Raw genomic sequence first — 72,089 nt, forward strand, 5'->3', positions numbered from 1 at the left:
GAGGCCTTCGCTGTGGTATGGGCTCTCAAGAAGCTCCGGCCCTACCTTTTCGGTACCCACTTCAGGGTCCAGACTGACCACCGGCCCTTGCGGTGGCTCATGCAAATGCGGGGCGAGAACCCCAAGCTGTTGCGCTGGTCCATCTCACTGCAAGGCGTGGACTTCACTGTAGAACACCGGCCCGGCAACGACCACGCCAATGCTGACGGCCTGTCCCGATTCTTCCGCCTCGGCGAGGAGAACCCCCAAGAAGATGGGTGACTCTCCCTGCCTTCAGCTGGGGGGGACGCGTGTGGGAGCCGGCCTCGTGGCGTGGTCCTGTTTCCCCACGCTAAGCCGCACGAGGTCCCATGCACATCGGGACTCCTCCATCTTGGATTGCACGTCACTCCACGTGACCATCTGTATGACCCTGCTCTACCCGGCCTCGGTCCCAGCAAGGCCCGACATCGAGACGCCAACCCCTGGCCCGGGGGATACCACGTGAGCCCTTCCCACTCCCGGCGGAGGGCAGTATCGATGGGACCCCCAACCGTCTCTCCACACCTGGGTGTGACCGCCCCACAGCTCTCTGGGGCCTGGCGCCTCTCCTGCTGGGCGTCTGGCCGCTCCCTACCCGGCCTCTCCGCCCCCTCCGGGCGCAAGGGTCCGGACATCAAAGGGCTCCCGTCCTACATCTGGGGCGACCCGACAACAGGGCAGTAGTTGTATCCTGGAGTCAAGAGCCCTGCTGATCGGATCGCGGCTGACCCTACGGAAGAAGACTCACCCGGAACCACCACTTGAGCCCTGCTGACGACGTTGCGGCTCCACCGTGCTTAAAGACCTTCACGAACCTTTGGGGCCCTGCTGACGCTGTCGCGGCCCGACCTTGTTGAACCTTACCACCTGAGCCCAGCTGACCTCGTCGCGGCTCGACCGAAGCGGACCTACCACCAGAGCCCTGCTGACCGTGTCGCGGCTCGACCTAAGCGGAACTACCATCCGAGCCCTGCAGACGCCGTCGCGGCTCTCCACGTCCGAGCCGCTCTGAGACCAGCATCCAAGGTCTGGCACAGAGCCCTCCCGTACCTGGTTGGTACTAAGACTGTCCCGCTACCCTATCCTCTTAACGAACATTGAGACTCCGATAGGATCCCTCGATCCCTCTGTAGATTTTGCCCGTATTACTGCCGATAAAGAATCCAATCTTGCAACTGCTATTGAGTCCTGTGTGGTGGTGTTACTGGGCCTTGTTCGATCATAGGAGAAGGACCTCCCCGAGGGGGCTTCTCAGCGGCGCTCGGCTATACCTTTGCGGTAGGAAGGTGCCCGGAATAGTCTCCCCGACTACCCGGTGGCCCTCCCTCCAACAACTCTCTACTACTCTCTCTCTACTACTCTCTCTCTACTACTCTCTCTCTACTACTCTCACTCTACTAATGTCACTCTTCTACTCACTCTACTACTCGCTCTCTACTACTCGCTCTCTACTACTCGCTCTCTACTACTCACTGTCTACTACTCTCTACTACTCGCTCTCTACTACTCTCTCTCTACTACTCTCTCTCTACTACTCACTCTCTACTACTCACTCTCTACTACTCTCTCTCTACTACTCTCTCTACTACTCTCACGCTACAACTCTCTCTACAACTCTCTCTACTACTCTCTCTACTACTCTCTCTACTACTCTCTCTACTACTCTCTCTACTACTCTCTCTCTACTACTCACTCTACTACTCTCTCTACTACTCTCTCTACTACTCTCTCTACTACTCACTCTCTACTACTCACTCTCTACTACTCGCTCTCTACTACTCTACTACACTCTCTAGTACACTCTCTCTACTACTCTTTACTACTCACTCTACTACTCACTCTCTACTACTCTCTACTACTCACTCTCTACTACTTGCTCTCTACTACTCTCTACTACTCACTCTCTACTACTCACTCTCTACTACTCATTACTACTTACTCTCTACTAACTCTCTACTACTCACTCTACTACTCACTCTCTACTACTTGCTCTCTACTACTCACTACTACTCTCTAGTACTCTCTAGTACTCTCTCTACTACTCTCTACTACTCTAGTACTCTCTCTAATACTCTCTCTCTACTACTCTCCCTACTACTCACTCTATTACTCTGTACTACTCACTCTCTACTACTCGCTGCCTACTACTCGCTCTCTACTACTCCCAACTACTCACTCTCTACTACACACTCTCTACTACACACTCTCTACTACACACTCTCTACTACACACTCTCTACTACACACTCTCTACTACACACTCTCTACTACTCACTCTACTACTCACTCTACTACTCACTCTACTACTCACTCTTTGCTACTCACTCTCTATTACTCTCTACTATTCATTCTCTACTACTCTCTACTACTCACTCTCAACTACTCTCAACTACTCTCTGTCCACTACTCTCTACTGCTCTCTAGTACTACTCTCTACTACTCACTCTCTAGTACTACTCTCTACTACTCACTCTCTACTACTCACTCTCTACTACTCACTCTACTACTCACTCACTACTACTCTCTGTTGGAAGGCGGACCCCGAGGAGTCGGTGAGACCACCAAGGGGGGGGCCCTCTCACTGCACGAAGTAGCCGAGCGCTGCCGAGAAGTCTCCTGAGAGATCCTTCTCCTATCACGTACTAGCACAGTAACACCACCACACAGGACTCAAGGGGGTTGTCTTGTGACAAGCAATTCTTTATCAGCAATAAAAAGGTTACGAGGTCAATATTTACACGAAGGGATCAAGGGATCCACCAAAAGTCTCAGTGTCTCTTTGGAAGGGTCGGGGTAGCGGGACAGTCTTTGGCAGGAATGCGGTACGAGGGTACCTGGGGCCCAGTTCTTATCCTCAAGCTGGAGGACCTCCGGATCTCGGAGGGGTCGAGCCGCGACGGCGTCAGCAGGGCTCTGGCGTACAGTTCGTGGAGAGCCGCGATTCAATCAGCTGGGCTCTCAAGATGGTTTCTGCTCAGCTCGAGCCGCGACGTCGTCAGCAGGGCTCCGAGGAAGGTTTCAGCGAGGGAGGGCCGCGACAGCGTCAGCAGGGCTCCGATGTTCCAGGTGGTTCAGAAAGGGTTCACAAGAAGGAGCCGCGACGCAGTCAGCAGGGCTCGTGATGGTTCCGACAAGAGTTCTTCTCCGTAGGGTCAGCCGCGATTCAATCAGCAGGGCTCTCGACTCCGGGATACAACTGCCGAGCTGTGGTGGGGTCGCCCCAGATATAGGTCTGGAGCCCTTTGATGTCCGGACCTATGCGCCCGAGGGGGCGGAGTGGCCGGGTGGAGGTGGCCAGACGCCCAGCAGGAGAGGCGCCAGGCCCATGGGAGTTGCCGGGCGATCACACCTCGAGAGGGGAGGACAGTTGGGGGTCCCATCGATACTGTCCTCCGCCGGGGGCGATGAATGGTTCCTGCGGCACCCCCTGGCTAGTTCGTGGTGCCTCGATGTCGGGGCTTCGCTGGGGTCGAGGCCGGGTTGAGCGGGGTCGCGCCGGCTGGTGCATGGGGTGACGTGGATGCCAACAAGATGGCGGAGCCACGAGGAGTATGCGACCACGTGCAGCTCCGGGTGAAGGGCCTTGGTGCAGTTCAGACGGGTGGCCCGTGAAGGCCGGGGCGGGGAACGGGCACAATCCAGGGGGATAAGGACCACGCCACGAGGCCGGGTCCAACACTCTCTATTACTCGCTCTCTACTACTCGCTCTCTACTACTCGCTCTACTACTCACTCTCTACTACTCGCTCTCTACTACTCTACTACACTCTCTAGTACACTCTCTCTACTACTCTTTACTACTCACTCTACTACTCACTCTCTACTACTCTCTACTACTCACTCTCTACTACTTGCTCTCTACTACTCTCTACTACTCACTCTCTACTACTCACTCTCTACTACTCATTACTACTTACTCTCTACTAACTCTCTACTACTCACTCTACTACTCACTCTCTACTACTTGCTCTCTACTACTCACTACTACTCTCTAGTACTCTCTAGTACTCTCTCTACTACTCTCTACTACTCTAGTACTCTCTCTAATACTCTCTCTCTACTACTCTCCCTACTACTCACTCTATTACTCTGTACTACTCACTCTCTACTACTCGCTGCCTACTACTCGCTCTCTACTACTCCCAACTACTCACTCTCTACTACACACTCTCTACTACACACTCTCTACTACACACTCTCTACTACACACTCTCTACTACACACTATCTACTACTCACTCTACTACTCACTCTACTACTCACTCTACTACTCACTCTTTGCTACTCACTCTCTATTACTCTCTACTATTCATTCTCTACTACTCTCTACTACTCACTCTCAACTACTCTCTGTCCACTACTCTCTACTGCTCTCTAGTACTACTCTCTACTACTCACTCTCTAGTACTACTCTCTACTACTCACTCTCTACTACTCACTCTCTACTACTCACTCTACTACTCACTCACTACTACTCTCTATTACTCGCTCTCTACTACTCGCTCTCTACTACTCGCTCTACTCACTCTCTACTACTCTCTCTACTACTCTCTCTACTACTCACTCTCTACTACTCACTCTCTACTACTCACTCTCTACTACTCGCTCTCTACTACTCGCTCTCTACTACTCGCTCTCTACTACTCGCTCTCTACTACTCGCTCTCTACTACTCACTCTCTACTACTCGCTCTCTACTACTCACTCTCTACTACTCTCTCTACTACTCGCTCTACTACTCTCTCTACTACTCGCTCTACTACTCGCTCTACTACCCGCTCTACTACTCATTCTACTACTCACTTTCTACTACTCACTTTCTACTACTCACTCTCTAGTACTACTCTCTACTACTCACTCTCTACTACTCACTCTCTACTACTCACTCTACTACTCACTCACTACTACTCTCTATTACTCGCTCTCTACTACTCGCTCTCTACTACTCGCTCTACTACTCTCTACTACTCACTCTCTACTACTCTCTCTCTACTACTCTCTCTACTACTCACTCTCTACTACTCACTCTCTACTACTCGCTCTCTACTACTCGCTCTCTACTACTCGCTCTCTACTACTGGCTCTCTACTACTGGCTCTCTACTACTGGCTCTCTACTACTGGCTCTCTACTACTCGCTCTCTACTACTTGCTCTCTACTACTCGCTCTCTACTACTCGCTCTCTACTACTCACTCTCTACTACTCACTCTCTACTACTCTCTCTACTACTCGCTCTACTACCCGCTCTACTACTCTTTCTACTACTCACTTTCTACTACTCACTTTCTACTACTCACTCTCTACTACTCTCTCTACTACTCTCTCTACTACTCTCTCTACTACTCTCTCTAATACTCTCTCTAATACTCTCTCTACTACTCACTCTCTACTACTCACTCTCTAACACTCGCTCTCTACTACTCGCTCTCTACTACTCGCTCTCTACTACTCGCTCTCTACTTCTCTCTCTACTACTCTCACTACTACTCTCTCTACTACTCTCTCTCTACTACTCTCTACTACTCTCTCTACTACTCTCTCTCTACTACTCTCTCTCTACTACTCTCTCTCTATTACTCACTCTACTACTCTCTCTACTACTCACTCACTACCACTCTCTACCACTCTCTCTCTACTACTCTCTCTCTACTACTCTCACTCTACTACTGTCACTCTTCTACTCACTCTACTACTCGCTCTCTACTACTCGCTCTCTACTACTCATTCTACTACTCTCTCTACTACTCTCTCTACTACTCACTGTCTACTACTCTCTACTACTCGCTCTCTACTACTCTCTCTCTACTACTCTCTCTCTCTACTACTCACTCTCTACTACTCTCTCTCTACTACTCTCACGCTACTACTCTCTCTACTACTCTCTCTACTACTCACTCTACTACTCTCTACTACTCACTCTCTACTACTCACTCTCTACTACTCACTCACTACTACTCTACTACTCTCTCTCTACTACTCTCTCTACTACTCACTCTACTACTCACTCTACTACTCACTCACTACTACTCTCTACTACTCTCTCTACTACTCACTCTCTACTACTCTCTCTACTACTCACTCTCTACTACTCACTCTCTACTACTCACTCTCTACTACTCACTCTCTACTACTCACTCTCTACTACTCGCTCTCTACTACTCTACTACACTCTCTAGTACACTCTCTCTACTACTCTTTACTACTCACTCTACTACTCACTCTCTACTACTCTCTACTACTCACTCTCTGCTACTTGCTCTCTACTACTCTCTACTACTCACTCTACTACTCACTCTCTACTACTCATTACTACTTACTCTCTACTAACTCTCTACTACTCACTCTACTACTCACTTTCTACTACTTGCTCTCTACTACTCGCGACTACTCTCTAGTACTCTCTAGTACTCTCTCTACTACTCTCTACTACTCTACTACTCACTCTCTACTACTCACACTCTACTACTCTCTACCATTCACTCTCTACTACTCTACTATTCACTCTACTACTCTCTCTACTACTCACTCTCTACTACTCACTCTCTACTACTCTCTCTACTACTTGTTCTCTTCTACTCGCTCTCTACTACTCGCTCTCAACTACTCGTTCTACTACTCTCTACTACTCTCTACTACTCTAGTACTCTTTCTACTATTCTCTCTACTACTCTCTACTACTCTAGTACTCTCTCTACTACTCTCTATCTACTACTCTCCCTACTACTCTCTCTCTACTACTCTCCCTACTACTCACTCTATTACTATCTACTACTCACTCTCTACTACTCGCTCCCTACTACTCGCTCTCTACTACTCCCTACTACTCACTCTCTAGTACTCACTCTCTACTACTCTCTCAATTACTCACTCTCTACTACTCTACTACACTCTCTACTACACACTCTCTACTACTCGCTCTACTACACCCTCTCTACTACTCACTCTACTACTCACTCTAGTACTCACTCTTTACTACTCTCTCTCTACTACTCTCTACTATTCACTCTCTACTACTCTTTACTACTCTCTCTACTACTCTCTCTCTACTACTCTCTAATATTCACTCTCTACTACTCTCTACTACTCTCTCTCTACTACTCTCTCCTACTCACTCTGTACTACTCACTCTACTACTCTCTACTATTCACCATCTACTACTCTCTCTACTATTCACTCTCTACTACGCTCTCTACTACTCACTCTCTACTACTCTCTCTACTACTCACTCTCTACTACTCTCTCTACTACTTGCTCTCTACTACTCTCTACTACTCACTCTCTACTACTCGCTCTACTACTCGCGCAACTACTCGCTCTACTACTCGCTCTACTACTCTCTACTACTCACTCTCTACTACTCACTCTCTACTACTTTCTACTCTCTCTACTACTCACTCTACTACTCACTCTAATACTCACTCTACTACTCTCACTACTAATCTCTACTACTCTCACTACTACTCTCTACTACTCGATCTCTACTACTCGCTCTACTACTCTCTCTACTACTCGCTCTACTACCCGCTCTACTACTCATTCTACTACTCACTCTCTACTACTCACTCTCTACTACTCACGCTCTACTACTCGCTCTACTACTCGCTCTACTACCCGCTCTACTACTCATTCTACTACTCACTTTCTACTACTCATTCTCTACTACTCACTCTCTACTACTCACTCTCTACTACTCTCTACTACTCTCTCTACTACTCTCTCTACTACTCACTCTCTACCACTCGCTCGCTACCACTCGCTCGCTACCACTCGCTCTCTACTACTCGCTCTCTACTATTCGCTCTCTTCTACTTGCTCTCTACTACTTGCTCTCTACTACTCTCTCTCTACTACTCTCTCTCTACTACTCTCTCTACTACTCTCTCTACTTCTCTCTCTCCACTACTCTATACTACTCTCTCTAGTACTCACTATCTACTACTCACTATCTACTACTCACTCACTACTACTCACTCACTACTACTCTACTACTCTCTCTACTACTCTCTCTACTACTCTCTCTACTACTCTCTCTACTACTCTCTCTACTACTCTCTCTACTACTCACTCTACTACTCACTCTACTACTCACTCTACTACTCACTATCTACTACTCACTACTACTCACTCACTACTACTCTACTACTCTCTCTCTACTACTCTCTCTCTACTACTCTCTCTATTACTCACTCTACTACTCACTCACTACTACTCTCTACCACTCTCTCTCTACCACTCTCTCCCTACTACTCTCACTCTACTACTCTCACTCTACTACTCTCACTCTACTACTCTCTCTACTACTCACTCTCTACTACTCACTACTACTCTCTCTCTACTACTCTCCCTCTACTACTCTCTCTCTACTACTCTCTCTCTACTACTCTCTCTCTACTACTCTCTCTCTACCACTCTCTCTACTACTCTCTCTCTACCACTCTCTCTACTACCCTCTCTCTACTACTCTCTCTACTACTCTCTCTACTACTCTCTCTCTACTACTCTCTCTCTACTACTCTCTCTCTACTACTCTCTCTCTACTACTCACTATCTACTACTCACTCTACTACTCACTCTCTACTACTCACTCTCTACTACTCACTCTCTACTACTCACTCTCTACTACTCGCTCTCTACTACTCGCTCTCTACTACTTCCTCTACTACTCGCTCTACTAATCGCTCTACTACCCGCTCTATTACTCATTCTACTACTCACTTTCTACTACTCACTCTCTACTACTCACTCTCTCTACTACTCTCTCTACTACTCTCTCTACTACTCTCTCTACTACTCGCTCTACTACCCGCTCTACTACTCATTCTACTACTCACTTTCTACTACTCACTCTCTACTACTCACTCTCTACTACTCACTCTCAACTACTCTCTCTAGTACTCTCTCTACTACTTTCTCTACTACTCTCTCTACTACTTTCTCTACTACTCTCTCTACTACTCTCTCTACTACTCACTATCTACTACTCACTCACTACTACTCACTCACTACTACTCTACTACTCTCTCTACTACTCTCTCTACTACTCTCTCTCTCTACTACTCACTCTACTACTTTCTCTACTACTCACTCACTACTACTCTCTACTACTCTCTCTCTACTACTCTCTCTCTACTACTCTCTCTCTACTACTCTCTCTCTACCACTCTCTCTACTACTCTCTCTCTACTACTCACTCTACTACTCACTATCTACTACTCACTCTCTACTACTCGCTCTCTACTACTCTCTAAACTATTCGCTCTCTACTACTCACTCTCTACTACTCGCTCTACTACTCTCTCTACTACTCTCTCTACTACTCGCTCTACTACCCGCTCTACTACTCATTCTACTACTCACTTTCTACTACTCACTCTCTACTACTCTCTCTACTTCTCTCTCTACTACTCACTGTCTACTACTCTCTACTACTCGCTCTCTACTACTCTCTCTCTACTACTCTCTCTCTACTACTCACTCTCTACTACTCTCTCTACTACTCTCTCTACTACTCTCTCTACTACCCGCTCTACTACCCGCTCTACTACCCGCTCTACTACTCATTCTACTACTCATTCTACTACTCATTCTACTACTCACTTTCTACTACTCACTCTCTACTACTACTACTACTCTACTACTGCTTTGAAAGCAGTTTCTCCTGAGGCACAGCCGGGAGTAGGAACCTCTGCTCAATTTTAAATTGTGTATAATTTGTTTTTACCTCCTTTTTAAAAAAAACAAACGATCTTTGGCATCTCTCCTCGCTCAGCGCCCTGACAGCTGACGCGGGCGGGTGACTCTAGCAAAAACAGAAACGCCATTGGCCAATTGAAGGGCACGCCCCCTGCCAATAGCCACGCCCCTCTGCAGTACAAAGCGCGTGCTGAATACGAGCGCTGCGCTTTGAAAGCAGTTTCTCCTGAGGCACAGCCGGGAGTAGGAACATCTGCTCAATTTTAAATTGTGTATAATTTGTGTTTTTACCTCCTTTTTAAAAAAAACAAACGATCTTTGGCATCTCTCCTCGCTCAGCGCCCTGACAGCTGACGCGGGCGGGTGACTCTAGCAAAAACAGAAACGCCATTGGCCGATTGAAGGGCACGCCCCCTGCCAATAGCCACGCCCCTCTGCAGTACAAAGCGCGCGCTGAATACGAGCGCTGCGCTTTGAAAGCAGTTTTTCCTGAGGCACAGCCGGGAGTAGGAACCTCTGCTCAATTTTAAATTGTGTATAGTTTGTGTTTTTACCTCCTTTTTAAAAAAAACAAACTATCTTTGGCATCTCTCCTCGCTCAGCGCCCTGACAGCTGACGCGGGCGGCTGACTCTAGCAAAAACAGAAACGCCATTGGCCGATTGAAGGGCACGCCCCCTGCCAATAGCCAGGCCCCTTGCAGTACAAAGCGCGCGCTGAATACGAGCGCTGCGCTTTGAAAGCAGTTTCTCCTGAGGCACAGCCGGGAGTAGGAACCTCTGCTCAATTTTAAATTGTGTATAATTTGTGTTTTTACCTCCTTTTTAAAAAAAACAAACGATCTTTGGCATCTCTCCTCGCTCAGCGCCCTGACAGCTGACGCGGGCGGGTGACTCTAGCAAAAACAGAAACGCCATTGGCCGATTGAAGGGCACGCCCCCTGCCAATAGCCACGCCCCTCTGCAGTACAAAGCGCGCGCTGAATACGAGCGCTGCACTTTGAAAGCAGTTTCTCCTGAGGCACAGCCGGGAGTAGGAACCTCTGCTCAATTTTAAATTGTGTATAATTTGTGTTTTTACCTCCTTTTTAAAAAAAAAAAACGATCTTTGGCATCTCTCCTCGCTCAGCGCCCTGACAGCTGACGCGGGCGGGTGACTCTAGCAAAAACAGAAACGCCATTGGCCGATTGAAGGGCACGCCCCCTGCCAATAGCCACGCCCCTACAATCACTCCCCACATAAAAGATGTGTCCTTACAGGAAGCCCAGCGGACGAGCGCAGCGGGCGCGCCGAATGCGCGCCAAAGGCGAGCCCGTCTGCGCCCGTCCGCGACAGGCCGGGACCAGGGGCCACAACCCCTGTCTCTCCAACTACAGATAGACCAGGCAACTCTGCATTGGCATACTCTCGTGGAGAGCTGCTCAATCTTAATACTCCCTTACCATCCTACAATTCCCTTTGTGCTAAAGTTGGACCCTCCCACACCGTGGGCCCCTTTAGCTGTCGTTACTGTAGATGGAATTGTAACTACCCGGAGCCACCCTCACCTGAAGACACACCTACCCAGGACTACACATGTATTTATGTCAATGCAAGGTCCCTCCCCAAACACTCTATCGAAATATGGGACATATTACAGGATAGCATACCTGATTTTGCTTTTATTGCGGAGACTTGGCTCGGCGAGCACAATACCCCGGATATTACTGCAGCCCTACCAAATGGGTACAAAATCATTAATCTCAATCGACCAATTAAGAGAGGAGGTGGAGTGGCCATGATATTTAAAGATAGCTTTTTATGCCGTCAAGAAACAGTCACACAACTAGGCAAACACGAAGTTTTAATTATCTCCATCTCCATCAATACTCAGGTGATCCTCGGATGCGCGATCATCTACAATCCCCCAAATAGCACAATTGACTTTAACACCCAACTTCTAGAACAAATCCTTCCATTCTGTCTCAACCATAAAAACATTATAGTCATCGGTGACTTCAATGTTCATTTCAATCTATCTGATAATCCCCTAACTAAACGACTGGCCACAGACATGGAAATTATGCAATTAACGCAGAAAATAGCTCGCCCCACGCATAGAGCGGGGCACATGTTAGATCTTATATTTACTAATATATCGAAGACTAACATTACAAATATAACCCCTTTGACATGGACGGACCATTATAGGATAGATTTTACATTAAACCTACCTATAAAGACTAAAAGACCGTTAGCTCAACCGACTAACTCTACTAAATGTTGGAGTAAATGCTCTTTGGAAAAATTTAAGGAAGATTTCTCTCATATTCTCAACTCTGAAATGACATGCGAAGAAGAAATTTGTCTATTGCGTGGCAACTTAGAGAAAACAGTAGACCATTGCTCGCGGACTCGCGCAACCAACCGATCCAAACCGAAAACCTCGGAGAAATGGTATGGCCCAGACCTAAAAATTGAAAAAAGAAAATGCACCACACTTGAGCATAAATGGAGAGTGAGTAGAAACCCCGAAGACAGTGCCACTTACAAACATCAACTGAAAATATACCACACCGCCATAAGCAAAGCAAAGAAAGACTATCTTTCTCAAAAAATACTAGAGAATAAAAACTCGTCCAAGGAGCTTTTTAAAATAGTAAAAGAACTTTGCAATCCCCCCAGTCTTACATCTAATTTAACGCCATCACAAGAAAATTGCACAAAAATTAGTGACTTTTTTAGCGATGAAATTGACAAAATATATGCCTCTTTTACAAATAACAGCCAGGCCCCTGTGGAGTATCAGATGGACTCCACTTTGCAAGCCAACTGCTCTACCTTTGGCCCATTTTCAGAAGACGAGGTCACCAAAGCCATGTCAGAAATCAAATCAGGCTCGCCATGGGATGTCTGTCCACACTATATTTTCTCTCAACTAACTCCCATAATTGGCCCAGCAGTCACAAAAGTTTTTAACCAGTCCCTGGAGCAAGCTGTATTCCCAGAAGTTTGGAAAAATTCGGCGGTTATCCCACTACTAAAAAAGGCGGGCGCGGACATAAACGACCCAGCCAATTATCGTCCCATTTCACAGCTCCCCTTCCTATCCAAGGTTTTAGAAAGACTGTCAAGTTATCTGGAAATCAACAATCTACTAGATGTCTCCCAAACCGGTTTTAGATCAAATAACAGCACAGAGACTACGCTCCTGGCTGTAATGGACGATATCCGAATGCAGGTCGATAAAGGCAAAACGGTCGCCCTGATACTCCTTGATTTATCAGCGGCGTTTGATACCGTGTCCCATAAACTGTTAATTCACATGCTTGCCGCAAAAGGAATACAAGGTAAAGCCCTAAATTGGCTGGAGTCCTTTCTATCAAACAGATCCCAGTCCATCTGTTTAGGTAACTTTACCTCTACCCCTCGAAAGATTAAATATGGAGTGCCCCAAGGGGCAGCATTGAGCCCAAAATTGTTTAATGTATACGTCTCCTCATTGGCGTCGATTGGCAAGAAATGGGGCATTAATATCTGCTCCTACGCTGACGATACTCAGCTGATGGTAACCCTAAATGGGGAAAATGACGCCAAAAGTAGACTGAAAAACTGCCTGTCAGAGCTATCCAATTGGATGCATGGTCATTATTTAAAACTAAATGCTGACAAGTCAGAAATTCTCCTCTTCGGTGGGACTAAACAGCTCTGGGATAACACCTGGTGGCCAATTTCCTTAGGTTCTCCACCTAATCCCACATCGTCCGCAAGAAACTTAGGAATTCAGATGGACACCACTCTATCGATGAAATGCCATGTCACCGCAATATGTGGCAAAGGATTTGCCATACTAAAAAGGTTGAAACGGGTCCAGAATGCTGCTGCTAAAGCTGTTTGCAATAAGAGAAAGTATGATTCAGCCACAAGCTGCCTGAGAGCCTTACACTGGCTGCCTATGAGGCAAAGAGCCACGTTCAAAATGCTATGCATCGCCCATAAAACAATATACAATACTGGCCCTATCATTCTACGGAATAGAATTAAGTTCTATGCTCCAGCACGGAACTTACGTTCACAAGCCTCAGCCAAAGCAGCCACCACACGGATCAAGCTATCCAGGATGGGCGGACATGCCTTTTCACACATTGCTGCTAAATGTTGGAATGATCTGCCCATCAACCTCCGACTCACGGACTCCTACCCCATATTTAAGAAAAAACTAAAAACTACATTATTCCCCATATCAGAATAATCAACAAGTCCCAGGAAACTGCCTTAGGTTTTACTGCTCAATATGGCAGTGCCGTGATATCCTGGTAGGATGAATGTTGCGCTTTACAAGTACACTTAACAATAACAATAACAATAACTCTATCTACTACTCTCTCTACTACTCACTGTCTACTACTCTCTACTACTGTCTACTACTCGCTCTCTACTACTCTCTCTCTACTACTCACTCTCTACTACTCGCTCTCTACTACTCTACTACACTCTCTAGTACACTCTCTCTACTACTCTTTACTACTCACTCTACTACTCACTCTCTACTACTCTCTACTACTCACTCACTACTACTTGCTCTCTACTACTCTCTACTACTCACTCTCTACTACTCACTTTCTACTACTCATTACTACTTACTCTCTACTAACTCTCTACTACTCACTCTACTACTCACTCTCTACTACTTGCTCTCTACTACTCACTACTACTCTCTAGTACTCTCTAGTACTCTCTCTACTACTCTCTAGTACTCTAGTACTCTCTCTAATACTCTCTCTCTACTACTCTCCCTACTACTCACTCTATTACTCTGTACTACTCACTCTCTACTACTCGCTGCCTACTACTCTCTCTCTACTACTCCCAACTACTCACTCTCTACTACACACTCTACTACACACTCTCTACTACACACTCTCTACTACACACTCTCTACTACACACTCTCTACTACTCACTCTACTACTCACTCTACTACTCACTCTTTGCTACTCACTCTCTATTACTCTCTACTATTCATTCTCTACTACTCTCTACTACTCACTCTCACCTACTCTCAACTACTCTCTGTCCACTACTCTCTACTACCCTCTAGTACTACTCTCTACTACTCACTCTCTAGTACTACTCTCTACTACTCACTCTCTACTACTCACTCTCTACTACTCACTCACTACTACTCTCTGTTACTCGCTCTCTACTACTCGCTCTGTACTACTCGCTCTACTACTCTCTCTACTACTCTCTCTCTACTACTCTCTCTCTACTACTCTCTCTCTACTATTCTCTCTCTACTACTCACTATCTACTACTCTCTCTCTACTACTCACTCACTACTACTCTACTACTCTCTCTCTACTACTCTCTCAATACTACTCACTCTACTATTCACTCTACTACTCACTCTACTACTCACTCTACTACTCACTCTACTACTCACTCTACTACTCATTCTACTACTCATTCTACTACTCACTCACTACTACTCTCTACTACTCACTCAACTACTCATTCTACTACTCACTCACTACTACTCTCTACTACTCTCTCTACTACTCTCTCTACTACTCTCTCTCTACTACTCCCACTCTACTACTCACTCTACTACTCACTCTACTACTCATTCTACTACTCACTACTAATCTCTACTACTCACTCTACTACTCACTCTACTACTCACTCACTACTACTCTCTCTACTACTCTCACTCTACTACTCACTCTTCTACTCACTCTACTACTCACTCTATACTACACTCTACTACTCTCTCTACTATTCACTCTACTACTCTCTCTACTACTCGCTCTCTACTACTCGCTCTCTACTACTCATTCTACTACTCATTCTACTACTCACTCTCTACTACTCACTACTACTCACTCACTCACTACTACTCTCTACTACTCTCTCAACTACTCACTCTCTACTACTCAAACTCTACTACTCTACCTTTCACTCTCTACTACTCTACTATTCATTCTACTACTCTCTCTACTACTCTCTCTACTACTCACTCTCTACTACTCACTCTCTACTACTCACTCTCTACTACTCTCTACTACTACTTGCTCTCTTCTACTCGCTCTCTACTACTCGCTCTCTACTACTCGCTCTCTACTACTCGCTCTACTACTCTCTACTACTCTCTCTACTACTCACTCTCTACTATTCACTCTGTACTACTCACTCTCTACTACTCACTCTCTACTACTCACTCTCTACTACTCTCTCTATAACTCTCTACTATTTACTCTCTACTACTCTCTCTACTACTCTCTACTACTCTCTCTAGTATTCGCTCTCTACTACTCGCTCTCTACTACTCGCTCTCTACTACTGTACTACACTCTCTAGTACACTCTCTCTACTACTCTTTACTACTCACTCTCTACTACTCTCTACTACTCTCTCTGTACTACTCATTACTACTCTCTCTCTACTAACTCTCTACTACTCACTCTCTACTACTCACACTCTACTACTCACTCTGTACTACTCACTCTACTACTCACTCTCTACTACTTGCTCTCTACTACTCTCTACTACTCACTCTACTACTCACTCTACTACTCACTCTCAACTAACTCTCTACTACTAGTCTACTACTCACTCTCTACTACTCACTACTACTCTCTACTACTCTCTACTACTCTAGTACTCTCTCTACTATTCTCTCTACTACTCTCTACTACTCTAGTACTCTCTCTACTACTCTCTCTCTACTACTCTCCCCACTACTCACTCTATTACTCTCTATTACTTACTCTCTACTACTCGCTGCGTACTACTCGCTCTCTACTACTCCCTACTACTCACTCTCCACTACTCACTCTCTACTACTCTACTACTCTCTCAATTACTCACACTCTACTACTCTACTACTCTCTCTACTACTCACTCTCTACTACTCACTCTCTACTACTCTCTCTCTACTACTCTCTCTCTCTACTCTCTCTACTACTCTCTAACACTCTCTCTACTACTCTCTCTCTACTACTCACTCTACTACTCACTATCTACTTCTCGCTCTCTACTTCTCGCTCTCTACTACTCGCTCTCTACTACTCTCTCAACTACTCGCTCTCTACTACTCGCTCTCTACTACTCTCTCTACTACTCTCTCTACTACTCGCTCTACTACTCATTCTACTACTCACTTTCTACTACTCACTCTCTACTACTCACTCTTTACTACTCACTCTCTACTACTCTCTCTACTACTACTCTCTCTACTACTCGCTCTACTACCCGCTCTACTACTCATTCTACTACTCACTTTCTACTACTCACTCTCTACTACTCACTCTTTACTACTCACTCTCTACTACTCTCTCTACTACTACTCTCTCTACTACCCGCTCTACTACCTGCTCTACTACTCATTCTACTACTCATTCCACTACTCACTTTCTACTACTCACTCTCTACTACTCTCTCTACTACTCTCTCTACTACTCTCTCTACTACTCTCTCTACTACTCTCTCTACTACTCTCTCTACTACTCTCTCTACTACTCTCTCTACTACTCACACTACTACTCTCTACTACTCTACTACTCTCTACCATTCACTCTCTACTACTCTATTATTCACTCTACTACTCTCTCAATTACTCACTCTCTACTACTCTACTACTCTCTCTACTACTCACTCTCTACTACTCACTCTCTACTACTCACTCTCTACTACTCTCTCTACTACTCTCTCCCTACTACTCTCTCTCTACCACTCTCTCTAGTACTCTCTCTCTACTACTCACTATCTACTACTCACTCTCTACTACTCACTCTCTACTACTCGCTCTCTACTACTCTCTCAACTACTCGCTCTCTACTACTCGCTCTCTACTACTCGCTCTCTACTACTCGCTCTACTACTCTCTCTACTACTCGCTCTACTACCCGCTCTACTACTCATTCTACTACTCACTTTCTACTACTCACTCTCTACTACTCACTCTCTACTACTCGCTCTACTACTCGCTCTACTACTCGCTCTACTACCCGCTCTACTACTCATTCTACTACTCACTTTCTACTACTCACTCTCTACTACTCACTCTCTACTACTCTCTCTACTACTCTCTCTACTACTCACTCTCTACTACTCACTCTCTACCACTCGCTCTCTACCACTTGCTCTCTACTACTCGCTCTCTACTACTCACTCTCTACTACTCTCTCTACTACTCTCTCTACTACTCACTCTCTACTACTCTCTACTACTCTCTCTACTACTCACTCTACTACTCACTCACTACTACTCACTCACTACTACTCTACTACTCTCTCTACTACTCTCTCTCTACTACTCTCTCTCTATTACTCACTCTACTACTCACTCTACTACTCACTCACTACTACTCTCTACTACTCTCTCTCTACTACTCTCTCTACTACTCTCTCTACTACTCTCTCTACTACTCTCTCTACTACTCTCTCTCTACTACTCTCTACTACTCTCTCTACTACTCTCTCTACTACTCACTCTACTACTCACTATCTACTACTCATTCACTACTACTCACTTACTACTTCTCTACTACTCTCTCTACTACTCTCTCTCTACTACTCTCTCTCTATTACTCACTCTACTACTCACTCACTACTCACTCACTACTACTCGCTCTCTACTACTCGCTCTCTACTACTCTCTCTCTACTACTCTCTCTAGTACTCTCACTCTACTACTCTCTCTACTACTCTCACTCTACTACTCTCTCTCTACTACTCTCACTCTACTACTCGCTCTCTACTACTCGCTCTCTACTACTCGCTCTCTACTACTCTCTCTACTACTCTCTCTACTACTCACTCTACTACTCACTATCTACTACTCATTCACTACTACTCACTCACTACTTCTCTACTACTCTCTCTACTACTCTCTCTCTACTACTCTCTCTCTATTACTCTACTACTCACTCACTACTCACTCACTACTACTCACTCACTACTACTCGCTCTCTACTACTCGCTCTCTACTACTCTCTCTCTACTACTCTCTCTACTACTCTCACTCTACTACTCTCTCTCTACTACTCTCACTCTACTACTCGCTGTCTACTACTCGCTCTCTACTACTCGCTCTCTACTACTCTCTCTACTACTCACTCTCTACTACTCACTCTCTACTACTCTCTCTCTACTACTCTCTCTCTACTACTCTCTCTCTACTACTCTCTCTCTACCACTCTCTCTACTACTCTCTCTACTACTCACTCTCTACTACTCACTCTACTACTCTCTCTCTACTACTCTCTCTCTACTACTCTCTCTCTACCACTCTCTCTACTACTCTCTCTACTACTCTCTCTCTACTACTCTCTCTCTACTACTCACTATCTACTACTCACTATCTACTACTCACTCTCTACTACTCACTCTCTACTACTCTCTCTACTACTCTCTCTACTACTCTCTCTACTACTCGCTCTACTACCCGCTCTACTACTCACTTTCTACTACTCACTCTCTACTACTCACTCTCTACTACTCTCTCTACTACTCTCTCTACTACTCTCTCTACTACTCACTCTACTACTCACTCACTACTCACTCACTGCTACTCTCTACCACTCTCTCTCTACCACTCTCTCTCTACTACTCTCACTCTACTACTCTCACTCTACTACTCTCTCTCTACTACTCGCTCTCTACTACTCGCTCTCTACTACTCGCTCTCTACTACTCTCTCTACTACTCACTCTCTACTACTCACTCTCTACTACTCTCTTTCTACTACTCTCTCTCTACTACTCTCTCTCTACCACTCTCTCTACTACTCTCTCTCTACTACTCTCTCTACTACTCTCTCTCTACTACTCACTATCTACTACTCACTATCTACTACTCACTCTACTACTCACTCTCTACTACTCGCTCTCTACTACTCTCTCAACTACTCGCTCTCTACTACTCGCTCTCTACTACTTGCTCTACTACTCGCTCTACTACTCGCTCTACTACCCGCTCTACTACTCATTCTACTACTCACTTTCTACTACTCACTCTCTACTACTCTCTCTCTACTACTCTCTCTACTACTCGCTCTACTACTCGCTCTACTACCCGCTCTACTACTCATTCTACTACTCACTTTCTACTACTCACTCTCTACTACTCGCTCTCTACTACTCTCTCTACTACTCTCTCTACTACTTTCTCAACTACTCGCTCTACTACCCGCTCTACTACTCATGCTACTACTCACTTTCTACTACTCACTCTCTACTACTCACTCTCTACTACTCTCTCTACTACTCTCTCTACTACTCTCTCTCTACTACTCTCTCTCTATTACTCACTCTACTACTCTCTCTACTACTCACTCACTACTACTCTCTACTACTCTCTCTCTACTACTCTCTCTCTGCTACTCTCTCTCTACTACTCTCTCTCTACTACTCTCTCTCTACTACTCTCTCTCTACCACTCACTCTACTACTCACTCTCTACTACTCACTCTCTACTACTCGCTCTCTACTATTTGCTCTCTACTACTCTCTCAACTACTCGCTCTCTACTACTCGCTCTCTACTACTCGCTCTACTACTCTCTCTACTACTCGCTCTACTACCCGCTCTACTACTCATTCTACTACTCACTTTCTACTACTCACTCTCTACTACTCACTCTCTACTACTCTCTCTACTACTCTCTCTACTACTCTCTCTACTACCCACTCTACTACCCGCTCTACTACTCATTCTACTACTCATTCTACTACTCATTCTACTACTCACTCTCTACTACTCACTCTCTACTACTCTATCTACTACTCTCTCTACTACTCACTGTCTACTACTCTCTACTACTCTCTACTACTCGTTCTCTACTACTCTCTCTCTACTACTCACTCTCTACTACTTGCTCTCTACTACTTGCTCTCTTCTACTCTCTACTACTCACTCTACTACTCACTCTCTACTACTTGCTCTCTACTACTCACTACTACTCTCTAGTACTCTCTAGTACTCTCTCTCCTACTCTCTACTACTCTAGTACTCTCTCTAATACTCTCTCTCTACTACTGTCCCTAATACTTACTCTATTACTCTGTACTACTCACTCTCTACTACTCGCTGCCTACTACTCACTCTCTACTACTCGCTGCCTACTACTCGCTGTCTACTACTCCCAACTACTCACTCTCTACTACACACTCTCTACTACACACTCTCTACTACACACTCTCTACTACACACTCTCTACTACACACTCTCTACTACACTCTCTACTACACACTCTCTACTACTCACTCTACTACTCACTCTACTACTCACTCTTTGCTACTCACTCTCTATTACTCTCTACTATTCATTCTCTACTACTCTCTACTACTCACTCTCAACTACTCTCAACTACTCTCTCTCCATTACTCTATACTACTCTCTAGTACTACTCTCTACTACTCACTCTTTAGTACTACTCTCTACTACTCACTCTCTACTACTCACTCTCTACTACTCACTCACTACTACTCTATTACTCGCTCTCTACTACTCGCTCTCTACTACTCGCTCTCTAATACTCTCTCTACTACTCACTCTCTACTACTCACTCTCTACTACTCTCTACTACTCTCTCTCTACTACTCTCTCTCTACTACTCACTATCTACTACTCTCTCTCTACTACTCACTCACTACTACTCTACTACTCTCTCTCTACTACTCTCTCTACTACTCACTCTACTACTCACTCTACTACTCATTCTACTACTCACTCACTACTACTCTCTCTACTACTCTCTCTACTACTCTCTCTACTACTCACTCTACTACTCATTCTACTACTCACTCACTACTACTCTCTACTACTCTCTCTACTACTCTCTCTACTACTCTCTCTCTACTACTCTCACTCTACTACTAACTCTACTACTCATTCTACTACTCACTACTACTCACTCTACTACTCATTCTACTCACTCACTCACTACTACTCTCTCTACTACTCTCTCTCTACTACTCTCTCTCTACTACTCTCACTCTACTACTCACTCTACTACTCACTCTACTACTCACTCTATACTACTCTCTATTTACTCTACTACTCTCTCTACTATTCACTCTACTACTCTCTCTACTACTCGCTCTCTACTACTCGCTCTCTACTACTCATTCAACTACTCATTCTACTACTCTCTACTAACTCACTACTGCTCTCTACTACTCACTCTCTACTACTCACTACTACTCACTCACTCACTACTACTCTCTACTACTCTCTCAACTACTCACTCTCTACTACTCACTCTCTACTACTCACACTCTACTACTCTACCATTCACTCTCTACTACTCTACTATTCACTCTACTACTCTCTCTACTACTCTCTCTACTACTCTCTCTCTACTACTCGCTCTCAGCTACTCGCTCTACTACTCTCTACTACTCTCTCTACTACTCACTCTCTACTATTCACTCTGTACTACTCACTGTTGGACCTGGCCTCGTGGCGTGGTCCTTAACCCCCTGGATTGTGGCCGTTCCCCGCCCCGGCCGTCACGGGCCACCCGTCTGGACTGCACCAAGGCCCTTCACCCGGAGCTACACGTGGTCGCATACTCCTCGTGGCTCCGCCATCTTGTTGGCATCAACGTCACACCGTGCCCCAGCCGGCGCGACCCCGCTCAACCCAGCCTCGCCCCCAACGAAGCCCCGACATCGAGGCACCACGAACTGGCCAGGGGCTGCCGCAGGAACCATTCATCGCCCCGGCAGAGGACAGTATCGATGGGACCCCCAACTGTCCTCCCCTCTCGAGGTGTGATCACCCTGCAAACTCCCATGGGCCTGGCGCCTCTCCTGCTGGGCGTCTGGCCACCTCCACCCGGCCACTCCGCCCCCTCGGGCGCATAGGTCCGGACATCAAAGGGCTCCAGACCTATATCTGGGGCGACCCCACCACAGCTCGGCAGTTGTATCCCGGAGTCGAGAGCCCTGCTGATCGAATCGCGGCTGACCCTACGGAGACGAACTCTTGCCGGAACCATCACGAGCCCTGCTGACTGCGTCGCGGCTCCCTCCTGTGAACCCTTTTCTGAACCACCTGGAACATCGGAGCCCTGCAGACGCTGTCGCGGCCCAACCTCGCTGGAACCTTCCTCGGAGCCCTGCTGACGACGTCGCGGCTCGAGCTGAGCAGAAACCATCTTGAGAGCCCTGCTGACTGAATCGCGGCTCTCCACGAACTGTACGCCAGAGCCCTGCTGACGCCGTCGCGGCTCGACCCCTCCGAGATCGGAGGTCCTCCAGCGTGAGGATAAGAACTGGGCCCCAGGTACCCTCGTACCACACTCCTACCAAAGACTGTCCCGCTACCCCTACCCTTCCAAAGAGACATTGAGACTTTTGGTGGATCCCTCGATCCCTTCGTGTAAATATTGAACTCGTAACCTTTTATTGATGATAAAGAATTGCTTGTCTTGAGACAACCTCCTTGAGTCCGGTGTGGTGGTGTTACTGTGCTAGTACGGGATAGGAGAAGGATCTCTCAGGAGACTTCTCGGCAGCGCTCGGCTACTTCGTGCAGTGAGAGGGCCCCCCTTGGTGGTCTCACCGACTCCTCGGGGTCCGCCTTCCAACATTTGGTGGCAGCGGTGGGATCCGAGCCGAACGCAGTACGTACCAGCCAGTACCCACTAGCTACCCATCCAAACGAATAGCATCATGAGCAGCCAGGAAAACAACGCGACAATGGAGTTCCAGCCCGAACGGCTGGAAGAATATACGCACAAAGAATTAAAACAGTTCTGCAGAGACAAAGGCATTGCAACCACCAGCCTCGGTACCAAGGAAGAGATGCAGAAAGCTCTGAGGGCATGGTTGGAGGCTGGGGCAGGCCCCTCCCAGGAAGAAGGGCCCTTGCCCCTGACGGAGACCACAGCAACCGCACTGACCCCGGCAACCGGAGGAAGAAAGAGCCTAGAAACCGGCCTCTCCGAGGAAGAAATACGAGAGCGGGAAAAGGTCCGGAGCCACGAACTAGAGCTCGCCCGACTACGGCTGGACGGCGAACTCCAGCTGGCAGAAAAGAAACTGGCCCTCGAGCAGCTACGCCTTCAAGAAGAAATAGAAGAGAAGAGACGACACCGGGAGTTGGAGGAAAAGAAACTAACTCTTGAGCACGAGCGCAGTCTCAAGGAGCTCGAGATCAAGGCCAAGAACGGAGGGGCCAACACCCCCAGTACTAGAGACACTCTACCGCCCCCCGAGGCCAAGGTGCATATCCCGAAGGAGGTCGTCAAGGAGTATTACAAGAATGACGATATCCAACAATGGTTCAAGGCCTACGAGGTGGCCATGACCTCCCATCGGGTGCCCCGAAAAGACTGGGGCGCAGGCCTGTGGGGGCGATTCCTGAGTGAAGGGCGGGACACGCTGCTCCAGCTACCGGAGGAGGTGATGACCTCCTACGATCACATGAAGGAGGCCCTGCTCACCCGCTACGGGCTAACAGCAGAGATGTACCGCCAGCGGTTCCGAGACTGCAAGAAAATCCCGGGTACCACATGGGTGGAATATGTGGACTTTTTCAGTCGGGCCCTAGAAGGGTGGATCAAAGGCAGCAAAGTAACCACCTACGGACAACTGGTCGACCTCATCGTCTGGGAACATCTTTCCAACAATTGCTTCGTGGAACTGAGACAGCACCTCCTCGACAGCAAAATGACCGACCCGCGAAAACTTGCCGTCGAGGCCGATCGATGGGTCAACTCCCGGGTCCCCCGGAGCTCAATGGGGGAGTACCAGAGGAACCCCAACGGACCCCCACGCCAGCGCGGTGGGGGGGGAGGGCCGAACAGGAACCGAGACCCTCCCGCTGGGGCCCCCAGGAGCCCCCCTCGAGGGCCACCGCAGCCACATCTCTCCCCGAGCCTAGCGCGAAGGGTGGGCCCGGCCCGACCCGGACCACGGCCACCAGTGACCTGCTATGGCTGCCAACAAACCGGACCCTTTGCCAGCGACCCGGCCTGCCCCCTGAACCGAAGAAACGGGGCCGGCGGGCCCCCGCCCCGGCAGCTGACAGCCGCCGCCTTGGGGGGAGAGGAGGAAGAAGAGGCCCTCGACCGAGAAAACACTGAGTGGGAGCCGGCAGCCATGTCCCTGGTCTGCCTGGGTAGCCGAGAGATGGTACCCTGCACCCCCATCCCAACCAACACCCAGAAGTACCGGCAGCAGGTCACGCACTCTCTACTACTCACTCTCTACTACTCACTCTCTGCTACTCGCTCTACCACTCTCTACTATTTACTCTCTACTACTCTCTCTACTACTCTCTACTATTCACTCTCTACTACTCTCTACTACTCTCTCTAGTATTCGCTCTCCACTACTCGCTCTCTACTACTCGCTCTCTACTACTCGCACTCTACTACACTCTTTAGTACACTCTCTCTACTACTCTTTACTACTCACTCTCTACTACTCTCTCTCTACTACTCACTATCTACTACTCTCTCTCTACTACTCACTCACTACTACTCTACTACTCTCTCTCTACTACTCTCTCTCTACTACTCACTCTACTACTCACTCTACTACTCACTCTACTACTCATTCTACTACTCACTCACTACTACTCTCTCTACTACTCACTCTACTACTCATTCTACTACTCACTCACTACTACTCTCTACAACTCTCTCTACTACTCTCTCTACTACTCTCTCTCTACTACTCTCTCTCTACTACTCTCACTCTACTACTAACTCTACTACTCATTCTACTACTCACTACTACTCACTCTACTACTCACTCTACTACTCACTCACTACTACTCTCTCTACTACTCACTCACTACTACTCTCTCTACTACTCTCTCTCTACTACTCTCTCTCTACTACTCTCACTCTACTACTCACTCTTCTACTCACTCTACTACTCACTCTATACTACTCTCTATTTACTCTACTACTCTCTACTATTCACTCTACTACTCTCTCTACTACTCGCTCTCTACTACTCGCTCTCTACTACTCGCTCTCTACTACTCGCTCTCTACTACTCATTCAACTACTCATTCTACTACTCACTCTCTACTAACTCACTACTGCTCTCTACTACTCACTCACTACTACTCTCTACTACTCTCTCAACTACTCACTCTCTACTACTCACTCTCTACTACTCACACTCTACTACTCTAACCATTCACTCTCTACTACTCTACTACTCTCTCTACTACTCTCTCTACTACTCTCTCTACTACTCACTCTCTACTACTCTCTACTACTCTCTACTACTCTCTCTACTACTTGCTCTTTTCTACTCGCTCTCTACTACTCTCTCTCTACTACTCGCTCTCAGCTACTCGCTCTACTACTCTCTACTACTCTCTCTACTACTCACTCTCTACTATTCACTCTGTACTACTCACTCTCTACTACTCACTCTACTACTCACTCTCTGCTACTCTCTCTACCACTCTCTACTATTTACTCTCTACTACTCTCTCTACTACTCTCTACTATTCACTCTCTACTACTCTCTACTACTCTCTCTAGTATTCGCTCTCCACTACTCGCTCACTAATACTCGCTCTCTACTACTCGCACTCTACTACACTCTTTAGTACACTCTCTCTACTACTCTTTACTACTCACTCTCTACTACTCTCTCTGTACTACTCACTCTCTACTACTCACTCTCTACTACTCACTCTACTACTCACTCTACTACTCTCTATTACTCACTCTACTACCCACACTCTACTACTCACACTCTACTACTCACTCTGTACTACTCACTCTACTACTCACTCTCTACTACTTGCTCTCTACTACTCTCTACTACTCACTCTACTACTCACTCTACTACTCACTCTCTACTAACTCTCTACTACTAGTCTACTACTCACTCTCTACTTCTCACTCTCTACTACGCACTACTACTCTCTACTACTCTCTACTACTCTAGTACTCTCTCAACTATTCTCTCTACTACTCTAGTACTCTCTCTACTACTCTCTCTCTACTACTCTCCCCACTACTCACTCTATTACTCTCTATTACTCACTCTCTACTACTCGCTGCATACTACTCACTCTCTACTACTCGCTGCGTACTACTCGCTCTCTACTACTCCCTACTACTCACTCTCCACTACTCACTCTCTACTACTCTACTACTCTCTCAATTACTCACTCTCTACTACTCTCTCTACTACTCACTCTCTACTACTCACTCTCTACTACTCACTCTCTACTACTCACTCTCTACTACTCTCTCTCTACTACTCTCTCTCTACTACTCTCTCTCTACTACTCTCTCTCTACTACTCTCTCTCTACTACTCACTCTACTACTCACTATCTACTACTCGCTCTCTACTACTCTCTCAACTACTCGCTCTCTACTACTCGCTCTCTACTACTCGCTCTACTACTCTCTCTACTACTCGCTCTACTACTCTCTCTCTACTACTCTCTCTCTATTACTCACTCTACTACTCTCTCTACTACTCACTCACTACTACTCTCTACTACTCTCTCTCTACTACTCTCTCTCTACTACTCTCTCTCTACCACTTTCTCTACTACTCTCTCTCTACTACTCACTCTACTACTCACTATCTACTAATCACTCTCTACTACTCGCTCTCTACTATTTGCTCTCTACTACTCTCTCAACTACTCGCTCTCTACTACTCGCTCTCTACTACTCGCTCTCTACTACTTGCTCTACTACTCTCTCTACTACTCGCTCTACTACCCGCTCTACTACTCATTCTACTACTCACTTTCTACTACTCACTCTCTACTACTCACTCTCTACTACTCTCTCTACTACTCTCTCTACTACCCGCTCTACTACTCATTCTACTACTCTTTCTACTACTCATTCTACTACTCACTTTCTACTACTCACTCTCTACTACTCTCTCTACTACTCTCTCTACTACTCACTGTCTACTACTCTCTACTACTCTCTACTACTCGCTCTCCACTACTCTCTCTCTACTACTCACTCTCTACTACTCTCTACTACTCACTCTACTACTCACTCTCTACTACTTGCTCTCTACTACTCACTACTACTCTCTAGTACTCTCTAGTACTCTCTCTCCTACTCTCTACTACTCTAGTGCTCTCTCTAATACTCTCTCTCTACTACTGTCCCTAATACTTACTCTATTACTCTGTACTACTCACTCTCTACTACTCGCTGCCTACTACTCGCTGTCTACTACTCCCAACTACTCACTCTCTACTACACACTCTCTACTACACACTCTCTACTACACACTCTCTACTACACACTCTCTACTACACTCTCTACTACACACTCTCTACTACTCACTCTACTACTCACTCTACTACTCACTCTTTGCTACTCACTCTCTATTACTCTCTACTATTCATTCTCTACTACTCTCTACTACTCACTCTCAACTACTCTCAACTACTCTCTCTCCACTACTCTATACTACTCTCTAGTACTACTCTCTACTACTCACTCTTTAGTACTACTCTCTACTACTCACTCTCTACTACTCACTCTCTACTACTCACTCACTACTACTCTCTATTACTCGCTCTCTACTACTCGCTCTCTACTACTCGCTCTCTACTACTCACTCTCTACTACTCACTCTCTACTACTCACTCTCTACTACTCTCTCTCTACTACTCTCTCTCTACTACTCTCTCTCTACTACTCACTATCTACTACTCTCTCTCTACTACTCACTCACTACTACTCTACTACTCTCTCTCTACTACTCTCTCTACTACTCACTCTACTACTCACTCTACTACTCACTCTACTACTCACTCTACTACTCATTCTACTACTCACTCACTACTACTCTCTCTACTACTCACTCTACTACTCATTCTACTACTCACTCACTACTACTCTCTACTACTCTCTCTACTACTCTCTCTACTACTCTCTCCACTACTCTCTCTCTACTACTCTCACTCTACTAATAACTCTACTACTCATTCTACTACTCACTACTACTCACTCTACTACTCACTCTACTACTCACTCACTACTACTCTCTCTACTACTCTCTCTCTACTACTCTCTCTCTACTACTCTCACTCTACTACTCACTCTTCTACTCACTCTACTACTCACTCTACTACTCACTCTATACTACTCTCTATTTACTCTACTACTCTCTCTACTATTCACTCTACTACTCTCTCTACTACTTGCTCTCTACTACTCGCTCTCTACTACTCATTCTACTACTCATTCTACTACTCACTCTCTACTAACTCACTACTGCTCTCTACTACTCACTCTCTACTACTCACTACTACTCACTCACTCACTACTACTCTCTACTACTCTCTCAACTACTCACTCTCTACTACTCACTCTCTACTACTCACACTCTACTACTCTACTATTCACTCTACTACTCTCTCTACTACTCACTCTCTACTACTCACTCTCTACTACTCTCTACTACTCTCTCTACTACTTGCTCTCTTCTACTTGCTCTCTACTACTCGCTCTCTACTACTCGCTCTCAGCTACTCGCTCTACTACTCTCTTCTACTCTCTCTACTACTCACTCTCTACTATTCACTCTGTACTACTCACTCTCTACTACTCACTCTCTACTACTCACTCTCTGCTACTCTCTCTACCACTCTCTACTATTTACTCTCTACTACTCTCTCTACTACTCTCTACTATTCACTCTCTACTACTCTCTACTACTCTCTCTAGTATTCGCTCTCCACTACTCGCTCTCTACTACTCGCTCTCTACTACTCGCACTCTACTACACTCTTTAGTACACTCTCTCTACTACTCTTTACTACTCACTCTCTACTACTCTCTACTACTCTCTCTGTACTACTCACTCTCTACTACTCACTCTCTACTACTCACTCTACTACTCACTCTACTACTCTCTATTACTCACTCTACTACTTACACTCTACTACTCACTCTGTTCTACTCACTCTACTACTCACTCTCTACTACTTGCTCTCTACTACTCTCTACTACTCACTCTACTACTCACTCTACTACTCACTCTACTACTCACTCTCTACTAACTCTCTACTACTAGTCTACTACTCACTCTCTACTTCTCACTCTCTACTACGCACTACTACTCTCTACTACTCTCTACTACTCTAGTACTCTCTCTACTATTCTCTCTACTACTCTCTACTACTCTAGTACTCTCTCTACTACTCTCTCTCTACTACTCTCCCCACTACTCACTCTATTACTCTCTATTAATCACTCTCTACTACTCGCTGCATACTACTCACTCTCTACTACTCGCTGCGTACTACTCGCTCTCTACTACTCCCTACTACTCACTCTCCACTACTCACTCTCTACTACTCTACTACTCTCTCAATTACTCACTCTCTACTCTCTCTACTACTCTCTCTACTACTCACTCTTTACTACTCACTCTCTACTTCTCTCTCTCTACTACTCTCTCTCTACCACTCTCTCTCTACTACTCTCTCTCTACCACTCTCTCTACTACTCTCTCTCTACTACTCACTCTACTACTCACTATCTACTACTCGCTCTCTACTACTCTCTCAACTACTCGCTCTCTACTACTCGCTCTCTACTACTCGCTCTACTACTCTCTCTACTATTCGCTCTACTACCCGCTCTACTACTCATTCTACTACTCACTCTCTACTACTCACTCTCTACTACTCTCTCTACTACTCTCTCTACTACTCTCTCTACTACCCGCTCTACTACCCGCTCTACTACCCGCTCTACTACCCGCTCTACTACCCGCTCTACTACTCATTCTACTACTCATTCTACTACTCACTCTCTACTACTCTCTCTACTACTCTCTCTACTACTCTCTCTACTACTCTCTCTACTACTCTCTCTACTACTCACTATCTACTACTCACTCACTACTACTCTACTACCCTCTCTACTACTCTCTCTCTACTACTCTCTCTCTATTACCCACTCTACTACTCACTCTACTACTCACTCACTACTACTCTCTACTACTCTCTCTCTACTACTCTCTCTCTACTACTCTCACTCTACTACTCTCACTCTTCTACTCGCTCTCTACTACGCTCTCTACTACTCTCTCTACTACTCTCTCTACTACTCTCTACTACTCGCTCTCTACTACTCTTTCTCTTCTACTCTCTCTCTACTACTCACTCTCTACTAGTCTCACTGTACTACTCTCTCTACTACTCTCACTCTACTACTCTCTCTACTACTCTCTCTACTTCTCACTCTACTACTCTCTCTACTACTCTCTCTACTACTCTCTCTACTACTCACTCTATACTTCTCACTCTACTACTCACTATCTACTACTCACTCTCTACTACTCACTCACTACTACTCTCTCTACTACTCTCTCTCTACTACTCTCTCTCTACTACTCACTCTACTACTCACTCTACTACTCACTCACTACTACTCTCTACTACTCTCTCTACTATTCACTCTCTACTCTCTCTACTACTCACTCTCTACTACTCACTCTCTACTACTCGCTCTCTACTACTCGCTCTCTACTACTCGCTCTCTACTACTCTCTCTACTACTCTCTCTACTACTCACTCTACTACTCACTCACTACTGCTCTCTACTACTCACTCTCTACTACTCACTACTACTCACTCACTACTACTCTCTACTACTGTCTCAACTACTCACTCTCTACTACTCACTCTCTACTACTCTACTACTCACTCTCTACTACTCACACTCTACTACTCTCTACCATTCACTCTCTACTACTCTACTATTCACTCTACTACTCTCTCTACTACTCACGCTCTACTACTCACGCTCTACTACTCTCTCTACTACTTGCTCTCTTCTACTCGCTCTCTACTACTCGCTCTCTACTACTCGCTCTCTACTACTCGCTCTCAACTACTCGTTCTACTACTCTCTACAACTCTCTACTACTCTCTACTACTCTAGTACTCTTTCTACTATTCTCTCTACTACTCTCTACTACTCTAGTACTCTCTCTACTACTCTCTCTCTACTACTCTCCCTACTACTCACTCTATTACTCTCTACTACTCACTCTCTACTACTCGCTGCCTACTACTCGCTCTCTACTACTCCCTACTACTCACTCTCTAGTACTCACTCTCTACTACTCTCTCAATTACTCACTCTCTACTACTCTACTACACTCTCTACTACACACTCTCTACTACTCACTCTACTACACACTCTCTACTACTCACTATACTACTCACTCTAGTACTCCCTCTCTACTACTCTCTCTCTACTACTCTCTACTATTCACTCTCTACTTCTCTCTACTACTCTCTCTACTACTCTCTCTCTACTACTCTCTACTATTCACTCTCTACTACTCTACTACTCTCTCTCTACTACTCTCTCTACTACTCACTCTCTACTACTCACTCTACTACTCTCTACTATTCACTATCTACTACTCTCTACTACTCACTCTCTACTACTCGCTCTCTTCTACTCGCTCTTCTACTCTCTCTACTACTCGCTCTACTACTCGCTCTACTACTCGCTCTACTACTCTCTACTACTCACTCTCTACTACTCACTCTCTACTACTCGCTCTCTACTACTTTCTACTCTCTCTACTACTCACTCTACTACTCACTCTAATACTCACTCTACTACTCTCACTACTAATCTCTACTACTCTCACTACTACACTCTACTACTCGCACTCTACTACTCGCTCTCTACTACTCGCTCTCTACTACTCGCTCTCTACTACTCGCTCTCTACTACTCTCTCTACCACTCTCTCTACCACTCTCTTTACCACTCTCTTTACTACTGTCTCTACTACTCTCTCTACTACTCACTCTCTACTACTCACTCTCTACTACTCACTCTCTACTACTCACTCTCTACTACTCACTCTCTACTACTCACTCTCTACTACTCACTCTCTACTACTCTCTCTACTACTCACTCTCTACTACTCACTCTACTACTCACTCTCTACTACTCACTCACTACTACTCTACTACTCGCTCTCTACTACTCTCTACTACTCGCTCTCTACTACTCTCTCAACTTCTCGCTCTACTACTCGCTCTACTACTCGCTCTACTACTCTCACTACTACTCACTCTCTATTACTCTCTACTACTCACTCTCTACTACTCACTCTCTACTACTCACTCTTTACTACTCACTCACTACTACTCTTTACTACTACTCTCTCTACTACTCTCTCTACTACTCTCTAGTACTACTCTCTACTACTCTCTAGTACTACTCTACTTCTCACTCTCTAGTACTACTCTACTATTCACTCTCTACTACTCACTCTCTACTACTCACTCTCTACTACTCACTCTCTACTACTCACTCTCTACTACTCGCTCTCTACTACTCGCTCTCTACTACTCATTCTACTACTCTCTCTTCTACTCTCTCTACTACTCACTCACTACTGCTCTCTACTACTCACTCTCTACTACTCACTACTACTCACTCACTACTACTCTCGACTACTGTCTCAACTACTCACTCTCTACTACTCACTCTCTACTACTCTACTACTCACTCTCTACTACTCACTCTACTACTCTCTACCATTCACTCTCTACTACTCTACTATTCACTCTACTACTCTCTCTACTACTCACGCTCTACTACTTCCGCTCTACTACTCACTCTCTACTACTCTCTCTACTACTTGCTCTCTTCTACTCGCTCTCTACTACTCGCTCTCTACTACTCGCTCTCAACTACTCGTTCTACTACTCTCTACTACTCTCTACTACTCTAGTACTCTTTCTACTATTCTCTCTACTACTCTCTAGTACTCTAGTACTCTCTCTACTACTCTCTCTCTACTACTCACTCTACTACTCACTCTCTACTACTCACTCACTACTACTCTACTACTCGCTCTCTACTACTCTCTACTACTCGCTCTCTACTACTCTCTCTACTTCTCGCTCTACTACTCGCTCTACTACTCTCACTACTACTCACTCGCTACTACTCTTTACTACTCACTCTCTACTACTCTCTCTACTACGCTCTACTACTCTCTACTACTCTCTAGTACTACTCTACTACTCACTCTCTAGTACTACTCTACTACTCGCTCTCTACTACTCACACTACTACTCTCTACTGCTCTCTACCATTCACACTCTACTACTCTCTATTATTCACTCTACTACTCTCTCTGCTACTCACTCTCTACTACTCTCTCTACTACTCACTCTCTACTACTCGCTCTACTACTTACTCTCTACTACTCACTCTCTACTACTCACTCTCTACTACTTGCTCTCTACTACTCTCTACTACTCACTCTCTACTACTCACTCTCTACTACTCACTCTCTATTACTCGCTCTCTTCTACTCGCTCTACTACTCGCTCTACTACTCTCTCTACTACTCGCTCTCTACTACTTTCTACTCTCTCTACTACTCACTCTACTACACTCTCTACTACTCACTCTACTACTCACTCTACTACTCTCACTACTAATCTCTACTACTCTCACTACTACTCTCTACTACTCACTCTCTACTACTCACTCTCTACTACTCGCTCTATACTACTCTCTCTACTACTCTCTCTACTACTCTCTCTACTACTCTCTCTACTACTCTCTCTAGTACTCTCTCTAGTACTCACTCTAGTACTCACTCTCTACTACTCACTCACTACTTCTCTCTACTACTCGCTCTCTACTACTCGCTCTCTACTACTCGCTCTCTACTACTCGCTCTCTACTACTCGCTCTACTACTCACTAACTACTACTCTCTCTACTACTCACTCTCTATTACTCTCTCTACTACCCACTCTCTATTACTCTCCACTACTCACTCTCTACTACTCACTCTCTACTACTCTACTACTCACTCTCTACTTCTCACACTCTACTACTCTCTACCATTCACTCTCTACTACTCTACTATTCACTCTACTACTCTCTCTACTACTCTCTCTACTACTCTCTCTACTACTCACTCTCTACTACTCACTCTCTACTACTCTCTCTACTACTCGCTCTCTACACTTGCTCTACTACTCGCTCTCAACTACTCGTTCTACTACGCTCTACTACTCTCTACTACTCTAGTACTCTTTCTACTATTCTCTCTACTACTCTCTACTACTCTCCCTACTACTCACTCTATTACTCTCTACTACTCACTCTCTACTACTCGCTGCCTACTACTCGCTCTCTACTACTCCCTACTACTCACTCTCTAGTACTCACTCTCTACTACTCTCTCAATTACTCGCTCTCTACTACTCTACTACACTCTCTACTACACACTCTCTACTACACACTCTATACTACTCACTCTACTACACTCTCTCTACTACTCACTCTAGTACTCACTCTCTACTACTCTCTCTACTACTCTACTATTCACTCTCTACTACTCTCTACTACTCTCTCTACTACTCTCTCTCTACTACTCTCTCTACTACTCTCTACTATTCACTATCTACTACTCTCTCTACTATGCACTCTCTACTACGCTCTCTACTACTCACTCTCTACTACTCTCTCTACTACTCACTCTCTACTACTCTCTCTACTACTCTCTACTACTCACTCTCTACTACTTGCTCTCTTCTACTCGCTCTTCTATTCGCTCTACTACTCGCGCTACTACTCGCTCTACTACTCGCTCTACTACTCTCTACTACTCGCTCTCTACTACTCGCTCTCTACTACTCGCTCTCTACTACTCACTCTCTACTACTGGCTCTCTACTACTCACTCTCTACTACTCACTCTCTACTACTCACTCACTACTACTCTACTATTCGCTCTCTACTACTCTCTACTACTCGCTCTCTACTACTCTCTCTACTACTCGCTCTACTACTCGCTCTACTACTCTCACAACTACTCACTCTCTATTACTCTCTACTACTCACTCTCTACTACTCACTCTCTACTACTCACTCTTTACTACTCACTCGCTACTACTCTTTACTACTCACTCTCTACTACTCTCTCTACTACGCTCTACTACTCTTTAGTACTACTCTCTACTACTCTCTAGTACTACTCTACTACTCACTCTCTAGTACTACTCTACTACTCACTCTCTACTACTCACACTACTACTCTCTACTACTCTCTACCATTCACACTCTACTACTCTCTAATATTCACTCTACTACTCTCTCTGCTACTCACTCTCTACTACTCGCTCTACTACTTACTCTCTACTACTCACTCTCTACTACTCACACTCTACTACTCACTCTCTACTACTTGCTCTCTACTACTCTCTACTACTCACTCTCTACTACTCACTCTCTACTACTCACTCTCTACTACTCACTCTCTACGCCTCGCTCTCTTCTACTCGCTCTACTACTCGCTCTACTACTCGCTCTCTACTACTTTCTACTCTCTCTACTGCTCACTCTACTACACTCTCTACTACTCACTCTCTACTACTCACTCTCTACTACTCTCTCTACTACTCACTCTCTACTACTCACTCTACTACTCACTCTCTACTACTTACTCACTACTACTCTACTACTCGCTCTCTACTCCTCTCCACTACTCACTCTCTACTACTCTCTCTACTACTCGCTCTACTACTCGCTCTACTACTCTCACTACTACTCACTCTCTATTACTCTCTACTACTCACTCTCTACTACTCACTCTCTACTACTCACTCTTTACTACTCACTCGCTACTACTCTTTACTACTCACTCTCTACTACTCTCTCTACTACATTCTACTACTCTCTAGTACTACTCTCTACTACTCTCTAGTACTACTCTACTACTCACTCTCTAGTACTACTCTACTACTCACTCTCTACTACTCACACTACTACTCTCCACTACTCTCTACCATTCACACTCTACTACTCTCTATTATTCACTCTACTACTCTCTCTGCTACTCACTCTCTACTACTCACTCTCTACTACTCACTCTCTACTACTCGCTCTACTACTTACTCTCTACTACTCACTCTCTACTACTCACTCTCTACTACTAACTCTCTACTACTTGCTCTCTACTACTCTCTACTACTCACTCACTACTACTCACTCTCTACTACTCGCTCTCTTCTACTCGCTCTACTACTCGCTCTACTACTCACTCTCTACTACTTTCTACTCTCTCTACTACTCACTCTACTACACTCTCTACTACTCACTCTACTACTCACTCTACTACTCTCACTACTAATCTCTACTACTCTCACTACTACTCTTTACTACTCACTCTCTACTACTGGCTCTCTACTACTGGCTCTCTACTTCTCACTCTACTTCTCACTCTACTACTCACTCTACTACTCACTCACTCTACTACTCACTCACTACTACTCTCTCTACTATTCACTCTCTACTACTCACTCTCTACTACTCTCTCTACTACTCTCTACTACTCTCTCTACTACTCTCTCTACTACTCACTCTAGTACTCACTCTCTACTACTCGCTCTCTACTACTCGCTCTCTACTACTCGCTCTCTACTACTCGCTCTACTACTCGCTCTACTACTCGTTCTACTACTCACTCACTACTACTCTCTCTACTACTCACTCTCTATTACTCTCTCTACTACCCACTCTCTATTACTCTCCACTACTCGCTCTCTACTACTCTCTCTCTACTACTCACTCTTTACCACTCACTCGCTACTGCTCTTTACTACTCTCTCTCTACTCCTCTCTCTGCTACTCTCTACTAGTCTCTAGTACTACTCTCTACTACTCTCTAGTACTACTCTACTACTCACTCTCTAGTACTACTCTACTACTCACTCTCTACTACTCACACTACTACTCACTCTCTACTACTCTCTCTACTACTCTCTCTACTACTCACTCTCTACTACTCACTCTCTACTGCTCTACTACACTCTCTAGTACACTCTCTCTACTACTCTTTACTACTCACTCTACTACTTACTCTCTACTACTCACTCTCTACTACTCACTCTCTACTACTCATTACTACTTACTCTCTACTACTCACTCTCTACTACTCACTCTACTACTCACTCTCTACTACTTGCTCTCTACTACTCTCTACTACTCACTCTACTACTCACTCTCTACTAACTCTCTACTACTCTCCTCTACTAGTCTACTACTCACTCTCTACTTCTCACTCTCTACTACTCACTACTACTCTCTAGTACTCTCTAGTACTCTCTCTACTACTCTCTACTACTCTAGTACTCTCTCTAATACTCTCTCTCTACTACTCTCCCTACTACTCACTCTATTACTCTGTACTACTCACTCTCTACTGCTCGCTGCCTACTACTCGCTCTCTACTACTCCCAACTACTCACTCTCTAGTACTCACTCTCTACTACTCTACTACTCTCTCAATTACTCACTCTCTACTACACTCTCTACTACACTCTCTACTACACTCTCTACTACACTCTCTACTACACACTCTCTACTACACACTCTCTACTACACACTCTCTACTACACACTCTCTACTACACACTCTCTACTACACTCACTACTACACACAGTCTACTACTCACTCTACTACTCACTCTACTACTCACTCTACTACTCACTCTTTGCTACTCACTCTCTATTACTCTCTACTATTCATTCTCTACTACTCTCTACTACTCACTCTCTACTACTCTCAACTACTCTCTCTCCACTACTCTCTACTACTCTCTAGTACTACTCTCTACTAATCACTCTCTAGTACTACTCTCTACTACTCACTCTCTACTACTCACTCTACTACTCACTCTCTACTACTCACTCACTACTACTCTCTATTACTCGCTCTCTACTACTCGCTCTCTACTACTCGCTCTCTACTACTCTCTCTACTACTCACTCTCTACTACTCTCTCTACTACTCTCTCTACTACTCTCTCTCTACTACTCTCTCTCTACTACTCACTCACTACTACTCTACTACTCTCTCTTTACTACTCTCTAAACTACTCTCTCTACTACTCTCTCTCTACTACTCACTCTACTACTCACTCTACTACTCATTCTACTACTCACTCACTACTACTCTCTACTACTCACTCTACTACTCACTCTACTACTCATTATACTACTCACTCACTACTACTCTGTACTACTCTCTCTACTACTCTCTCTCTACTACTCTCACTCTACTACTCACTCTACTACTCACTCTACTACTCATTCTACTACTCACTCACTACTACTCTCTACTACTCACTCTACTACTCACTCTACTACTCATTCTACTACTCACTCACTACTACTCTCTACTACTCTCTCTACTACTCTCTACTACTCTCACTCTACTACTCACTCTATACTACTCTCTACTATTCACTCTACTACTCTCTCTACTACTCTCTCTCTACTACGCTCTCTACTACTCGCTCTCTACTACTCGCTCTCTACTACTCGCTCTACTACTCATTCTACTACTCACTCTCTACTAACTCACTACTGCTCTCTACTACTCACTCTCTACTACTCACTACTACTCACTCACTCTCTACTACTCATTCTACTACTCATTCTACTACTCACTCTCTACTAACTCACTACTGCTCTCTACTACTCACTCTCTACTACTCACTCACTCACTACTCACTCTCTACTACTCTCTCTAGTATTCGCTCTCCACTACTCGCTCTCTACTACTCGCTCTCTACTACTCGCTCTCTACTACTCTACTACACTCTCTAGTACACTCTCTCTACTACTCTTTACTACTCACTCTACTACTCACTCTCTACTACTCACTCTCTACTACTCTCTACTACTCTCTCGCTACTACTCTCTACTATTCACTCTACTACTCTCTACTACTCTCTCTACTACTCTCTCTCTACTACTCTCTACTATTCACTCTCTACTACTCTCTACTACTCTCTCTCTACTACTCTCTCTACTACTCTCTACTACTCACTCTCTACTACTCACTCTACTACTCTCTAGTATTCACTATCTACTACTCTCTCTACTATTCACTATCTACTACTCTCTCTACTATTCACTCTCTACTACGCTCTCTACTACTCACTCTCTACTACTCTCTCTACTACTCACTCTCTACTACTCTCTCTACTACTTGCTCTCTACTACTCTCTACTCTCTCTACTACTCACTCTACTACTCACTCTCTACTACTCTCTCTACTACTCGCTCTCTACTACTCGCTCTACTACTCGCTCTCAACTACTCGTTCTACTACTCTCTACTACTCTCTACTACTCTCTACTACTCTAGTACTCTTTCTACTATTCTCTCTACTACTCTCTACTACTCTAGTACTCTCTCTACTACTCTCCCTACTACTCACTCTATTACTCTCTACTACTCACTCTCTACTACTCGTTGCCTACTACTCGCTCTCTACTACTCCCTACTACTCACTCTCTAGTACTCACTCTCTACTACTCTACTACACTCTCTACTACACACTCTCTACTACACACTCTATACTACTCACTCTACTACACTCTCTCTACTACTCACTCTACTACTCTCTAGTACTCACTCTCTACTACTCTCTCTACTACTCTCTACTATTCACTCTCTACTACTCTCTACTACTCTCTCTACTACTCTCTCTCTACTACTCTCTCTACTACTCTCTACTATTCACTATCTACTACTCTCTCTACTATTCACTCTCTACTACGCTCTCTACTACTCACTCTCTACTACTCACTCTCTACTACTCACTCTCTACTACTCTCTCTACTACTCTCTACTACTCACTCTCTACTACTTGCTCTCTTCTACTCGCTCTTCTACTCGCTCTTCTACTCGCTCTACTACTCGCGCTACTACTCACTCTACTACTCGCTCTACTACTCTCTACTACTCACTCTCTACTACTCACTCTCTACTACTCTCTCTATACTACTCTCTCTACTACTCTCTCTCTACTACTCTCTCTCTACTACTCACTCTACTACTCATTCTACTACTCACTCACTACTACTCTCTACTACTCACTCTACTACTCACTCTACTACTCACTCTACTACTCATTCTACTACTCACTCACTACTACTCTGTACTACTCTCTCTACTACTCTCTCTCTACTACTCTCACTCTACTACTCACTCTACTACTCACTCTACTACTCATTCTACTACTCACTCACTACTACTCTCTACTACTCACTCTACTACTCACTCTACTGCTCATTCTACTACTCACTCACTACTACTCTCTACTACTCTCTCTACTACTCTCTCTCTACTACTCTCACTCTACTACTCACTCTATACTACTCTCTGCTATTCACTCTACTACTCTCTCTCTACTACTCTCTCTCTACTACGCTCTCTACTACTCGCTCTCTACTACTCGCTCTCTACTACTCGCTCTACTACTCATTCTACTACTCACTGTCTACTAACTCACTACTGCTCTCTACTACTCACTCTATACTACTCACTACTACTCACTCACTCACTACTACTCATTCTACTACTCATTCTACTACTCACTCTCTACTAACTCACTACTGCTCTCTACTACTCACTCTCTACTACTCACTCACTCACTACTCATTCTACTACTCTCTCTAGTATTCGCTCTCCACTACTCGCTCTCTACTACTCGCTCTCTACTACTCGCTGTTGGACCTGGCCTCGTGGCGTGGTCCTTAACCCCCTGGATTGTGGCCGTTCCCCGCCCCGGCCGTCACGGGCCACCCGTCTGGACTGCACCAAGGCCCTTCACCCGGAGCTACACGTGGTCGCATACTCCTCGTGGCTCCGCCATCTTGTTGGCATCAACGTCACACCGTGCCCCAGCCGGCGCGACCCCGCTCAACCCAGCCTCGCCCCCAACGAAGCCCCGACATCGAGGCACCACGAACTGGCCAGGGGGTGCCGCAGGAACCATTCATCGCCCCGGCGGAGGACAGTATCGATGGGACCCCCAACTGTCCTCCCCTCTCGAGGTGTGATCACCCTGCGAACTCCCATGGGCCTGGCGCCTCTCCTGCTGGGCGTCTGGCCACCTCCACCCGGCCACTCCGCCCCCTCGGGCGCATAGGTCCGGACATCAAAGGGCTCCAGACCTATATCTGGGGCGACCCCACCACAGCTCGGCAGTTGTATCCCGGAGTCGAGAGCCCTGCTGATCGAATCGCGGCTGACCCTACGGAGACGAACTCTTGCCGGAACCATCACGAGCCCTGCTGACTGCGTCGCGGCTCCCTCCTGTGAACCCTTTTCTGAACCACCTGGAACATCGGAGCCCTGCAGACGCTGTCGCGGCCCAACCTCGCTGGAACCTTCCTCGGAGCCCTGCTGACGACGTCGCGGCTCGAGCTGAGCAGAAACCATCTTGAGAGCCCTGCTGACTGAATCGCGGCTCTCCACGAACTGTACGCCAGAGCCCTGCTGACGCCGTCGCGGCTCGACCCCTCCGAGATCGGAGGTCCTCCAGCGTGAGGATAAGAACTGGGCCCCAGGTACCCTCGTACCACACTCCTACCAAAGACTGTCCCGCTACCCCTACCCTTCCAAAGAGACATTGAGACTTTTGGTGGATCCCTCGATCCCTTCGTGTAAATATTGAACTCGTAACCTTTTATTGATGATAAAGAATTGCTTGTCTTGAGACAACCTCCTTGAGTCCGGTGTGGTGGTGTTACTGTGCTAGTACGGGATAGGAGAAGGATCTCTCAGGAGACTTCTCGGCAGCGCTCGGCTACTTCGTGCAGTGAGAGGGCCCCCCTTGGTGGTCTCACCGACTCCTCGGGGTCCGCCTTCCAACATTTGGTGGCCAGCGACGGGATCCGAGCCGAACGCAGTACGTACCAGCCAGTACCCACTAGCTACCCATCCAAACGAATAGCATCATGAGCAGCCAGGAAAACAACGCGACAATGGAGTTCCAGCCCGAACGGCTGGAAGAATATACGCACAAAGAATTAAAACAGTTCTGCAGAGACAAAGGCATTGCAACCACCAGCCTCGGTACCAAGGAAGAGATGCAGAAAGCTCTGAGGGCATGGTTGGAGGCTGGGGCAGGCCCCTCCCAGGAAGAAGGGCCCTTGCCCCTGACGGAGACCACAGCAACCGCACTGACCCCGGCAACCGGAGGAAGAAAGAGCCTAGAAACCGGCCTCTCCGAGGAAGAAATACGAGAGCGGGAAAAGGTCCGGAGCCACGAACTAGAGCTCGCCCGACTACGGCTGGACGGCGAACTCCAGCTGGCAGAAAAGAAACTGGCCCTCGAGCAGCTACGCCTTCAAGAAGAAATAGAAGAGAAGAGACGACACCGGGAGTTGGAGGAAAAGAAACTAACTCTTGAGCACGAGCGCAGTCTCAAGGAGCTCGAGATCAAGGCCAAGAACGGAGGGGCCAACACCCCCAGTACTAGAGACACTCTACCGCCCCCCGAGGCCAAGGTGCATATCCCGAAGGAGGTCGTCAAGGAGTATTACAAGAATGACGATATCCAACAATGGTTCAAGGCCTACGAGGTGGCCATGACCTCCCATCGGGTGCCCCGAAAAGACTGGGGCGCAGGCCTGTGGGGGCGATTCCTGAGTGAAGGGCGGGACACGCTGCTCCAGCTACCGGAGGAGGTGATGACCTCCTACGATCACATGAAGGAGGCCCTGCTCACCCGCTACGGGCTAACAGCAGAGATGTACCGCCAGCGGTTCCGAGACTGCAAGAAAATCCCGGGTACCACATGGGTGGAATATGTGGACTTTTTCAGTCGGGCCCTAGAAGGGTGGATCAAAGGCAGCAAAGTAACCACCTACGGACAACTGGTCGACCTCATCGTCTGGGAACATCTTTCCAACAATTGCTTCGTGGAACTGAGACAGCACCTCCTCGACAGCAAAATGACCGACCCGCGAAAACTTGCCGTCGAGGCCGATCGATGGGTCAACTCCCGGGTCCCCCGGAGCTCAATGGGAGAGTACCAGAGGAACCCCAACGGACCCCCACGCCAGCGCGGTGGGGGGGGAGGGCCGAACAGGAACCGAGACCCTCCCGCTGGGGCCCCCAGGAGCCCCCCTCGAGGGCCACCGCAGCCACATCTCTCCCCGAGCCTAGCGCGAAGGGTGGGCCCGGCCCGACCCGGACCACGGCCACCAGTGACCTGCTATGGCTGCCAACAAACCGGACACTTTGCCAGTGACCCGGCCTGCCCCCTGAACCGAAGAAACGGGGCCGGCGGGCCCCCGCCCCGGCAGCTGACAGCCGCCGCCTTGGGGGGAGAGGAGGAAGAAGAGGCCCTCGACCGAGAAAACACTGAGTGGGAGCCGGCAGCCATGTCCCTGGTCTGCCTGGGTAGCCGAGAGACGGTACCCTGCACCCCCATCCCAACCAACACCCAGAAGTACCGGCAGCAGGTCACGGTCAACGGACAACGGGCCGAAGCCCTTCGCGACACCGGCGCCAGTATCACCGCTGTCCGCTGCCACCTGGTGACCCCTGAACAGATTCTACCGAATGTGCTGTGCCCTGTGCGGACGGCCGACAACAGTGAAAGCCTATGCCAGATGGCCCTGGTCCCCTTCGAGTAGGGAGGGGTGACGGGCCTGCTGAAGGTGACGGTGCGCGACGACGCCCCGGTCGACTGCCTCCTGGGGAACGACTTGGAGAGTTCCCCCTGGGCTCAAGTAGAACGACGAGAGCACCTCCGAATGTTGGGACTGGCTGATTGGGCCTGCGCCATCACCCGGTCCATGACCGCCCAGGCCCCCCGCTCCTCCTCGACCTCCGGGACTGCCCGACCCGAGGGGCTCACACCCCCTCCCGCCAGCAGCGAGGAGGAGGCGGACACCGACCCCGGGCCCAGCGAATCCTCCCCCGAAGAGATGGCTTCTCCGAGCGCCCTACCAGAGCTGACGCAATGGCAACATGAAGGGGGCCCCACCCGAGAGCAGTTCCTGCAAGAGCAACAGTCCTGTCCCTCTCTCGAAGGGGTCCGACAGCAGGCGACCGCGCAAGCCAACGGGGACCAGACCGGCACCCACTGGATCTACTGGGCCGAGGGCCTGTTGTACAGTGAACAGAAAGTGGCAGAACTCGGGGCCAGCCGCGTGTTGGTGGTCCCCCTCCGCTTCCGGGAGTTCCTTCTCAACCTGGCCCATGATGTGCCCCTCGCCGGACACTTGGGGCAAGACAAAACGTACAGTCGTCTGGTGACCCACTTCTACTGGCCCCGGATGCGGAGAGATGTGGACAACCACTGCCGGTCCTGCCAGACCTGCCAAGCCAGCGGAAAGACGGGGGGTCGGGTCAAGGCCCCCCTCCAGCCCTTTCCCGCCGTCAGCACCCCGTTTGAACGAGTCGGAATCGACATTGTGGGACCCCTGGACCCCCAAACCGCCCTGGGCCACCGCTTCATCCTGGTCCTCGTGGACCACGCCACCAGGTACCCGGAGGCAGTCCCGCTCAGAACTATAACGGCCCCTGTGGTAGGCCGGGCCTTGATGGGGATCTTCTCCCGAGTGGGATTCCCCAGCGAAGTGGTGAGCGACCGTGGCACGAACTTTATCTCCAGGTACATGCGGTCCCTGTGGCAACAATGCGGGGTCACATACAAGTTCACGACCCCATATCACCCTCAGGGGAACGGACTGGTTGAGCGGTTCAACCGAACATTGAAAGGGATGATCCAGGGCCTGGAAGAACCCCTCAGGCGGAAATGGGATGTCCTGCTGCCCTGCCTCCTGTTTGCCTATCGGGAGGTCCCGCAGAAGTCCCTGGGGTTCAGCCCGTTTGAACTATTGTATGGGCACCCGGTCCGCGGACCACTCAGCCTGGTCAAGGAGGGCTGGGAGATGAAGCCCCGAGGCGCCCCTCCTGACGTCTACCGATACCTCCTGACCCTCCGAAACCAGACCCGCAAGTTCCGAGCCATAGCCGAAGCCAACCTCGAGGCCAGCCAGGAGGACATGAAGCGGTGGTACGATCGCAACACTTCTACGGTAGAATTCGAGCCAGGTCAGAAAGTATGGGTCATGGCCCCGGTTGAACCCGGCGCCCTCCAGGACAAGTGGACCGGGCCCTTCAAGGTGGTGGAGAAGAAAAGTCCCGTCACCTACCTGGTCGATCTGGAGTCCCCCCGGAACCCCCTCCGGGTCCTACATGCGAACAGGCTAAAACCCCACTTCGCCCGGACCGAACTGAGCCTGCTGCTGGCGACCGACGAGGGGGGCGAGGACGACTCCGAGCCCTTGCCCGACCTCTTGCAATCCGACAGTCACGATGGATCGATCGAAGGGGTCCAACTCGCCTCGTCCCTGACCCCGGAGCAGCGCAACGACTGCCAGCGATTACTGCGGGACTACGCAGCCCTCTTCTCCCTCACCCCGGGGGTGACCCACTGGTGCGTCCACGACGTCGACACCGGGGAGAACCCCCCCATACGACACAGAGCCTACCGGGTGCCTGACCGAGTGCGGGCCTGCATCCAGGCCGAAGTAGCGAAGATGCTGGCCCTGGGGGTCATCGAGCCTTCCGACAGCCCGTGGGCCAGCCCTGTCGTCCTGGTGCCCAAGGCCGCAGCTCCCGGTCACCCCCCGGAGTTGCGATTCTGCGTGGACTACCAAGCCCTGAATGTAGTAACCAAGACGGACGCACACCCGATACCCCGGGCCGACGAACTGATCGACCGCCTAGGGGCCGCCCGCTACTTGAGCACGCTGGACCTCACCGCCGGGTACTGGCAAATCCAGCTCACCCCCGGCGCCCAAGAAAGATCCGCCTTTTCGACTCCGGATGGGCATTACCACTTTCGGGTGATGCCCTTCGGAATGAAGAACGCCCCGGCCACCTTCCAAAGACTGGTTGTTGGACCCGGCCTCGTGGCGTGGTCCTTAACCCCCTGGATTGTGCCCGTTCCCCGCCCCGGCCTTCACGGGCCACCCGTCTGAACTGCACCAAGGCCCTTCACCCGGAGCTGCACGTGGTCGCATACTCCTCGTGGCTCCGCCATCTTGTTGGCATCCACGTCACCCCGTGCACCAACCCGGCCTCGACCCCAGCGAAGCCCGACATCGAGGCACCACGAACTAGCCAGGGGGTGCCGCAGGAACCATTCATCGCCCCCGGCGGAGGACAGTATCGATGGGACCCCCAACTGTCCTCCCCTCTCGAGGTGTGATCGCCCGGCAACTCCCATGGGCCTGGCGCCTCTCCTGCTGGGCGTCTGGCCACCTCCACCCGGCCACTCCGCCCCCTCGGGCGCATAGGTCCGGACATCAAAGGGCTCCAGACCTATATCTGGGGCGACCCCACCACAGCTCGGCAGTTGTATCCCGGAGTCGAGAGCCCTGCTGATCGAATCGCGGCTGACCCTACGGAGAAGAACTCTTGTCGGAAACATCACGAGCCCTGCTGACTGCGTCGCGGCTCCCTCTTGTGAACTCTTTCTGAACCACCTGGAACATCGGAGCCCTGCTGACGCTGTCGCGGCCCAACCTCGCTGGAACCTTCCTCGGAGCCCTGCTGACGACGTCGCGGCTCGAGCTGAACAGAGACCATCTTGAGAGCCCTGCTGATTGAATCGCGGCTCTCCACGAACTGTACGCCAGAGCCCTGCTGACGCCGTCGCGGCTCGACCCCTCCGAGATCGGAGGTCCTCCAGCGTGAGGATAAGAACTGGGCCCCAGGTACCCTCGTACCACATTCCTGCCAAAGACTGTCCCGCTACCCCTACCCTTCCAAAGAGACATTGAGACTTTTGGTGGATCCCTCGATCCCTTCGTGTAAATATTGAACTCGTAACCTTTTATTGATGATAAAGAATTGTTTGTCTTGAGACAACCTCCTTGAGTCCGGTGTGGTGGTGTTACTGTGCTAGTACGGGATAGGAGAAGGATCTCTCAGGAGACTTCTCGGCAGCGCTCGGCTACTTCGTGCAGTGAGAGGGCCCCCCCCCTTGGTGGTCTCACCGACTCCTCGGGGTCCGCCTTCCAACATTTGGTGGCCAGCGACGGGATCCGAGCCGAACGCAGTACGTACCAGCCAGTACCCACTAGCTACCCATCCAAACGAATAGCATCATGAGCAACCAGGAAAACAACGCGACAATGGAGTTCCAGCCCGAACGGCTGGAGGAATATACGCACAAAGAATTAAAACAGTTCTGCAGAGACAAAGGCATTGCAACCTCCAGCCTCGGTACCAAGGAAGAGATGCAGAAAGCTCTGAGGGCATGGTTGGAGGCTGGGGCAGGCCCCTCCCAGGAAGAAGGGCCCTTGCCCCTGACGGAGACCACAGCAACCGCACTGACCCCGGCAACCGGAGGAAGAAAGAGCCTAGAAACCGGCCTCTCCGAGGAAGAAATACGAGAGCGGGAAAAGGTCCGGAGCCACGAACTAGAGCTCGCCCGACTGCGGCTGGACGGCGAACTCCAGCTGGCAGAAAAGAAACTGGCCCTCGAGCAGCTACGCCTTCAAGAAGAAATAGAAGAGAAGAGACGACACCGGGAGTTGGAGGAAAAGAAAATAACTCTTGAGCACGAGCGCAGTCTCAAGGAGCTCGAGATCAAGGCCAAGAACGGAGGGACCGACACCCCCAGTACTAGAGACACCCTACCTCCCCCCGAGGCCAAGGTGCATATCCCGAAGGAGGTCGTCAAGGAGTATTACAAGAATGACGATATCCAACAATGGTTCAAGGCCTACGAGGTGGCCATGACCTCCCATCGGGTGCCCCGAAAAGACTGGGGCGCAGGCCTGTGGGGGCGATTCCTGAGTGAAGGGCGGGACACGCTGCTCCAGCTACCGGAGGAGGTGATGACCTCCTACGATCACATGAAGGAGGCCCTGCTCACCCGATATGGGCTAACAGCGGAGATGTACCGCCAGCGGTTCCGAGACTGCAAGAAAATCCCGGGTACCACATGGGTGGAATATGTGGACTTTTTCAGTCGGGCCCTAGAAGGGTGGATCAAAGGCAGCAAAGTAACCACCTACGGACAACTGGTCGACCTCATCGTCTGGCAACACCTTTCCAATAATTGCTTCGTGGAACTGAGACAGCACCTCCTCGACAGCAAAATGACCGACCCGCGCAAACTTGCCGTCGAGGCCGATCGATGGGTCAACTCCCGGGTCCCCCGGAGCTCAATGGGGGAGTACCAGAGGAACCCCAACGGACCCCCACGCCAGCGCGGTGGGGGGGGAGGGCCGAACAGGAACCGAGACCCTCCCGCTGGGGCCCCCAGGAGCCCCCCTCGAGGGCCACCGCAGCCACATCTCTCCCCGAGCCTAGCGCGAAGGGTGGGCCCGGCCCGACCCGGACCACGGCCACCAGTGACCTGCTATGGCTGCCAACAAACCGGACACTTTGCCAGCGACCCGGCCTGCCCCCTGAACCGAAGAAACGGGGCCGGCGGGCCCCCGCCCCGGCAGCTGACAGCCGCCGCCTTGGGGGGAGAGGAGGAAGAAGAGGCCCTCGACCGAGAAAACACTGAGTGGGAGCCGGCAGCCATGTCCCTGGTCTGCCTGGGTAGCCGAGAGATGGTACCCTGCACCCCCATCCCAACCAACACCCAGAAGTACCGGAAGCAGGTCACGGTCAACGGACAACGGGCCGAAGCCCTTCGCGACACCGGCGCCAGTATCACCGCTGTCCGCTGCCACCTGGTGACCCCTGAACAGATTCTACCGAATGTGCTGTGCCCTGTGCGGACGGCCGACAACAGTGAAAGCCTATGCCAGATGGCCCTGGTCCCCTTCGAGTGGGGAGGGGTGACGGGCCTGCTGAAGGTGACGGTGCGCGACGACGCCCCGGTCGACTGCCTCCTGGGGAACGACTTGGAGAGTTCCCCCTGGGCTCAAGTAGAACGACGAGAGCACCTCCGAATGTTGGGACTGGCTGATTGGGCCTGCGCCATCACCCGGTCCATGACCGCCCAGGCCCCCCGCTCCTCCTCGACCTCCGGGACGGCCCGACCCGAGGGGCTCACACCCCCTCCCGCCAGCAGCGAGGAGGAGGCGGACACCGACCCCGGGCCCAGCGAATCCTCCCCCGAAGAGATGGCTTCTCCGAGCGCCCTACCAGAACTGACGCAATGGCAACATGAAGGGGGCCCCACCCGAGAGCAGTTCCAGCAAGAGCAACAGTCCTGTCCCTCTCTCGAAGGGGTCCGACAGCAGGCGACCGCGCAAGCCAACGGTGACCAGACCGGCACCCACTGGATCTACTGGGCCGAGGGCCTGTTGTACAGTGAACAGAAAGTGGCAGAACTCGGGGCCGGCCGCGTGTTGGTGGTCCCCCTCCGCTTCCGGGAGTTCCTTCTCAACCTGGCCCATGATGTGCCCCTCGCCGGACACTTGGGGCAAGACAAAACGTACAGTCGTCTGGTGACCCACTTCTACTGGCCTCGGATGCGGAGAGATGTGGACAACCACTGCCGGTCCTGCCAGACCTGCCAAGCCAGCGGAAAGACGGGGGGTCGGGTCAAGGCCCCCCTCCAGCCCTTTCCCGCCGTCAGCACCCCGTTTGAACGAGTCGGAATCGACATTGTGGGACCCCTGGACCCCCAAACCGCCCTGGGCCACCGCTTCATCCTGGTCCTCGTGGACCACGCCACCAGGTACCCGGAGGCGGTCCCGCTCAGAACTATAACGGCCCCTGTGGTAGGCCGGGCCTTGATGGGGATCTTCTCCCGAGTGGGATTCCCCAGCGAAGTGGTGAGCGACCGTGGCACGAACTTTATCTCCAGGTACATGCGGTCCCTGTGGCAACAATGCGGGGTCACATACAAATTCACGACCCCATATCACCCTCAGGGGAACGGGCTGGTTGAGCGGTTCAACCGAACATTGAAAGGGATGATCCAGGGCCTGGAAGAACCCCTCAGGCGGAAATGGGATGTCCTGCTGCCCTGCCTCCTGTTTGCCTATCGGGAGGTCCCGCAGAAGTCCCTGGGGTTCAGCCCGTTTGAACTATTGTATGGGCACCCGGTCCGCGGACCACTCAGCCTGGTCAAGGAGGGCTGGGAGATGAAGCCCCGAGGCGCCCCTCCTGACGTCTACCGATACCTCCTGACCCTCCGAAACCAGACCCGCAAGTTCCGAGCCATAGCCGAAGCCAACCTCGAGGCCAGCCAGGAGGACATGAAGCGGTGGTACGATCGCAACACTTCTACGGTAGAATTCGAGCCAGGTCAGAAAGTATGGGTCATGGCCCCGGTCGAACCCGGCGCCCTCCAGGACAAGTGGACCGGGCCCTTCAAGGTGGTGGAGAAGAAAAGTCCCGTCACCTACCTGGTCGATCTGGAGTCCCCCCCGGAACCCCCTCCGGGTCCTACATGCGAACAGGCTAAAACCCCACTTCGCCCGGACCGAACTGAGCCTGCTGCTGGCGACCGACGAGGGGAGCGAGGACGACTCCGAGCCCTTGCCCGACCTCTTGCAGTCCAACATCCATGATGGATCGATCGAAGGTGTCCAACTCGCCTCGTCCCTGACCCCGGAGCAGCGCAACGACTGCCAGCGATTACTGCGGGACTACGCAGCCCTCTTCTCTCTCACCCCGGGGGTGACCCACTGGTGCGTCCACGACGTCGACACCGGGGAGAACCCCCCCATACGACACAGAGCCTACCGGGTGCCTGACCGAGTGCGGGCCTGCATCCAGGCCGAAGTAGCGAAGATGCTGGCCCTGGGGGTCATCGAGCCTTCCGACAGCCCGTGGGCCAGCCCTGTCGTCCTGGTGCCCAAGGCCGCAGCTCCCGGTCACCCCCCGGAGTTGCGATTCTGCGTGGACTACCGAGCACTGAATGTAGTAACAAAGACGGACGCACACCCGATACCCCGGGCCGACGAACTGATCGACCGCCTAGGGGCCGCTCGCTACTTGAGCACGCTGGACCTCACCGCCGGGTACTGGCAAATCCAGCTCACCCCCGGCGCCCAAGAAAGATCCGCCTTTTCGACTCCGGATGGGCATTACCACTTTCGGGTGATGCCCTTCGGAATGAAGAACGCCCCGGCCACCTTCCAAAGACTGGTGAACAAGGTTTTGGCCGGGCTTGAGGCCTTCAGCGCGGCCTACTTAGATGACATTGCCGTGTACAGCAACCACTGGGCCGAGCACCTCCTCCACCTGGAGGCCGTCCTGGCCGCCCTCCAGCGGGCCGGGCTCACAATCAAGGCCAGCAAATGCCAAATCGGCCACGGATCCGTGACCTACCTGGGCCATCAAGTGGGGAGCGGGCAGGTGGCCCCCCTCCAAGCGAAGATAGACGCCATCCAGACCTGGGAACCCCCCACTACCCAGACCGCTGTCCGGGCCTGCCTGGGCCTCACCGGATACTACCGGCGGTTTATCCGGGACTATGGGAGCATTGTTGGCCCCCTCACAGAGTTAACGTCCAAAAAGCAGCCCAAGAAGGTACACTGGACACCCCGCTGCCAAACAGCCTTCGACACCCTAAAGACAGCCATGTGTACTGCCCCGGTGCTGCAGGCCCCGGACTATCAGAAGGAGTTCGTGGTACAGACGGACGCCTCCGAGTATGGGATCGGGGCCGTCCTATCCCAAGCCGACGAAAAGGGGCTCGACCGACCAGTGGCCTTCATCAGCCGACGACTACTGCCCCGAGAGCAACGCTGGAGCACTATTGAGCGCGAGGCCTTCGCTGTGGTGTGGGCCCTCAAGAAGCTCCGGCCCTACCTCTTTGGCACCCACTTCCGGGTCCAGACCGACCACCGGCCCTTGCAATGGTTAATGCAAATGCGGGGCGAGAACCCCAAGCTGCTGCGGTGGTCCATCTCGCTACAAGGGATGGACTTTGACGTCGAACACCGGCCCGGCAATGACCACGCCAACGCCGACGGCCTGTCCCGCTTCTTCCGCCTTGACGAGGAGAATCCCCAAGGAGATGGGTGACTCTCCATGCCTTCGGCTGGGGGGGACGCCTGTTGGACCCGGCCTCGTGGCGTGGTCCTTAACCCCCTGGATTGTGCCCGTTCCCCGCCCCGGCCTTCACGGGCCACCCGTCTGAACTGCACCAAGGCCCTTCACCCGGAGCTGCACGTGGTCGCATACTCCTCGTGGCTCCGCCATCTTGTTGGCATCCACGTCACCCCGTGCACCAACCCGGCCTCGACCCCAGCGAAGCCCGACATCGAGGCACCACGAACTAGCCAGGGGGTGCCGCAGGAACCATTCATCGCCCCCGGCGGAGGACAGTATCGATGGAACCCCCAACTGTCCTCCCCTCTCGAGGTGTGATCGCCCGGCAACTCCCATGGGCCTGGCGCCTCTCCTGCTGGGCGTCTGGCCACCTCCACCCGGCCACTCCGCCCCCTCGGGCGCATAGGTCCGGACATCAAAGGGCTCCAGACCTATATCTGGGGCGACCCCACCACAGCTCGGCAGTTGTATCCCGGAGTCGAGAGCCCTGCTGATCGAATCGCGGCTGACCCTACGGAGAAGAACTCTTGTCGGAAACATCACGAGCCCTGCTGACTGCGTCGCGGCTCCCTCTTGTGAACTCTTTCTGAACCACCTGGAACATCGGAGCCCTGCTGACGCTGTCGCGGCCCAACCTCGCTGGAACCTTCCTCGGAGCCCTGCTGACGACGTCGCGGCTCGAGCTGAACAGAGACCATCTTGAGAGCCCTGCTGATTGAATCGCGGCTCTCCACGAACTGTACGCCAGAGCCCTGCTGACGCCGTCGCGGCTCGACCCCTCCGAGATCGGAGGTCCTCCAGCGTGAGGATAAGAACTGGGCCCCAGGTACCCTCGTACCACATTCCTGCCAAAGACTGTCCCGCTACCCCTACCCTTCCAAAGAGACATTGAGACTTTTGGTGGATCCCTCGATCCCTTCGTGTAAATATTGAACTCGTAACCTTTTATTGATGATAAAGAATTGTTTGTCTTGAGACAACCTCCTTGAGTCCGGTGTGGTGGTGTTACTGTGCTAGTACGGGATAGGAGAAGGATCTCTCAGGAGACTTCTCGGCAGCGCTCGGCTACTTCGTGCAGTGAGAGGGCCCCCCCCCTTGGTGGTCTCACCGACTCCTCGGGGTCCGCCTTCCAACACTGGTGAACAAGGTTTTGGCCGGGCTTGAGGCCTTCAGCACAGCCTACTTAGATGACATTGCCGTGTACAGCAACCACTGGGCCGAGCACCTCCTCCACCTGGAGGCCGTCCTGGCCGCCCTCCAGCGGGCCGGGCTCACAATCAAGGCCAGCAAATGCCAAATCGGCCACGGATCCGTGACCTACCTGGGCCATCAAGTGGGGAGCGGGCAGGTGGCCCCCCTCCAAGCGAAGATAGATGCCATCCAGACCTGGGAACCCCCCACTACCCAGACCGCTGTCCGGGCCTTCCTGGGCCTCACCGGATACTACCGGCGGTTTATCCGGGACTATGGGAGCATTGTTGGCCCCCTCACAGAGTTAACGTCCAAAAAACAGCCCCAGAAGGTACACTGGACACCCCGCTGCCAAACAGCCTTCGACACCCTCAAAACGGCCATGTGTACTGCTCCGGTGCTGCAAGCCCCGGACTACCAGAAGGAGTTCGTGGTACAGACGGACGCCTCCGAGTATGGGATCGGGGCCGTCCTCTCCCAAACTGACGAGAGGGGGCTCGACAGACCAGTGGCCTTCATCAGCCGGCGACTACTGCCCCGGGAGCAACGCTGGAGCACTATTGAGCGTGAGGCCTTCGCTGTGGTGTGGGCCCTCAAGAAGCTCCGGCCCTACCTCTTTGGCGCCCACTTCCGGGTCCAGACCGACCACCGGCCCTTGCAATGGTTAATGCGAATGCGGGGCGAGAACCCCAAGCTGCTGCGATGGTCCATCTCGCTACAAGGGATGGACTTTGACGTTGAACACCGGCCCGGCAATGACCACGCCAACGCCGACGGCCTGTCCCGCTTCTTCCGCCTTGACGAGGAGAATCCCCAAGGAGATGGGTGACTCTCCATGCCTTCGGCTGGGGGGGACGCCTGTTGGACCTGGCCTCGTGGCGTGGTCCTTAACCCCCTGGATTGTGGCCGTTCCCCGCCCCGGCCGTCACGGGCCACCCGTCTGGACTGCACCAAGGCCCTTCACCCGGAGCTACACGTGGTCGCATACTCCTCGTGGCTCCGCCATCTTGTTGGCATCAACGTCACACCGTGCCCCAGCCGGCGCGACCCCGCTCAACCCAGCCTCGCCCCCAACGAAGCCCCGACATCGAGGCACCACGAACTGGCCAGGGGGTGCCGCAGGAACCATTCATCGCCCCGGCGGAGGACAGTATCGATGGGACCCCCAACTGTCCTCCCCTCTCGAGGTGTGATCACCCTGCAAACTCCCATGGGCCTGGCGCCTCTCCTGCTGGGCGTCTGGCCACCTCCACCCGGCCACTCCGCCCCCTCGGGCGCATAGGTCCGGACATCAAAGGGCTCCAGACCTATATCTGGGGCGACCCCACCACAGCTCGGCAGTTGTATCCCGGAGTCGAGAGCCCTGCTGATCGAATCGCGGCTGACCCTACGGAGACGAACTCTTGCCGGAACCATCACAAGCCCTGCTGACTGCGTCGCGGCTCCCTCCTGTGAACCCTTTTCTGAACCACCTGGAACATCGGAGCCCTGCAGACGCTGTCGCGGCCCAACCTCGCTGGAACCTTCCTCGGAGCCCTGCTGACGACGTCGCGGCTCGAGCTGAGCAGAAACCATCTTGAGAGCCCTGCTGACTGAATCGCGGCTCTCCACGAACTGTACGCCAGAGCCCTGCTGACGCCGTCGCGGCTCGACCCCTCCGAGATCGGAGGTCCTCCAGCGTGAGGATAAGAACTGGGCCCCAGGTACCCTCGTACCACACTCCTACCAAAGACTGTCCCGCTACCCCTACCCTTCCAAAGAGACATTGAGACTTTTGGTGGATCCCTCGATCCCTTCGTGTAAATATTGAACTCGTAACCTTTTATTGATGATAAAGAATTGCTTGTCTTGAGACAACCTCCTTGAGTCCGGTGTGGTGGTGTTACTGTGCTAGTACGGGATAGGAGAAGGATCTCTCAGGAGACTTCTCGGCAGCGCTCGGCTACTTTGTGCAGTGAGAGGGCCCCCCTTGGTGGTCTCACCGACTCCTCGGGGTCCGCCTTCCAACACTCGCTCTCTACTACTCTACTACACTCTCTAGTACACTCTCTCTACTACTCTTTACTACTCACTCTCTACTACTCACTCTCTACTACTCACTCTCTACTACTCTCTACTACTCTCTCGCTACTACTCTCTACTATTCACTCTACTACTCTCTACTGCTCTCTCTACTACTCTCTCTCTACTACTCTCTACTATTCACTCTCTACTACTCTCTACTACTCTCTCTCTACTACTCTCTCTACTACTCTCTACTACTCACTCTCTACTACTCACTCTACTACTCTCTACTATTCACTATCTACTACTCTCTCTACTAATCACTCTCTAATACGCTCTCTACTACTCACTCTCTACTACTCTCTCTACTACTCACTCTCTACTACTCTCTCTACTACTTGCTCTCTACTACTCTCTACTCTCTCTACTACTCACTCTACTACTCACTCTCTACTACTCGCGCTACTACTCGCGCTACTACTCGTGCTACTACTTGCTCTACTACTCGCTCTACTACTCTCTACTACTCACTCTCTACTACTCACTCTCTACTACTCGCTCTCTACTACTTTCTACTCTCTCTACTACTCACTCTACTACTCACTCTAATACTCACTCTACTACTCTCACTACTAATCTCTACTACTCTCACTACTCGCTCTCTACTACTCGCTCTCTACTACTCGCTCTCTACTACTGGCTCTCTACTACTGGCTCTCTGCTACTCTCTCTACCACTCTCTCTACTACTGTCTCTACTACTGTCTCTACTACTCAGTCTCTACTACTCACTCTCTACTACTCTCTCTACTACTCTCTCTACTACTCACTCTCTACTACTCACTCTCTACTACTCACTCTACTAATCACTCTCTACTACTCTCTTTACTACTTGCTCTACTACTCGCTCTACTACTCTCACTATTACTCTCTCTCTATTACTCTCTACTACTCACTCTCTACTACTCACTCTCTACTACTCACTCTTTACTACTCACTCGCTACTACTCTTTACTACTCACTCTCTACTACTCTCTCTACTACGCTCTACTACTCTCTAGTACTACTCTCTACTACTCTCTAGTACTACTCTACTACTCACTCTCTAGTACTACTCTACTACTCACTCTCTACTACTCACACTACTACTCTCTACTACTCTCTACCATTCACACTCTACTACTCTCTATTATTCTCTCTACTACTCTCTCTGCTACTCACTCTCTACTACTCACTCTCTACTACTCACTCTCTACTACTCGCTCTACTACTTACTCTCTACTACTCACTCTCTACTACTCACTCTCTACTACTTGCTCTCTACTACTCTCTACTACTCACTCTCTACTGCTCACTCTCTACTACTCACTCTCTACTACTCGCTCTCTTCTACTCGCTCTACTACTCGCTCTACTACTCGCTCTCTACTACTTTCTACTCTCTCTACTACTCACTCTACTACACTCTACTACTCACTCTACTACTCTCACTACTAATCTCTACTACTCTCACTACTACTCTCTACTACTCACTCTCTACTACTCACTCTCTACTACTGGCTCTCTACTACTTGCTCTCTACTACTCACTCTACTACTCACTCTACTACTCACTCTCTACTAACTCTCTACTACTCTCTACTACTAGTCTACTACTCACTCTCTACTTCTCACTCTCTACTACTCACTACTACTCACTACTACTCTCTAGTACTCACTCTCTACTACTCGCTCTCTACTACTGGCTCTCTACTTCTCACTCTACTTCTCACTCTACTACTCACTCACTCTACTACTCACTCACTACTACTCTCTCTACTATTCGCTCTCTACTATTCACTCTCTACTACTCACTCTCTACTACTCTCTCTACTACTCTCTACTACTCGCTCTTTACTACTCGCTCTCTACTACTCGCTCTACTACTCACTCACTACTACTCTCTCTACTAATCACTCTCTATTACTCTCTCTACTACCCACTCGCAATTACTCTCCACTACTCACTCTCTACTACTCACTCTTTACCACTCACTCGCTACTACTCTTTACTACTCACTCTCTACTCCTCTCTCTACTACTCTCTACTACTCTTTAGTACTACTCTCTACTACTCTCTAGTACTACTCTACTACTCACTCTCTAGTACTACTCTACTTCTCACTCTCTACTACTCACACTACTACTCTCTACTACTCTACACCATTCACTCTTTACTACTCTCTATTATTCACTCTACTACTCTCTCTACTACTCACTCTCTACTACTCGCTCTCTACTACTCTACTACACTCTCTAGTACACTCTCTCTACTACTCTTTACTACTCACTCTACTACTCACTCTCTACTACTCTCTACTACTCACTCTCTACTACTTGCTCTCTACTTTTGTCTACTACTCACTCTCTACTACTCACTCTCTACTACTCATTACTACTTACTCTCTATTACTCACTCTCTACTACTCACTCTACTACTCACTCTCTACTACTTGCTCTCTACTACTCTCAACTACTCACTCTACTACTCACTCTCTACTAACTCTCTACTACTAGTCTACTACTCACTCTCTACTACTCACTCTCTACTACTCACTACTACTCACTACTACTCTCTAGTACTCTCTCTACTACTCTCTCTACTACTCTAGTACTCTCTCTAATACTCTCTGTCTACTACTCTCCCTACTACTCACTCTATTACTCTGTACTACTCACTTTCTACTACTCGCTGCCTACTACTCGCTCTCTACTACTCCCTACTACTCACTCTCTAGTACTCACTCTCTACTACTCTACTACTCTCTCAATTACTCACTCTCTACTACTCACTCTCTGCTACTCTACTACACTCTCTACTACACACTCTCTACTACACACTCTCTACTACACACTCTCTACTACACACTCTCTACTACACACTCTCTACTATGCACTCTCTACTACACTCTCTACTACACACTCTCTACTACTCACTCTACTACTCACTCTGCTACTCACTCTTTGCTACTCACTCTCTATTACTCTCTACTATTCATTCTCTACTACTCTCTACTACTCACTCTCTACTACTCTCAACTACTCTCTCTCCACTACTCTCTACTACTCTCTAGTACTACTCTCTACTACTCACTCTCTAGTTCCACTCTCTACTACTCACTCTCTACTACTCACTCTCTACTACTCACTCACTACTACTCTCTATTACTCGCTCTCTACTACTCGCTCTCTACTACGCTCTCTACTACTCTCTCTACTACTCACTCTCTACTACTCACTCTCTACTACTCTCTCTCTACTACTTTCTCTCTACTATTCTCTCTCTACCACTCACTATCTACTACTCTCTCTCTACTACTCACTCACTACTACTCTACTACTCTCTCTATACTACTCTCTCTACTACGCCTCTCAGTTGAGATAGGCTGGTCCGTGGTCATTGGTGTTCTTGTTCTGAAAAGATCCGGATGGCAGGAGGGGGAGTCAGGTAAAAGAAGGGGTCAGCAAGGGTTGAAGTCCTGGGAAGAAGGAGGGAAGAGAGAGGTTGCCCACAGTCTAATCGTCTGCTTGTTTTGTTTCAGGTCTCCTTCCCTGCAGTACCTTCCTGTCCTTCCCTCACCCACCTGTCTCCCGAGTCCGAGGGTATTATACCTATTCCGGACTGGGGACGGATGGGAGTGGGACCCTTGTATAGCATCAGCGTCATCCCGAGGAGAGCACTCAGTGGCACCCGTTACACTACTACTCTCTACTACTCTAGTACTCTCTCTACTACTCTCTCTCTACTACTCTCCCTACTACTCACTCTATTACTCTCTAATACACACTCTCTACTACTCGCTGCTGTTGGACCCGGCCTCGTGGCGTGGTCCTTACCCCCGGGGATTGTGCCCGTTCCCCGCCCCGGCCTTCACGGGCCACCCTTCTGAACTGCACTGAGGCCCTTCATCCGGAGCTGCACGAGGTCGCATACCTCTCGTGGCTCCGCCATCTTGTTGGCATCCACGTGACTCTGTGCGCCAGCCAGCGCGACCCCGCTCAACCCGGCCTCGACCCCAGCGAAGCCCCGACATCGGGGCACCACGAACTGGCCAGGGGGTGCCGCAGGAACCATTCATCGCCCCCGGCGGAGGACAGTATCGATGGGACCCCCAACTGTCCTCCCCTCTCGAGGTGTGATCGCCCTGCAACTCCCTTGGGCCTGGCGCCTCTCCTGCTGGGCGTCTGGCCACCTCCACCCGGCCTCTCCGCCCCCCCCGGGCGCCTGGGTCCGGACATCAAAGGGCTCCAGACCTATATCTGGGGCGACCCCGCCACAGATCGGCAGTTGTATCCCGGAGTCGAGAGCCCTGCTGATTGAATCGCGGCTGACCCTACGGAGAAGAACTCTTGTCGGAACCATCACGAGCCCTGCTGACTGCGTCGCGGCTCCTTCTTGTGAACACTTTGAAGCCACCTGGAACATCGGAGCCCTGCTGACGCTGTCGCGGCCCAACCTCGCTGAAACCTCCCTCGGAGCCCTGCTGACGACGTCGCGGCTCGAGCTGAGCAGAAACCATCTTGAGAGCCCTGCTGATTGGATCGCGGCTCTCCACGAACTGTACGCCGGAGCCCTGCTGACGCCGTCGCGGCTCGACCCCTCCGAGATCCGGAGGTCCTCCAGCTTGAGGATAAGAACTGGGCCCCAGGTACCCTCGTACCGCACTCCTGCCAAAGACTGTCCCGCTATCCCTACCCTTCCAAAGAGACACTGAGACTTTTGGTGGATCCCTCGATCCCTTCGTGTAAATATTGACCTCGTAACCTTTTTATTGCTGATAAAGAATTGCTTGTCTTGAGACAACCTCCTTGAGTCCTGTGTGGTGGTGTTACTGTGCTAGTACGTGATAGGAGAAGGATCTCTCAGGAGACTTCTCGGCAGCGCTCGGCTACTTCGTACAGTGTGAGGGCCCCCCCTTGGTGGTCTCGCCGACTCCTCGGGGTCCGCCTTCCAACATTTGGTGGCCAGCGACGGGATCCGAGCCGAACGCAGTACGTACCAGCCAGTACCCACTAGCTACCCATCCAAACGTACAGTAATCATGAGCAGCCAGGAAAACAACGCGACAATGGAGTTCCAGCCCGAACGGCTGGAAGAATATACGCACAAAGAGTTAAAACAGTTCTGCAAAGACAAAGGCATTGCAACCACCGGCCTAGGTACCAAAGAGGACATGCAGAAAGCTCTGAGGACATGGCTGGAGGCCGGGGCGGGCCCCTCCCAGGAAGAGGGTCCCTTGCCCCTGACTGAGACCACATCAACCGCACTGACTCTGGCAACCGGAGGAAGAAAGAGCCTAGAAACCGGCCTCTCCGAAGAAGAAATACGAGAGCGGGAGAAGGTCCGGAACCACGAGCTAGAGCTCGCACGACTGCGGCTGGACGGCGAACTCCAGCTGGCGGAAAAGAAACTGGCCCTAGAGCAGCTACGGCTTCAAGAGGAGATAGAGGAGAAGAGACGACACCGGGAGTTGGAGGAAAAGAAACTGACCCTTGAGCACGAGCGCAGTCTCAAGGAGCTCGAAATCAAGGCCAGGAACGGAGGGACCAACGCCCCCAGTACTAGAGACCCTCTACCGCCTTCCGAGACCAAGGTACATATCCCGAAAGAGGTCGTAAAGGAGTACTACAAGAATGACGACATCCAACAATGGTTCAAGGCCTACGAGGTGGCCATGACCTCTCATCGGGTGCCCCGAAAAGACTGGGGCGCGGGCCTGTGGGGGCGGTTCCTTAGTGAGGGTCGAGACACACTGCTCCAGCTGCCGGAGGAGGTGATGACCTCCTACAATCACATGAAGGAGGCCCTGCTCACCCGCTACGGGCTAACCGCGGAAATGTACCGCCAGCGGTTCAGAGACTGCAAGAAAATCCCGGGTACCACCTGTGTGGAGTATGTGGACTTTTTCAGTCGGGCCCTAGAAGGATGGATCAAAGGTAGCAAATTAACCACCTACGGGCAGCTGGTCGACCTCATCATGTGGGAACATCTCTCCAACAATTGCTTCATGGAACTGAGACAGCACCTCCTCGACAGCAAAATGACCGACCCGCGAAAACTCGCCGTCGAGGCCGATCGATGGGTCAACTCCCGGGTCCCCCGGAACTCAATGGGGGAGTACCAGAGGAACCCCACCGGACCCCCCCGCCAACGCGGTGGAGGGGGAGGGCCGAACAGGAACCGAGACCCTCCCGCCGGGGCCCCCAGGAGCCCCCCTCGAGGGCCACCGCAGCAACAACTCTCCCCGAGCCTAGCCCGAAGGGGGGCGCCCCCGGCCAGATCCGGACCACGGCCACCAGTAACGTGCTACGGCTGCCAACAAACCGGACACTATGCCAGCGATCCGGTCTGCCCCCTGAACCGAAGAAACTGGGCCGGCGGGCCCCCGCCCCGACAGCTGGCGGCCGCCGCCCTGGGAGGAGAAGAAGAGGAAGAGGAGACCCTCGACCGAGGGACCACTGAATGGGAGCCGGCAGCCATGTCCCTGGTCTGCCTGGGTAGCCGAGAAATGGTGCCCTGCACCCCCATCCCAAGCAACACCCAGAAGTACTGGCAGCAGGTCACGGTCAATGGACAACGGGCCGAAGCCCTTCGTGACACCGGCGCCAGTGTCACCGCTGTCCGCTGCCACCTGGTGACCCCCGAACAGATCCTACCGAATGTGCTGTGCCCCGTCCGGACGGCCGACAAGAGCGAAAGCCTGTGCCAGATGGCCCTGGTCCCCTTCGAGTGGGGAGGGGTGACGGGCCTGCTGAAGGTGACGGTACGCGACGACGCCCCCGTCGACTGCCTCCTGGGGAACGACTTGGAGAGTTCCCCCTGGGCTCAAGTAGAGCGACGAGAGCACCTCCGAATGCTGGGACTATCTGACTGGGCCTGCGCCATCACCCGGTCCATGACCGCCCGGGCCCCCTGCTCATCCTCGGCCTCCGGGGCCGCCCAGCCCGAGGGGCTCGCACCCCCTCCCGCCGGCAGCGAGGGGGAGGCGGACACCGACCCTGGACCTAGTGAATCCTCCCCCGAAGAGATGGTTTCCCCGTGCGCCCTACCAGAGCTGACACAATGGCGACACGAAGGGGGCCCCACCCGGGGGCAGATCCAACAAGAGCAGCAGTCCTGCCCCACTCTCGAAGGGGTCCGCCAGCAAGCGTCCGCCCAAACCAACGGGGACCAGACCGGCACCCACTGGGTCTACTGGGCCGAGGGCCTGCTATACAGTGAGCAAAAAGTGGCAGAACTCGGGGCCAGCCGAGTGTTGGTGGTTCCCCTCCGCTTCCGGCAGTTCCTGCTCAACCTGGCACATGATGTGCCCCTCGCCGGACACTTGGGGCAAGACAAAACGTACAGCCGTCTGGTGACCCACTTCTACTGGCCCCGGATGCGGAGAGACGTGGACAACCACTGCCGGTCCTGCCAGACCTGCCAAGCCAGCGGGAAGACGGGGAGTCAGGTCAAGGCCCCCCTCCAACCCTTTCCAGCCGTCAGCACCCCGTTCGAACGGGTCGGAATCGATATCGTGGGGCCCCTGGACCCCCAGACCGCCCTGGGCCACCGCTTCATCCTGGTCCTCGTGGACCACGCCACCAGGTACCCGGAGGCAGTCCCGCTAAGAACTATAACGGCCCCCGTGGTAGGCCGGGCCTTAATGGGGATCTTCTCCCGAGTGGGATTTCCCCGCGAAGTGGTGAGCGACAGAGGCACAAACTTTATTTCCAGGTACATGCGGTCCCTGTGGCAGCAGTGCGGGGTCACATACAAGTTCACGACCCCCTATCACCCTCAGGGGAACGGACTGGTTGAGCGGTTCAACAGAACACTAAAGGGAATGATCCAGGGCCTGGAAGAGCCCCTCAGGCGGAGATGGGATGTCCTGCTGCCGTGCCTCCTGTTTGCCTATCGGGAGGTCGAGCAGAAGTCCCTGGGGTTCAGCCCGTTTGAACTATTGTACGGACACCCGGTCCGCGGACCGCTCAGCCTGGTCAAGGAGGGCTGGGAGACGAAGCCCCAAGGCGCCCCTCCTGACGTCTACCGATACCTCCTGACCCTCCGAAACCAGACCCGCAAGTTCCGAGCCATGGCCGAAGCCAACCTCGAGGCCAGCCAGGAGGACATGAAGCGGTGGTACGATCGGAACTCCTCTACCATAGAATTCGAGCCAGGTCAGAAAGTATGGGTCATGGCCCCGGTTGAACCCGGCGCCCTCCAGGACAAGTGGACCGGGCCCTTCAAGGTGGTGGAGAGGAAAAGTCCCGTTTTGAGAAGTTGGCCTGATGTATGATGTCACTAATTCTAGTGTACACCTTATATCAGTCCAAATACCCTTATGGTGATTGGTTGTAAAGTCAACCTTATAGACCAGCTATCCTAGTGGTAGCATGGACAAGAGCAGTCTTAGGCTAAACTCTGAATGGCATGTGAAGCCAGCTGTGATACCATAAATAATCCCTTGAATACCAAATGAAAGGACACCACAACAGATATATATATAAAATAAAGTGTATTTATTCTAGTCAAACCCTCAGCACTCTTTATGAGATTAGAGGTAAGTACAACACAGTCTTATTTAAGCATACATTAAGTCACACAGGTAAGTAATACAGTTAGGCCCTAGGGGCCACGCAAACCATATACTAAGTAAGTGGTATAAGAACCACTGTCACGGAAATAGAATAGGGCTAGGCCTAGGGAATCGCTGGGGCTACACTACACTAGCGTTAGTTAGGAAGTGGGAGGCCCACGGGATTCGTGTGCAGAGTGGAAACACTCACGCGTAATGCGTAAAAGTCAATAGCAATAGTACAGTTTAGAAAACGGTAGATTTAGGACACTTCCGGAGTAGCTAGGAAGTTGAGACTTGAAAACTAGACACTAGGATAGTCACTATCCTGATGAGCACCGGAGTACCCAAGTTACCTAGCCCACAGGCTGCGGGTGCATAGGGGTGAAGCTGCGTCGTTTTCGTCGTCGACTCCTATGGATGCCTGAAGAAAGATGCTGACAGGCAGTCAGTGAAGAGTGTCCGGTGGATCCCAAGGCTGGGATCAAGAAGAGAGGAAACCTGCAAGCAGAAGGGACAGAGTCAAGGTCACTAGCCAGTGACCACGTGGAACCAGGAAGGAACCAGGCGATGTTGTGAAGATTGCAGGTGAAGGTGAAGCTTGTCGCTGCAGCCAGGAGGACCAGGACGCGTCGAGGACGACCAGGAGGCGAGCTGTCCCACGAAGGCTCTTGCTGTCGGCGGCGTCGAAGTTGGACTAGGACTCACCAAGCCTTGGCAAGCGGAACCCACGAAGAACGAAGGACTTGCTTCTGGTGCAGACCAGGAAGGTCTGGGGTGCTTCTTCTTTGCAGAGAAGCGGGAGCCAGTCTGGAGGAGCCAAACCAGCGCAGAAGATTTCAGGGTGCATCGTCACAAAGGCCACTAGCCAGCGGGCAAGCAACCGGACAGACGCGGCAAGCAGGAAAATGCTGAAGGGCCCCACGCAGGACTCGTGGAGTGTGGGGGGCTGATCTTCGGTGCAGATGGTGCTTGGGGTTGGGGCTTCTCAATCCCCGGTGCACAACTTCGAGGGTACCTCAGAAGCTGCGCTTTAAGTTACTAGCCACTTTTTCCAGGTAGCCGGTCCCACGTCGCTCGTCGCCTCCACGGATCTCAGCTCTGCTGTAGATGTGGATCAGGGTCGGAGAAGTCTGGAAGTCAAGGCTCTGGTCAGGCTCTGCAGTCGGTTCCTCGTAGAACGTGGGCAAAGCAAAGGGTAGTCTCTTGATGGTGCCTGTTTGCACAGGGTAGCCACTCCTTGGCTACAAGGGAGATTCTTCAGTCTTCTTCTTTCGTCGAATGTCGAAGGTCCAGAGTTTCTGTTCAGTTTTGCAGGTTCAGGATAATCTAAAGTCTTGAGGCCCAACTCCCACTCTTATACTAATCTGGGGGGCTGGGATACCTGCTAGGTCACGCCTTATGGGTGGGACCTGGGAGGGGGTGGTTACACCCACTTCCCTTTGTCCAGTTAAGCGCCAGAGCTAGGGCTGGAGTGCCCCAGCGCCGGTTTGAACTGGACTATGCAAGGAACACCTTGTGTGCCCCAGGCATGTCTCATTCCTTTCAGCCCACCCTGCCCCAATACACTAAAGGCTGTCTGGGGAGGTGCTAGCACCTCCCCAAGCAGGAAACCTATTGTCCAGGCCTCCCTGGCTGGGATCACTCCCAGCTGCAGGAGGTCAGACTTGTGTCGTGGCAGCAGCATCCATTTTGTGATGCTGAGGCTTTGGTCAGAGGCTAACAGTTGAAGTAGGATTTTAACATGTCTCTCCCTCTAGAAGGGAGGGATAATATCCTCATCACCAGAAATGGCATGGGGGTATTATTCCACAGTGTTAGACACCTTACACGACATGTTTCGATAAAGCCAAACCATAGTTACCATAACCGTCTAAGATTATAAGGCACTTTAAGAGTATATGGTAGGCTATATCATAGAACAGCTATAGGGACAAGGTTCCGAAAGCTGCAGACAGGCTCAGCTCATGCTAGAGCACCATCTCACATGTTACCAAGCACTCTGCCTCCAGGATTGTCAAGGCCTGCCATAGGAGTGACTGATAGGTACACATGTGTCTATATGTAAGTTAGGTATAGGAATACTACACCTAAGCAAGGGGTGATTACACGACCTTGCCCCAGCTGAGTGATCAGCCAGTTGTGTCAAAATGGAAGGCCAGGCCAGGGGTGGCATAATACATGCTGCAGCCCCTGGTAGGCCTAGGGTACACCTATGCCCTGGGTACCTAGGGTACACTGTACAGGGGCCAATAAGGTGATCCTATCCAAATGGGTTATGCACCTAAAGTACATAGTATTAATTTAGAGAGAGAACAGCAGGGCTGTGGGTCTAATTAGCAGGCCCACAGCCACATCTAAGTCGAAAACCAGTAAAGCAAAAGCAAAAAGTGGGGGTGAACATAGAAAGCAGACCCTACTCTCCTACACAACCCCCCCCCCCCAAACTTAGGGACATTAAACTAACCTTGACCAGTTGAGTCTTCATGTTCTAAGTGGAAATATCTGGAGAGTCCATCTGCATTGGCATGGTCAGTCCCAGGTCTATGTTCCACTGTGAAGTCCATCCCCTGTAGGGAAATGGACCACCTAAGAAGTTTGGGATTTTCACCCTTCATCTGATTTAGCCACAAGAGGGGCTTATGGTCTGTCTGAATCTTGAAGTGAGTGCCAAACAAGTATGGCCTCAGCTTCTTCAGGGCCCAAACCACAGCAAAGGCCTCCCTCTCAATAGCTGACCAACGTTTCTCTCTAGGGGTCAGCCTTCTACTTATAAAAGCAATGGGCTGGTCTTGACCATCTACATTCAGTTGTGAAAGAACAGCTCCCACACCTAACTCAGAAGCATCTGTCTGGACAATGAACTCTTTGGAGTAGTCTGGACTTTTCAGAATAGGTGCACTGCACATGGCCTGCTTCAGGTCATCAAATGCTTTTTGACAGCTTACTGTCCACTGAACTTTCTTTGGCATCTTCTTGGAGGTCAAGTCATTAAGTGGTGTCACTATGGACCCATAGTTCTTAACAAACTTTCTGTAGTACCCAGTCAGGCCCAAGAAAGCTCTGACCTGAGTCTGGGTAGTTGGAGGAGCCCAGTCCTTTATGGTCTGGATCTTGCTCTCCAGTGGTTGAACCTGACCCCCACCAACTAGGTGGCCCAGGTATACAACCTTGCTCTGCCCTATCTGGCACTTAGTGGCCTTGATAGTGAGGCCTGCCTTTTGCAGGGCCTCTAAAACATTCCTCAGGTGGACCAGGTGATCCTCCCAGGTGGAGCTAAAGACAGCAATATCATCAAGATAAGCTGCACAATAATCATCCAACCCAGTAAGGACTTGATTCACCAACCTTTGGAAAGTGGCAGGTGCATTCTTCAAACCAAAGGGCATTACCACAAATTGATAATGTCCTCCTGGGGTCGAGAAAGCAGTTTTGGCCTTTGCACTCTCAGCTAGTCTGATTTGCCAGTAGCCTGCTGTTAGGTCAAATGTGCTCAAAAACTTAGCAGCTGCCAGTCTGTCAATGAGCTCATCTGCCCTAGGTATTGGGTGGGCATCTGTCCTAGTGACAGCATTGAGACCTCTGTAATCCACGCAAAACCTCATCTCTCTCTTACCATCTTGGGTGTGAGGTTTTGGCACAAGAACTACAGGACTAGCCCAAGGGCTCTCTGAAGGTTCAATGACTCCCAGCTCCAACATCTTTTGTACCTCAACTTTTATGCAGTCCCTGACATGGTCAGGTTGCCTGTAGATTTTACTCTTCACAGGCAGACTGTCACCAGTGTCCACCTCATGGGTGCACCAGTTTGTCTGACTTGGGGTCAGAGAGAACATATGTCTGTAGGATTGCAGAACTTGTCTGCAGTCCTGTTGCTGATGGACAGTGAGGCTGTCAGAAAAGACCACGCCATCAACTGAGCCATCATCAGGGTTCTGAGTCAACAGGTCTGGGAGAGGGTCACTCTCTTCCTCCTGCCCCTCATCTGTAGCCATGAGTAGCCCCATGTCTGCCCTGTCAACATATGCCTTCAATCTGTTGACATGAAGCACCCTGTGGGGGCTTCTGGGAGTCCCAAGGTCCACCAAGTAGGTGACTTCTCCCTTTTTCTCAACAATAGTGTGGGGTCCAGACCATTTGTCTTGGAGTGCTGCTGGGGCCACTGGCTCCAACACCCACACTTTCTGCCCTGGCTGGTAAACAGTCAGTACAGCCTTTTGGTCATGCCAAGCTTTTTGGAGTTCTTGGCTTGCCTCAAGGTTTTTAGAAGCCTTCTTCATATACTCTGCCATCCTGGAGCGGAGACCAAGTACATAATCCACTATGTCTAGTTTGGGTTGTCTGAGAGGTCTCTCCCATCCTTCCTTCACCAAACACAGGGGTCCTCTTACAGGATGCCCAAACAAAAGCTCAAAAGGGCTGTAGCCAACCCCCTTTTGTGGGACCTCTCTGTAAGCAAACAGAAGGCAGGGTAAAAGGATGTCCCATCTTCGCCTAAGCTTGTCTGGTAATCCTTTTATCATTCCCTTTAGGGTCTTGTTGAATCTCTCAACAAGCCCATTGCACTGTGGGTGATAGGGTGTGGTGAACTTATAGTTAACACCACACTCCTTCCACATTGCAGTCAAGTATCCTGACATGAAGTTGGTACCTCTGTCAGAAATGACCTCCTTTGGAAAGCCCACTCTGGAGAATACTCCAAGCAGGGCCCTTGCCACAACAGGAGCTGTTGTGGTCCTCAGGGGAATTGCTTCTGGGTACCTGGTGGCATGGTCCACTATCACCAGTATGAATCTGTGCCCAGATGCTGTTTGTGGGTCCATTGGTCCTACAATATCTATGCCCACTCTTTCAAAGGGGACCCCCACCACAGGTAGTGGTATGAGGGGGGCCTTTGTGGTGCCACCTGATTTGCCACTGGCTTGGCAGGTGACACAGGAGCGACAAAACTCCTTAGTATCTTCTGAAATATGGGGCCAGTGAAAGTGAGGGACAAGCCTGTCCCAAGTCTTGTTCTGGCCTAAATGTCCTGCAAGGGGAATATCATGGGCCAAGGTTAGAAGGAAGCCTCTGAACTTCAGTGGTATGACCAACCTCCTGGATGCACCAGGCTTGGGGTCTCTAGCCTCTGAATACAGTAGCCCTTCATCCCAATACACTCTATGGGTACCTTGAGCATTCCCTGCAGCCTCAGCAGCAGCCAGCTGTCTGAGGGGTTCAAGAGAGGGGCAGTCTAATTGAGCCTGCCTCAGATCCGCCCTTGAAGGTCCCCCTGTCCCAAGAAACTCAACCTGATCAGGTTCAAGTTCTTCTAGGACAGTTCCTTCAGGGCTCTCAGAATCATCCTCCTGGGAGGGCTGATCCACCACCTGAGGCAGGGGGGAAGGCACAGCCTTAACCCTACTGCTCTTTCTCTTGGGTTGTGACTGGTCCATAGTTTCAGGATCCAGCACTTGTTCAGTGGTGCACTTTTTGGCCTGTGACCTGGTCACAGCAAGGACATGTGCATCTATCCCCAGCATTTCTGCATGGGTCCTATACTCCACTTCATACCAAACTGAAGTTTCAAGATCATTGCCCAGTAAACACTCTACAGGAAGGTCTGAACTAACAACAACTTTCTTGAGGCCAGTTACCCCTCCCCAGGAGAAGTTAACAATAGCCACACTATGGGAGGTAGTGGCATTGCTAGCGTTGGTCACTAGGTAATTCTCACCTAGTATGATCTGTCCAGGGTCCACAAAAGCAGGTGTCACCATTGTGACACTAGCTCCAGTGTCCCTGTAGGCCTGAGCCATTCTTTGGTTGATAAAAGGTGTCTGTCTGTACTTGCCCAGGTTACTGGGGCCTACAGTAGAGGACAAAGCTAAGTCCCCATCACAGATCAGAACAGCCTGAGTAGGTACTCTGACTAGGCCAGAATCCTCCTCAGTTCCCAGGGTTAACCCTACTACACCCTTTTGCTGGGAACCACCACTTACAGCTGAACTAGGGGGTGCAGTTGCCTTAGGGGCAATGGTGGCTGGGGGCTTATCCTTTTTGGTGCACTCACTAAACCAATGTGAGTTGGACTTACAATAGTTGCACCATGGTTTCTTTTGGCCATCTTTCTTTTTATCCTTTTTGGGACCACCCTCCCCCTGAGCCTTTTGGGGGCCTGGTGAAGACTTCTGGTCTTTTTGTTTCTGCTCATTACCCTTCTGGTCTGCCTTTTTCTGATCACCGCCCTGGTTCTGGTTTTTCTGCTTAACTCTAGTCCTGACCCATCTATCTGCCTTCTTTCCCAATTCTTGGGGAGAAGTCAGATCAGAATCAATCAGGTGTTGATGCAATAGCTGGTTTTGACAGTTGTTAAGTATTTGCTCTCTCATGATCAAATTATACAATCCTGTATAGTCCTTAACCTTACTTCCCATTAGCCAGCCTTCCAGAGCCTTAGTGGCACAATCTACAAAGTCAGCCCAGTCCTGAGTCTGTGTCTTCTGGGTATCCCTGAACAACAACCTGTATTGTTCAGTGGTTAGGCCAAACCCATCAATCAGAGCACTCTTCAGGACAGTGTAATTATCTGCATCCTCATCACTAACTGTGAGGAGCTTGTCTCTGCCTTTCTCAGAGAAGGAGAGCCACAAGATAGCTGCCCACTGACTTTGGGGTACCTGCTGTACTTTGCAAGCTCTCTCCAAAGCAGTTATCCATTTGTGGATGTCATCCCCATACTTGTAGGGAGGGACAATCTTGCTCAGGTTTCTATTATCATAGTGCCTGTCTCTATCCTTAGGGATATTGCTGCCACCAGTGGGTTCTGACCCACTCAACTTTTGTTCTCTAGCCAGAGCAAGCTTCTCTTTGGCAAGGGCAAGTTCTTCCCTCTGAATCCTCAGATTAGCTTCCCTCATTCTGGCTTCATGCTCCTTTCTCTCAGGGGAAGTCATTCCCCTGTGAGAGGAAGCATTAGAGATGTTAGAGACATGGGAGTGGATGGATTCCCTTGAAGGGGATCTGTCCCTCCTGCTTCTCTGTGTAAGCCTACTTGGGGGTCTGTAAGGGGGGACCCCATGCAAACTCCCATGTAAGCTTAGGTTAGCCTGGCTAAGTCTTCCTACTTGGCCCTGGCTGTCTACCTCTTCATCTGAAGTCTCCTCTGACTCCTCTGTGGTGGGTAGACCCTCCTCTGTACCTAGGGTACCTGCCTGAGATGCCCTAATAATGTCATACTCCTCTTGGAGTTGTCTTAACTGAAGGAGGGTAGGGTTTGCACCCTGTTTTATTCCTTTGGAGGTACACAAGTGTCTCATCTCCTGGAATGTTAAGGTATCATATCTAGAGGGGGTCTTTTGCAGACCTGATCCTCCAGAGGGAGCATCTACTTGATCTCCTCTCAGAGACATGATCTAGTGAGGGTGTGGTGTGTGCACCTACCTACACTAGTTGTATCTACTAAACCTCTCTAGTAGTTGTAGTCAGGGTGTGTTACTCCCTTCAACCTACAACTACAAAGTCCAGTAGGACTTAAGTATTATAATCTATGTTATATGTACCTAGACAATATCTGTGTGATCTTTCAATTTAGTATCTCAAGATTACAATGGTATTACAACAGCAAGCTCAGATCCCAACCGCTGCTCACCAATGTGAGAAGTTGGCCTGATGTATGATGTCACTAATTCTAGTGTACACCTTATATCAGTCCAAATACCCTTATGGTGATTGGTTGTAAAGTCAACCTTATAGACCAGCTATCCTAGTGGTAGCATGGACAAGAGCAGTCTTAGGCTAAA

The sequence above is a fragment of the Triturus cristatus genome, chromosome 10 (genome assembly GCF_964204655.1).
Source record: "Triturus cristatus chromosome 10, aTriCri1.1, whole genome shotgun sequence".
In the NCBI taxonomy this organism is placed as follows: Eukaryota; Metazoa; Chordata; class Amphibia; order Caudata; family Salamandridae; genus Triturus; species Triturus cristatus.